The sequence below is a fragment of the Patiria miniata genome, unplaced genomic scaffold (assembly GCF_015706575.1).
Source record: "Patiria miniata isolate m_02_andy unplaced genomic scaffold, ASM1570657v1 HiC_scaffold_3, whole genome shotgun sequence".
NCBI classification, from domain to species: Eukaryota; Metazoa; Echinodermata; class Asteroidea; order Valvatida; family Asterinidae; genus Patiria; species Patiria miniata.
In genome coordinates this window covers 1,434,456-1,488,587 of record NW_024037069.1, presented here as the reverse complement: position 1 = coordinate 1,488,587, position 54,132 = coordinate 1,434,456, and the positions used below count along the sequence as shown (strand labels likewise).

Sequence of the window (54,132 nt, the reverse complement as noted above, 5' to 3'; positions counted from 1 at the left end):
CACAGAGCATCTAGAATCCAAAACATTTTCGGGGCCCTTAAGGGGGCCCCGAACCCCACGCCGTAATTTTTTTGACCCACTTTTTAGGGGGACCAATTTTTTTTTTGGCCCCCCAAAAAATTGTGTTCTGGATCCGCCCTTGTAGATACCTATATAATGTGAATATCCTATGTCCAATATCAAAAAAAATAAAATGGACAATCTCGAAATGGACTCACTCTCGTAACTGTGAAGCGGTTTGCGAACAAAGGAATGACGTGCGTGGCTGGCTCCCGATTAACGAATCCTCAGTGATACAACTTTGGATGTTCGTAGCATTGGGGAGGCGGGAACTATATTAGGTCGTAATACAGACTGCAACCGCGCCACCGCCGAGCGAGCGTTGCGTTCCAGGTTGAGCTACATAAATGAAATCGATTTAATAGAAATGTACTCGATTTTGTACTCCCTAGTACTGGAGTCGAATACCGAGTACCAAAAATCGAGTCCGTGCAAAATTTGGGTACAAAGAATCGAGTACGGCCAAGTCCAAGTAGTTTTCGAGTATTGATAGTCGAGTACGGGCCAAGTACTAGCGTGTACTCTAGTTGTACTCTAGAACGAGTACTCCAACACTGGATAGATATCACTGTCATTTTGTGTGTATTACGTATACTGTACAGTACCGTATGCTACAGTGTAGGCCATATCGTACATGTGAACATTACACTGTGTGTGAAATTATTTCGGCTACTGTGTGCACAAAATAGATAAACTGTTCTTGCAGTGATGGATGTATTGCCGCCGCCAAACGCACTTGAACTTACCGGTTATGTGGCAAAAAACTGGAAAAGGCTCAAACAACGTTTCCAGTTGTACATCATTGCAAATGGGGCATCTATAAGAAGGACGACAGACATTAAACGTCAATCCTGCTGCATGTTATCGGTGTTAAACTGCACCCCCAAGACCAACTTGACACTGGAGAATTTCACTTCAATAACTGTTGCCAGCAATCTGGTGAAGGCATTGACGCGTACCTTACTACTCTTTAAATTCCAGCGATTGAAAATTCACTCTTGAGGAGTGAATTCTTACTCTTAAGCACATTGGAATCAGGGACAAGACGATTAAGAGCGAAAAAAACTCTAATTTTAGATCGAACAAGATTGAGGGAAACCACTCTTAATTTCGATTGGAATTCGATTTTTTCGATTGACTGATCCTCATTCTTATACCGACTGAATATGTTTGGCCACTCCAATTTTAGAGTGATATTAATACTGAGAAATTCACTCCCAAAGCCGGTTCTAGATTAAAACATTTCGGGTACAAAACCGAGATTCGAACCCGCAACCTCGTGGTGCAAAATTACGACCCTGTGCTGCCTCACTGCTCGCTGGGGAAAATAAGAATCATATACAAGCGTACGTATAACACAAGTATCATAGAGGGCGCTAAACACCAAAGTATATGCGGATGTCGTTAGTGAAAAGAAAATTTGCGGCCCGGCCGCCCGCACCCGCTGCTCCCGCCGAAAACATCTCGTCCCACGTGATCCGAACTTGCACTCGTGATTGGATCATAGTGCCACCACGTGATTCCAATTACTTCTGTAATCGGATATACCGCATAGTCAACTTCAATCTTTGTCGGATTGAACAACCTTGTCGTACATATCATTCCCATTTCAGCTGCAGATCCACTTTGATTTCTATTCACTCGAACAATCAGAAATTCAATTCAAGAGTGAACATATTTCCTAACGTTAGTCCGAGTGAAATGTTCACTCCTTGGAATTTGGAGAGTATACTAAAAAAAAAGCACAGCAAAAAGTGTGAATTTGGCACACTGCAGGATTCGCTGTCAAAGACAGACTGGTATGTGGCATCGTCGCTATTGTAAGCAGAGAACGCCCTGCTTCGAGAGGAAGACTTAACTCTCAAAAAAGCAGTCGAAATCTGCTAGGCTGCTGAGTTAGTGAAAGAGCGTTTAAAGGAGCTACAATTTACAACTCCAACAGTCCACGCCGTGAAGGAAATCCCAGACAATGGAAGCCAAGAAATGATCAACAGCAACACACTAGTAGTGACAAACATCACTGTAGACGATGCGACAACTGGCATGTCTCGGGAAAATGTTCAGCGCACGGTAAAACATGTGCTTACTGAAGAGGAAACAATCATTTTGCCAAATGTTGCTTCAAGAAACGCGCTCAGGGCAAAGTGCACACAGTAGACAATGACAAGTCTACTGACTTTTTTTCTGGACACCATTACGGTAGATTCAGTCAAGACACAAGCAAATGATTGGATTTTCCTCTCGCTGTGAATGGTACAATCGTACCTGTCAAATTTGATACAGGGGCACAGGTGAACATTTTGCCGGAAACAGACTTCAATCGTCTGAAAAAATAAGCCACAACTATACACCCAGCCACAGAGACACTGAAAGCATATAGCCACAGCAAGATAATCGTCAAAGGCAAGTGCGTAATGACTGTGGACCATGCAGCTCGAAAACACAAAATGCTGTTCTTCGTCGTCCCAGGTGATAAACAGCAATGTTGGGCAGACAAGCTTGCGAAAAGTTAGGGCTTGTCAAAGTAGCCTGTGCTGTCACGAATCAGGAGCAACCCAAGGACCCCAACGACAACTACGCGAACCTGCTACACGAATACGGTGACATATTCGAAGGACTGGGTTGTTTATCAGGGATGCACACAATCGTCATTGAAGAGACAGCACAGCCAGTTGTACATGCCTGCCGCAAAGTACCATTCGCACTCCAAAATGGTCAGAAGAGAGAGCTTGAAAGTCTTGGCGTCGTCACCAGAGTGGATGAGCCTACCAACAATTCCCTTGTCGATGTCAAGAAAAAAGAATGGAGACATTCGTGTGTGCATGGATCCCATGCAAACAATTATTTATGCATGTTATGCATTTTTATTTTCGAGCATTGCGCATCCTTTGATACCAAAAATATAAAAATCGGACCACGGGTTGCCGCGCGCGCAGCGAAAAAGTTTTCCAGCGCTACGCGCCGTGAAAACTGAATTTTCCCATATACGTCGTGTACACAGAGCGAATTACAATTCGCGCATATGATTAATAATGTACCATAATTCAAAACCCTTTGACCTATAGTCATGACATTTCTTGGGTATGTTTATGACGAGTTGCCCTTATGCATGTACTAAGTTTCAAAATTTTTCGTCGCTCGATGACCGAGATCTTAGGGGGGGGGCAGAATCCGTCTCCCCCCCCCCTCCCGACTGAGAGATGGTCCAAATAATCCGGCCCTTTTAAAGTTAAAGAAGCGAGGTTTTGACAATTTTCCCCAAACCACTTGTACGGCATGAGAAAGGATGGATGACCCATATTTGATACAGAACAATTGGGAGAAAAAAATCTCTGACTTCGATATCTGGCCTGAAAACAAGCACTCTGTTTGCAACTGCGTTGCTGGCGCCCCCCACGGGATTTAATTGACTTCCAGCTCCTTCCAACCCCAAATCACCCCCCCCCCCTTTCGCTCGAAATTGCTGTGATCAGATGACGGTCCATCGGCTTCCTTCAGATCTGAGAGCATTTGTTGCAGAACCGCCATTGGAGACCCCCTTTTTTGAAACGCTGCCCCCCCCCCATGTCACGCCCCCTGAAAAACATTGCCGTAAAATGCGCATGCGCACCGCTAACGATTGAGGACGCCATCTTGACACTACACGTTGCAGACCAGTAAATACGTTTCCATAGACCCCAATAGTAAATGTCTCCACTTCAGAACTTCAGGAAAAATATTCACAACTCTCTGAGGTGTTCAAGACGTACATCAAATTAGTGCTAATTTCATCATCTTTCTTTTTTTGGTGGGTAACCAATGACTTTTTTCCATCCAAAGATGTTCACCCTGAAAAGCAGTCCTGAAGCCAATCGCCATTTTGATAATGGACGCCTACACTCCAGTGCAAAAAACAGCCATTTCAGGGCCTAATCATCATCCACATTTCACAGAAATACCAGCTCGCAGTCCTCTGCACGGCTTCCACCTATATTTTGTACAAACCCTCAAGTTCATGGCCCACAATATGCTAAAATACCGAAGAATTTGAGGGCATGCAAATCGTGATTTGGCCGGCGAAGGCAATTTCGGACTTATTTACTCGTCTGCACCCCTAAGAAAAAAAAATACTGTTGTGATGTAACGCATGACTGATACAAGTCTATTCATGTCTTTCCTTGGTTACGTATGCAACGTATACAATTGTGCCAGTGTGTTTTATTTACAACCTCCCTTTAAAACGATCAGACGATGTCAATAAATCACTCCGTGTTGAAGCCGATAAATAATCTCTCCAGCCTTGGCAGGAATACTACATTATCTAATCAATAAGACAAAAAAGCCGTAACATATAACAGAAGACATATTTGAATTCATAGTTTGAATCCAAATTAGCTGGTACAAAATGTTTGCATATTTCTACTTTTAAAAAGCGTCAGCGTTTAGTCGGTGTCGCTCAGGGCTGGCTAGGCTATAGGCTTGGTTGTTTGTAATTCTCGTAGTCGAATCATCTGACGTTAGCGCATCACTGTAATATAAAATTTAGTTACTGTGGGAATTTTAATACACAAATAAATACAAACCAAACATCTACCCGTCGACTGGTGATCTCGTCTTCACTCTCAAGAATGTCAATAATTTTGTGACGGCAACCGTGAATTGACTCTCATCAATCACGATAACTGCATATACATTAGACATTGAATAATTGTATGTTACCAGAACTGTACAAAGAGATTCTCATCAATCACGATAACTGCATAGACATTAAACATATTCATATTACCAGAACTGTAAAGATAAAGGGATTGCAGGCGTGGATACGGAGAGGGGGCAGCTCTGTCAGAAAAGGTTGGTTTTTTTTTCAAAGAAATGCAGTCACTGCAGTTACCTTTGTGTTTGTAGAGGGTGACAATATTTGCAACAACAGTTAACAAGGAGTGAAAGTTCGATTTTATAGGCTTGGCTTTGGGTCTAGAATTATTTGGGTTTTTTTACTAATCGCTGACATTAAAACCAAATTGCATTATTAACACAAAACATTATCTTATATTAAAGCGGGCATGTATCAATTTAAGTTGAAGTTTTAAAAGGAGGGCATATATCAAGCCGGGGTTCGAATCCAAGAGCTTAATAAGAAGTCACCCAAAGCGATGAACAATAAATTGATACAAAAATGTGTTTAAAGTCCGGTTCCGGGACAGTATTTTGTGCGTTCCAGGACCACAAGATGGGAGTTTGTGAATATGTGTGTGCACAACAAGCGGCCGCTGTACCGAATTGTATTAGCAAAGTGACATTAAGTCATTGCATACATTTTTTGCAAATGTCGGCTTTTTATTTTTGAGACTCCAGTCTTATTTCCCTCGCTCGAGTTGAGTCAAGTTTTCTGATGAGGGACTCGAATCGAGTCATTCACCCATTGGGACTCATGTCGAATCGAGTCATTAAACCCATAGGTACTCGAGTCGAGTCAAGTCACCAAAAAAAATGTGACTCAAGTCGGACTCGAATCGAGTTATTGATTCGAGTCATTACAAATCTGGCAAGACGTCTTGCATCAAAATGATCCCTGCCTGAGTTTATAATGCGACGCCGATGCCACATTGCGGAACACCAAATCTTTGGTCAATCTTCGGGGAAAGACAGACAGACAGACCCTCCGACCGACCACCAAGTGACATGTGCAAGCTCCTGCAAGAGCTAAATATATATTATGGAATTTACCTCAATGTATCAATAGTAAGACATTTTCTGAAAATCGGATATAATAGGCGTAACGATAAGTTTAATAATTAATAATAATTCACAATATCTTTATTAAACTACTACCCCTGCTTTTAAACAAATTCAGTTTTTATCAACAAACAAGGTTTGTCTTATTTGAACGACGACATTCCTTCATTGTCATTTCGTCTCCGTTTTCACGAAGAGCCACATATGTGGATTTTGAAGGAATATCGTTTTCGAGATAATCGCAAAAGCAGTTTCTCACATTTTCAAACAGTCTACTAAAAATACCACTTTGCAACAACTTTGTGCAGCAAGGAAACCATCACATGATTCTGTGAGAGCTGAATTTTTACATGAACCCAGTATTTATACTTAATACAGCAGTACATTGGTGAAAATTAATTAGTTAAGATAGGTGGCTCTTCATGAAAACGAAAATTCAGGTTTCCAACATTTTGGCCCTTTCTGTTTAACGTGTGTCCGGTTCGTCAATGTGACGTCACCTTCAGCACTTTCTGCACGATTGGAACCGGAATTTAACGCAGCTAGAGCGTTTGTGGCCAATGAGCGCTAGTATTCAATGGTGGGCGCGCGTGAATGACGTGTTTACAGTACTAACGAACCGGATTAACAGAGGCGCACGTGAGTACCCGCGCGCAGCTGAAAGTGTAACAAAGATAATGTGGCTCTTCGTGAAAACGGAAAACTCAGTTGACCTCCTTTTACGTACTTCCGTGCAATAGGTTTTGTACACGTTAAAGGGGCTAAAATATATGTGGCTCTTCGTGAAAACGCAAAATGCATTTATCGAGATTTCTGCCCCTTACAACATTAATGTAACTGGGAAATTAATGATGTTTTGCTTAGGCCAAAAAAAAAATCTCCGGTTTCTGGTATGCGCGCGCGTCGACGAAGCTATGCGCGTCGGCAAAATGAAGTTGTTTTTTTTTAATGAAAGATGATGTCTTAAAACCGCCAAACTCACTGGTTAGACTGGAATTCTGCTGCTGTGCAATTTCAACGTGTTTTTAGATGGGGTTATGATCGAGAATAAGCTTTATGTGGCCACTCTGGACTCCCATATATTTGCACTAAGTTTAGTCGGGCACCATTTGCAGTCATCAGCCGACATTTGAAGCAAAAAGTCGGGTAAAAAAAAAAAAGCCGCGTCGCCGCACCACTTTTTGGACAAGCTCCATACCAGAAACCGGAGACTTTTTGTTTTTGCCTTACAGAAACATGTCAAAATGGTTAAGTACATTGTTTTAATGCAAAATATTAGAGAAGTCGAAATTTAGTATTTGACATATGTGGCTCTTCGTGAAAACGGTGACGATTTGGGCGTCTGCAACTTTCTATCAATTTGGATTTGTTTCTGCATCTAACGACCTGTTGTGTTGACTTTTTTCCCACAGATATTTAAACTGAGAAAGAATCATCAAGCCATGGCATTTGGCTTGATTTTAAATGCATTGGTGACAGCACTAATTGCAATAGGTACGTTCTATTTATATGTGTTTGTGGTATTTAATTACTGAGTTGAGTGGGTGTTCTGGAATATCAAGGGCGACTTTCCCATAGACTTTTGCACAAACCTACACTGTCACCTAACCCAAATTTACGTAATCCTTTTCCCACGAAATTCGGTACTTTTACTAATTGGATCACAAGGAATCGATCTAGATGGTTTGCGACACTAAAATTTCTTGTCCTAAAAGTCGCAACCACAAAAGGGCTATAGTTATATGTCGCCTTGATAAGATGTGTCACTCTAATGGGGCGCAGTCAGCAAAATCTGTCGCCCTATTATAGCATACAGTGGAATAATAATAATAAATATAATATTAATAATTTCTACTTATATATACTAATGCCATAATAGGGCGCGAAATTGTGCACAAACCTAAACTGTCACCCAATACCCGAGTTTACTCTATCTTTTCGCCACAAAATTCGGTGTGTTTTTTTTCTAATTGGATCATGAGAAATCGATCTAGATGGTTTGCGACACTTAAATTCCTCGTCAAGGTGTGTTTTAGCAAGAGGGTGACCCCAAATTTTCGCCCCAATAAGGCGTGTTGCCCTAATTCAGACTCGACTCTGTAGTTTATGGGTCCTTACAAAGCGCGTTTATCTATGATTAAAGCGCTTCACATTATTATAACCCCTGATCATTGGGCCAATTAAACATTCCAAATACCATCTCAGCTCCCTGGGAGTTTACAGCTCGATGCAGCCTGTTAGGGGCAAAGCTAATTCAATCGCAATAACCATCTCTGCCCTCACAGGTACCCATTTACTCCTTGGCGGAGATAAGCAATGATGACAAAGTGGCTCGCCAAATGGCAAACGCACCATAGCCACAGGCTGGACTCGAACCAACAACCTGCAGTTTACCCGCAGACCAAGAATCCAATGCCCTTAACCAGGAGGTCTTAGCACTCCACAACATAATGGGTAAAAATCACCATAATGGGTAAAAATCCTTCAGATTGTGGGTTCGAGACACTTAGTCGCCACGCAGGAATTAATTGGTAAATGCGAGAGCTTTTTATGTTGGTTGCTTTGCACCTTAATGGCAGCATTGACTTGTATAATCCTAGAGAGATGGTTGTTTTATGATCCCAACGAGCAGGGGTACTATTGATGTTAACCCTAAAGGGGCCGGGTTATTTTGACCATCTCTCAGCCGGGCGGGGGGCGGATTCCGCCCCCCCCCCCTAAGATCTCGGCCATCGAGTGACGAAAAATTTTGAAACTCAGCAAATGCATGAAGCAACTCTTCCTAAACATGCCCAAGCAATTTCATGACTATAGGTCAAAGGGTTTTGGAATTATGGCTAATTAATTATTCATATGTATGAATGGCAATTCTGCTCGGTGTACACGACGTATATGCGAAAATTAAGTTTTCACGGCGCGTAGCGCCGGAAAATTTTTCGCTACGTGCCAACCCGTGGTCCGATTTTTATGTTTTTGGTATCAAAAGATGCGCAAAGCTCGAGGCTAAAAGTCATAACAGCTCGGGTCGCGAAAAAAATTTTTTTAGAAGCTATCGCGAAAAATGTTGAGGGGAGGGCGGATTTCCCCCCCCGCCCCTTTAGGGTTAAGCGTTTTGAGAGTCCCATCTGCTTGCGCTACAAATAAAGATATTATTCCACGACATCATATGATTTTAAGGCATGAAAAGTGTATTTTTTTGTTTAAACTCATCAACACTGAAAAGTAAAGGAACAAAGTACAAAAGCTTATAATATACGCCGTCTTGATGTTTTTCCCCCCAAAACATCATCGTATGGATGGTTGTTGAGCGCCCTCCACGATAATTTTATTATAGGTACGCAGTTCCGAGTTAGTTCAAAACCCATTTTTCCAATGTTTTTCTTTTTAAAATTTGCGGCTTTGGATTTTTTTTAATGGGCAATAAAGTTCGAATAAGGTTCAAATTCAATGTGCGTTTTCTTTTAATGTTTTTTTTTTCTCATGTTCTAGGGAAGCAAGGTCCTAGACCTCATAGCGTACACCTCATTGGTTATGTCGTCTTGAAAACAAATTCGCGTCCTGCCCCAGCGGCTTAGGTGCAGTGTTGTAGTACTCGTACTCGGGGACTACTAGAGTACTTTTTGGAGTAGTCGTACTCGTACTCGAATGTCAAAGTACTCGTAATCGACATGTCGAAATTGTACTTGATCATCATAGTACTCGTACTCGAATAGCAGTACTCGGGGGGGGGATACCAAGGCCTTATTTTTATCGATACTTTCAGTTTGAAATGGTTGATTGGCTTGTGGAGAAATTCCTCTGTGCACGTCCGAACAAACACATTTAACATTTTAGCCGTGAGTGGGGCTGTATATCGGTCTGACTGGGCCTGGGCCGCAATGACACACAATGAACCGTGTGCCGTATGGCCGTATTCGGACATACAAGTACTCGTACTCGTACTCGGAAGTACAGTACTCGAACTCGCACCCGGAGGTACAAGTACTCGTACTCGGAGACCTGTTCTTGTACTCGGAGGTACGAGTACTCGTACTCGTACTCGGCAACCTAAGTACTCGACAGTACTCCGTACTCGGGAAAAAATACTCGACAACAACACTGCTTAGGTGCGCCTCTCCCTATTTCCCCCTCACACTTCTGGCTCGCACTTCTTGCCCTGTATTTTCACAACATGTTTTCACTCGTTTGTTTCTTTCTTTATTTTTCTTCCCGAATAATGCAGTGGTCAGTTCGGTCTCAGCCCAAGTTTGTACTCTGATGATTGACTTGGACTCACGCAGTTGCGGACAGCGCATGGGGAGATTTGTCCTGCCACCGGGGGATCCTTGCACCTGTACAGGGGTCAGACTGGGCGGTCATCACCACCACTACGCGCCTGTTATGCAGGGACAGGATCCACCGTTGTATATGGACATGCTGCCGGAGGTGACTGCTGAAGTCATCGGCGGTTGGTTCAATTGCACCTCGACCAAGCCGGAGGAGTCGACGCTTGGAGTCACTGAAACCGCCCCAGAGTCAACTTCTCATGCTGCCCCGGGGTCGACACCTGTTGCATCGATTTCTAACGACACGACACCAGTTGTCAGCACCACCTTTGAGCCGTCGATGCCGCCTGCAGATTGTCAACAGATCTTGGATGCTGGTCAGACATCTAGCGGCGTGTATACCATCCGGCACAAACACCAGAATATGCAGGTCTACTGCCGCATGGAGCCGGAGTCGGGGAAAGGATACATAGTGAGCGGGCCTTAAGTTCTTGTACATGTATATGTATCAAAAGAAAAGGCAATCCAAAAATATTGGGTTAATGTGCAAGAGATATTAACTTGAACCTTGTCGAAGTGGCTCCACCTTAAAGGGTAGGTCATTAGCTTTTCATTGAAAACTTATTGACATCTCTTCCGTCATGAGTGACTGCGCGTCAAAACAAAGGCAAAAAAAAAACATGTTACCAAGTTTGCTGAAGAAGTGGTGAGCTAAGCTGTCGGATGAATGCGCTGTCGCAGCTGTGGACAGTGCGTTAAAAGTATGTTAGAGATGTTGGTACATAGAATGTTTTCCATTAAAGATTGATCATTCGATAGATTCTGTTTATCCTCACAAAGCCAAACACCTTATTGTTCAAAGTTTACCTGATTAAGTGGCAAATTGAGCCACCCAAAAACGTGGGCAGTTAGAGTGGATTATGTGTTCAATGGGACGAGAGAGATGTGTTGAAAGTGTTTGAGTACAAATGGCGTATCAAAGTTTATGATTAAATCAATTATCGAAACGATTATTTGTTTACTCATTAAAATAACATCGCCAGCCCATTCCAAGCTACGTTTAAAAGATTTTTGAAATGTGTTGATGCTGGTTTATGATAATTGACAACACAAGGTACCATTTTGAGCACTGTCCACGGCTGGATCAACGCATTCTTCCCACATCCTAACTCACCGTTTTTTTGGTCTTTGTGTTGCATTTAATAGGGCTCGGTTATCTGTGGCTGAAGAGATGCAATTAAGTCATCAATTGAAAGCAAAGCACTTTGACATTGTTCAGGTTTTGTTTAACTTGTACACACGAGCCCATTGTTTTTGAATTACCTGATTTATGGTGCACCCCGTATTTTACACGTATAACATGGTCAACAGATGTATGCAAATTTAGTTATCAAAATTTATTTGACGTTGAGAACATCAACCCCCCCCCCAAAAAAAAAAAAATTCTTAAGGCCATGTTGTTTTCAACTTGTTGTACCGAGCAGTGTTGTTGGTGCAATGCAAAAAGGTCCATGCATACGTATACTATAGTTCCTGTCAGATTTAAATTGCTACTAATTTAACGAACACAAAATCGACAAAGGCGGCGAGAATTTCGAATCCACCCCCCAAAAAAAAAAATAATAACATCAGAAAATGTATTGCTGTAGACAAGCTCTGACAGACTGACACCTAGTGTAGTGGTTGTTCTGGTGGATGTCTTCTGAAATGTCCAAAATGTTCTATGGGTGTGTCTATGTTTTATTTGTTGGTATGGGTGGGCGTGGGTGTGTGTGTTGGGGTGTTTGTTTGCTTGTTTGTTTGTTTGTTGGGGTGTTTTTTTGTTTGTTTGTTGGGGTGTTGGGGTGTTTGTTTGTTTGTTTGTTTGATAACTCCACCGAATGGCTGCGACTTGTGTTCTAAAACGCAGGTCTTAAAAAGTCTTAGATTGTGCTTGGGCACATCGTTGATTCGCTACAAACTGTTAAACCTGAGCATGGGTAAAGCGATGGTGGTAAACATGTATCAGTGTGACCATCACTCATATGCTTTCTGACAGGTGTTCCAGAGACGCATGGATGGCTCGGTGAGCTTCAACCGAACCTGGCAGGAGTACGCCGAGGGATTCGGGAATCTGACCGGAGAGTTCTGGCTGGGCAACCAACATTTGCGTAGTCTGACTCGTAACTTTAGGCAGGAGCTGGTCATCACTCTGAGGGCATTCGATGGGGAGGAAGCCCGTGTTCGTTATGAGATTTTCAACGTACACTCATCTGAGGACCATTACAGGATTTTGTCGGATGGCTTCAGTGTGGAGAGTGGAGATGCAGGTATACAGAATCTCTGTGTTTTCATAAGCTTTTACTTTAAGACTGCTCCCATAAAATACCATGTCTGGCGTTGTTGTCTACGATATAAATCCGGTAGAACCAGCGGTGTAGCCAGGGTTGTCGTCCTATCCTGGAGGAAGGGAAGGGGGGCTGGATGTTTCAGTGGAGGTTGGAGGAGTGGCGGTCAATTTCGTCCATGCTGAAAGGTAGATAATGTTAATTTTTTCCACCAGACATCCGGCCACCGTCAAGTCAACATAGAGAAGGAGTCCTGTACACAATCGTCCAATGGTGGCGCGTTTCAAAACCGACATCATGGTCAATATCAGACAATAGGTGGCACTGTTCGTTTTCAACTGGACGTTTGCGAACAAAACAAGGTTTTCGTAAAAAAATATATTAACAAACGTGAACAATGGCCTCTCTTGATAAACCCACTAATCGTGGTAAATTACATACTGTGATTTTCTCCGAAATGTCTAGTGTCGGGGCGACTTGGCATGTGGTCTATGCAATAAACAAAAAACAGATCGTGCCTGATGAAATAGATTGAAGAGAAAGGAATCGGTTCAAACGCCACACGTGTATTTAAAAGTGGTGCCTTATACAAGGTCTGATCATCCTTTCTTATGCACATCTTAGGTGATTCACTCGGGTTTGTTAACAGCGACTACTTCTCAACTCGAGATGATGACAACGACTCAGATGGGCAAAACTGCGCTGCGAAACTTCACGGAGGCTGGTGGTACTATGACTGTAGTGGTAGTAGAAATAAATACAGCAATCTCAACGGCTTGTACTACAACAACGCAACGGTCGATGATTACATGGGGATACAGTGGGTCTCCTGGAAGGGTAAACAGGTCTCTCTCAAAGGGTGCGAAATGATGACACGACCCAAATGGTAAGCGTAACCAGTGAAAGAAAGGATCCTTAATGAGACGACGGTGCATGCAACGGGGTGGATAATGGGGGCCCAGAACTAAAGTTACGAGTATTTTCGATAAAGAAAATTCGCTCTTTGGGGCAAAAAGGTTTGAAACTATTTGAAGGGAAAAGGGGGATGGGAGGAAAGATATATAATCAATTAATAATGTACTGTTCATGCTGTTCCGGTGTTTCACCCCCCCCCCCCAACAAATATTACATTGCGGGTATTTTTGCAACTACAATAGTTATTCATGTTTAAATGAGATATCGATCAAAAACAAATCGTCCAATCTTATAGTTAATAAGTAATTTATCGCAAGGAATGACTTGTTCCCGCCCCTTTTCAATTTTCAATTCAATTCAATTCACTTTTTTTTTCAACATAAAAAAGACAATCAGAGTTAAATGTATACAAAATATGTGGATGGGGATCCCTAAAAAGTAATGCTTGTCGTGTAGAGATCCCCAGTTACAATCATACAAAAAGTTACACCCACAAACAACACATAAGGACACAACACCAGACATGATATATGCATATACCAGTCTACTTGCAAACAAAAGGCATTGTCTGTAACATTCAAACATGCAAAGGTTAAAGAAAGGACTCTGTTGGAGAGTATGTTTTAGTGGAGGTATATAAAGTCTATGTAATCTGAATGGGAAACCAAATTTTAATTAGTAAGGCACTGGTACAGTTTCCTGAGGTTACACGCTCACGTCCAGCTGTTCTTGCTTTTAGCTAACTCTGATCGAGAATGGAACGTAGTTTTAGTTAGTTAACCACCGCGGTTAACCATTAAGCAGTGATAACAGCGATTTTTCTCTCAAAACTCTCCAACTTAAACTGTTGAATATAATATCGATATTAAAAAAAAGTTTCTTCGTTTACTAATTTTAGTCTTAGTACGGTATAAGTCACTGGCCGTGTCATGGGAAATGCAAGGCCATCCAATACAAGAGTCAATTGCCATCGGATACCTACAGATTAGCAATCTGATCACTTGCGTAATTTTTGTGTGCGGTATTTTATACTCTGATGACGTCACTTCAAATGTCATCTAGAACACAGCATGTACATAATACGTATATATCAAGTTACGAACAAATCGAGCATATAATTCTGTAGATATAGGCATTTACTAGAAAATTCCCCTTTAATTGATGTCACCCGACATGTGATGATGTCATCACTTGAATTTTCATCTATAACATAGGGTCTTAGCGCATTATGCTTATTTATTAGTAACATTTTGTCATTGTACCAGGGTTGAGGTCAATCCGATGAAAATGTAGAATTTTGGAAGCAGACTTATTAAAACAATCATGACAAATCAACGGATGACATAATCAAAACTGTGTACATATGCCTTTTACCTAAAAAAAAAAAGAATTTGGAATTTAGCATATTGCGTTTGTGAGATATTGCTTATAGGTCCAAAAATTCAAAATTATGCGGAAAAGCCAAAAAAGAAAGAAAAAAGCGCCGTTTCAGTAGCTCAACGGAATCTGTTCCCTTTTCATATTCTTTTTATTAATTAAATCACCGCACTCTTTTCTTTTTTATATCAAGCAATTGGCTCATAGCGGATCCGCCTGCAGATTGTCAAGAGATATTGGATGCTGGTCAGAACACTAGCGGTGTGTATACCATCCAGCACGCATGCCAGATTATGCAGGTCTACTGCCGCATGGAGCCGGAGTCGGGGAAAGGATTCATAGTGAGTACAGTTCCTCATTTGTCCCAAAACCAAGCTGTGTTTTACAGGTCAAATCTGCACAGTGGAAGGAATATAAATTAAGCTCTATGAGGAGGCTTACAATTAGACAATTTAGAAATGAGTTCTTGAGGCAAAGCTTTGTCCATTTCCAGTACCAATCACTTTTAAAAGGAAAAGCAATGTAATCAGTATACACACAGCGGTAAGTCGGGTACCGTAAACTATTGAACCAGTTACTCTATAACCAAAATCACCCGGAAATTGGAAAATTGGACCATACATACAGCCCAGAAAGTCCTGTTGATTGCGTTCGATTATTCCCACGCGTGTACTCGTGCAAGCGCGACAGCATTTGATTTACCTCTCACGTGACTTGTCGCGCTTACTCGAGCCTGGCCCAAGTAACCAACTCGCCGAGCTGCAACTTATGTAACTATCCCATAAGGCCAAGCAACGGCTACGAATTATTTTCAGCACGTCCCCGCGTATTTTTACTGGGCGTTGACGTGCTTTAGACACTGTTTTCCGTGAAAATATGTTTTGCCCCCCTTTAGAAAAAAATGCTGGCGACGCCCATGCTTCCAGCTCTTGCACAAAACTTTACCCAAAACATTTCGTTTATTTAGCTGCTCATGTCTGTCATCACGCGAGTGAGCTGGGGGAAGTAATCGAACGCACATATTATGTTGTACAAAACTACAATTATATTGAAATGAGTTACAGGGGCACACAAGCTCTATATTCTCCTCGGCGGAATTAACAAACTAAAGCAATACAAAGTTGGTTAAAAACTTAATATTTCGTTTACCTGTTCTATAGAACAACGTTCACTCGTCATCAAAAAAAAGAAACCTTTGAACCTCATTTGCCAAAACGTTTGATTACATTTTATATTCCAGTGAACCTATCACATATTCCTGGGAAAGTGTATTTAGTGTAAGTTTATCTCATAATAACATGTGTTTGTATTGTTTCTCACAGGTGTTTCAGAGACGCCTGGACGGCTCGGTGAGCTTCGAACGAACCTGGCAGGAGTACGCCGAGGGATTCGGGAATCTGACCGGAGAGTTCTGGTTGGGCAACCAGAAGCTGCGTAGTCTGACTGATAACGGGAAGTGGGAGCTGGTCATTACTCTGAGGGCGTTTGATGGGGACGAAGCCCGTGTTCGTTATAGGGACTTTAGGATATTCTTCTCAGATTACGGGCTCTCTGCATATGGTTTCAAAGCGGAGAGTGGATATGCAGGTACATAATACCTTCTTGCATGTATATTCCTTCCATTTGCAGGGCCTTATCTTATAGCACAGCATTTGGTGCACAGTTTTCTACGAGAAAATTCTAGTTTTACTGCGCTATTCTCGTCTTATTACAAAGAAGACTGATAAAACATATTTATTCAATGTTTAAATATGTAACATTAATCGACATTCTGTCGCTGCTCCTATCCCAAATAGATGCTTCCTTTGGCCGCTTGCCTATATTAACACAACACACAAATTAACCTAAAATGGAACTTACTTTTGTTTTTCTTTGCAGTTGAGTCATACAACTGCATTTATTTCAACTTTTATAATCCACATTCAAAAGGCTGAGAGGTCTCAAATTTTTGAGCTGTACTCTCAATATTTTAAAATTAACCGGATCAAGAGCATATTCATAGAATCTGGAAGGCAATCTGTACGAATATATTCATTCACCACTATAAAATCTCTTTAAAATCATCTTTAATAAGCAACCTAAGAGTTTAGTTTTAACGGCCAAAATGATTTCGTTTTCGTCGAAATCCCTCTCCATATCTGGCACAAGATCCTCGCGTAACACTGCACCATCAATGGAATTAAGAACACAGCTAAAATCTTCATTGCAAATTCCTTCACTAGAATGCAAGTTTTGGTAAAACGAATACACCAGAGGTCTTATAAGGAAACGGACTTATGAGGCGTTTTTTCCGCCTCATAGCTCCATCAAAATACTCACTTTAACTCAACTTCTCGTTAATAAGGTGGAAAGATTTCAGGCTTTTCTGCACTTATCTAATGTTTCTGAGGAACAATTAGATATAAAGAGAGATCTTAACCCTAAAAGGGCCGGGTTATTTTGACCATCTCTCAGCCGGGGGGATTCCGCCCCCCCCCCCCAGATCTCGGCCATCGAGTAGCGAAACATTTTAAAACTCAGTAAATGCATAAAAGCAACTCTTCATAAACACACCCAAGAAATTGTATGACTATAGGTCAAGGAGTTTTGGAATTATGGCTAATTAAGTATTCATGTGTACGAATGGCAATTCTGCTCTGTGCACACGACGTGTACGGTAAAATTCAGTTTTCACGGCGCGTAGCGCTTGAAAAATTTATACATTAGTTTTATAGTGTCTGGTGTCATCCAAGGACAACATTAATTTATTCTCAACTCTGACCATTTAAATAGGAGCATGCTTATTACAAATCTTCAAAAACTCATTACGCCAGGTAGTCCACACCCTTTCATATTCCGAATGGCTACCCTCGTTTCCCAATTGGAAACTCGTAAATCTGGTTACAAGCAGGTTACACACAAGGTTGAATGGATTGCCCGACACCCATGCAACATTTCATCAGTGGTTTTACCATTAACAAATCCAGATGACCATGTCTAAAAAAAAGTAAGGAGACTATACCCACAAAAGTAATCAAAAGAAAGAAAGCCGTTCAAATGTCATTGTATACGTAGCCCCTTCCTGCAAATGTCCAAGCAGCATTCCGAATCCATTTAAATACTTACACAAGATCTGACGATCCTTCCTTTCTAATTGCACAGGTGATTCACTCCGGCATCTTAGTTTTAGATACTTCTCAACTCCAGATAAAGACAGTGACCACACCGACGGGGAAAATTGCGCTAAGAAATTCCACGGAGGCTGGTGGTACTACCACTGCGGTAGCGACATCAGCGACAACTTCAAGAGCAACCTGAACGGCTTGTACTACAACAACGCAACAGTCGATGATTACATGGGAATACAGTGGGTCACTTGGAAGGGTAAACAGGTTTCTCTTAAAGGGTCCGAAATGATGACACGACGACGCGGACCGCATTAACAGACGACACAGAAACTGGGGGACAGAGGGATCGCACGACCGCAGTTCGGAGCTTGTCTGGTTCCCAGACCTGACAATAATTCCCGACGTTCACGTCTAAATTGTAGGTCAGGCAGCCTCCGTGGCTAAAAATAAACATGACGACATTGATGGCCCTTTTCAAATTTCGGCTCCGTTTCCGATTTCGCTTTATCACTTATAGCTTTTAATGTACTGATCAAATGTTTAAATAAATCACTTGCTTTGTAATATCATACAGTTAATATAATACAGTTTGATATTTCTGCAAGACAACATTGACTAATGTTGATCTGGAATCTTAAAAATTAGGCAGCCAAAAAGCACTGTTAGCAGGCGGAGCCGAATGAAGACCGAGTTTTGGGTAATCTCGGTAACGGTCGTCAAATTTAAAATAGTACATGACGCAGCAAAAAGTTCGACCATACGATCCGAGTACACTTGATGCACAAAGTCGTCCTTGAATTTCAAGTTTTCTAAATGAAAGCAATGAATATTAATTATGAACTCATTTTAAACAGTTTTTATAAGCAATTAGCAGTTAAGTAAACCGATATTATACTCGGATATACTCAGGCGCTAGCCGATTGTCGACGAAATGAATCTGGCAATCTTCGGACATTTTCGGGGAAAAAAAGGAATTTCTCCCATTTTGGTCACGTGACGTAAATTGTCATACAATGTATTACCGGAGGCTATCTGATCCGAGATTCATCAGGAATAGTCAGAATATTTTGGTCTGGGAACCAGACTAGGTTTGGAGCAAGGGCGCTGTTAGAACTAATTGCTCGAATGACACATCACCTGGGCAGAAGAAAAAAATGGGAGTATATTGCCCCTAGCCTTTTCCCCGGTTTTAGGTTAAGTGGGACATAATATGAGTATGAAGCTTTTTTAAAGTGATGCTTGATTAGGTGTAAATCGTATTTTTGGGGTTATATTTAGGCACATATATTTAGTGTAATTCATGTTTTAAAAGAATATAGGTTTCCCCGCACAAATTAGTCTTAAAAATTCATGATCTTGCATATCCAAAGTTCAATTTCGTCTTTGGTAGATCATGTTCGCACTTTTGTAAAAACAATTTTCATAGCTAAATTAGCCATACTTTTTGTGAAAGACAATTCAATTTTGTCGTCTGCAATTGCCGAACGTATGATAGATGAATCAATTTCGTCATTGTGCAATTAATTTCAAATTAGATTCATTTAAAGTCGTCTCATGATTGCATGCTATCTTCGGTATTTTTACGTTTTCATCTGTTCATTTCTACTTTAAACATAGTAGTTTCCTTGTTAAACGTAGGCATATATCCTTGAATAAGCATTTTTCATGTAATAATTGGTATGCAAAATTATATCTTTTACAAATCTTACTTGTGTATCCATTTATTTAGTTTTTCGACAATTTTATGCGCAACGGGAAGAAATAACAGCATATGCACAGGCCAATGAAAATGTATTCTTCCCATTTCATACAAGAAATAAGTAGGCGGCCTATAGGCCTACTTATAAAAAGCACATTTTATTCATATTTTCAATCTTTCGGAAACAGTCATTTCAGTTCTTCTTCATGTCCTTTGGATTGGTTGTTAAACCTTCAATTTCTTGTCTTGCATTACACTGTACCAAATACGTCTGTGCATGGTTGCACATAGTACTCCTCATTTGACAGAATGTCCTTCTTTTCCCCTAATACAGGAGATTTGGCTGCACAGTAGGCTCATCCTATAAAAGAAATGGAAAGGAAAAAGAGAGTCCTGTCAACATAGATCAAACGACTCTATTCTGTCACCGTCACAATCATTAACACAATTTCAAATTCCTGGTGAATTTCAAAACAGAACATATTGCTGTCAATGAGAAAAGAAGCTGGAGACAATTTTTTCAAAGTACAGTTTTATGGGGTGCATTTTCAGTTTTTGAAACTGTCATGAATTTATTCATCAGTCTTATTGATAGCTCATTCATCAGCTCTTAGGGCCTATTTGGGGGTAAGCAAAAAAAACCTACCTTCTGGTCAGTAATAGGCTTACAGAGACTTCTGGATTCTCCTACGAAGAATGAAAGCAACATCAATGTTGAACAACGAAGCAGTCTTGGAATCTGTAGGGAAAACAATTATAATTGGTTCCTATAGTATAATTCATGATAAACCATTTCAAGTTTGGGGAATCACATTGATTATACCATGGTACGAAATTGTTGGACTACTCTCCACAACACATTCAAGTATTACGAACACCCATAGAGTAGATTGCAAATCACCGGCTGCTTCGAACATAATAAAAGAGCACTTTCGAATGAACTCTAAAGCACGAGTTACATGAGTAGCCCACTGAATCAGTCATTACAACGACCAACGTCATACTTCATCATGAGATCAAAACAAATCTACGTATGGTAACGTTTTCAATTGAGCAGCAGCAAAACATGAACGCAAAATTACGACACAAGTTTAAACTGTAGCTAGTGCTAAAATGGAGAGAGATAAACAAATAAACCCTTACCTCCAAATGATGGCATCATGACATGGCCCACTGTACTTTCTTTGTCGGTGAGGGGGTACTTGTTAACGGAGCGGATAGGCCTAATTCCCCAAAAATATTTTAGGCGACTCAAAAATGGCATGTGTTCATTCAAATGTTTTAAAATTTTGTAAAAGTAATACATGTACTTGCAACATTAATACATCTATTCAGTCAGCAACCGGCACTGAATTGTTGGGGCTCCAATTGCAAATTGATGGAATATCTATACTAATTTGGTTTTCCTTATGCACAGCTTAACAAACTATTGCCCAAAAGCAACAAAATTATGCAGAAAAAGAATGAAAATTCACCATAGCCTTTCGCGTAGATAGCGGTCATATTGGATTCCCAAATGCACTGCAGTTGATCTCGTGGCCGAAAAAAGGCCAATGTGTCCCGGGTCCTGATAATATTGAATCATGATAGATATGTATTTAACTAAATATCGTGTTAAATAGCTGTTTAAATACGACTGTAGTTGAGATGTAAAATTGTTTCTGTTGTCGTGCATTTGAAGGTAATGTACAACATTTGCAAACATCCAAAGAATAAACTATTATAAAATCATTGCGCCTGGTATGCTGTCATTTTCAAAAAAAGGAGAATTTTGTATACTTTTCAACAATAGTTTGGCCAACCAGCGTTGTAAAAAACCGGGTTTTTTTTTCAAACACTAACCCAGTTGCAATCGGTAACATTACCCTTGCTTGGACATATATAAGCCAGCTAGTCAGGTTCTCTGACCTGATAATTCCCTGAGGTCCATAAAAAGCCCCGTTTCATTTGAAGCGAAGGGTCAGGGAACCAGACAACAAGAACATCATTTTTTCAGGTCAGTGGAACGATATTTGCTATAAAATACTTACCCCCCCCAAAAAAAAAAAAATCCATCCATTTCTGGAATTACAGCAAAATCAAACGTTGTATATTACCTTTAAAATTTAATTTCATAATAAAATTTTAAAAAGATAGTTAGCAAAGTCTTGCAAAAAAGTAGTAAAGCCTTATACATTTAATAGGTGTGACGTCGTAGAAATGTGAAATTTGTCGAGTGAATCAGGAGATTTTAATCTGCTTTTACGCTTTATAATAACAATAATATTTAATCAGAGTGTAATAGCACTAAAAAGTATTTGCTGTTGACCTATAAGTTACATGTTTAATTTAGAAATGATTTATATAGGCCTATGTAATTGCCTCATGGATATTGGATTCCTCATAAATGCTTGATTTTGGTCAATATGAAGTTATTGCTTTTGAAGTTGTTACGCACTTTAGATGGTACTTGTTGGTTATGAATATGAGGCCGTGGGCTTGTCATGCATTGTGAGTATTTTAAAAAATAACATATTTCGGCTGTAAAAAAAGGGCAGTATCATAAGTCCGACGCCTCATAGGTCCGACGCCTCATAAGTCCGAATGAGGCGTCGGACTTACGAGGCATAAATTCCGCCTCACAGGTCCGACGCCTCATAAGTCCGACAATGGACAAACGCTGTTTCGGACTTATGAGGCGTCGGAGCTTTGAGGCGGAAGTATGCCTCATAAGTCTGACGCCTCATGAGGCGTCGGACTTATGAGCGGACCCCGAGAAAAAGCTGTTTCTGTAGCACCGGAACGACGATTCGGAGGTCGCAGGTGAAGGTTCAAAGCCCACTCTTATCAATTTCTTTGTTCAACTTAAAAAAATAATTAAATTGCACCCAGTCATTTTTCCTGTGTATTTGGAAATTCATTTTTGCGATAGAAAGCCGTATTCTCTCTGAGTGATCTCCGTTCGCCATTTCCTGTGTTTGCAGCATTGCTAATGTTGCTAGCATTGTGACTTGGGGTATGATTCCTGGCTACATGGCATATACGGGTTTATGGCTTGTGACTATCGCCCAAGAACAAGGAAAGTGACAAAATGGGGAGCCGCCATCATAGGGCTGGATAGCTCAGCGGGTAGAGCACTGGAACGGCAATCTGGACGTCGCTGGCTGAAACCAAGCTCCACAAAGTTACTTTGTTCAAATATACAGTATGTTTTATTTGCTTGAAAATTTCCCTAACTACGATACAGTGAAAATCATGATAGAAAATTGAATATTTTTTTTTCTCTCTTTAAAAAAGCACCACGGACTAGAAGCCTATACGGCAGGGTATTATCGTTCAGATTAGAAATATTTATTGTGTGATTGGAAAAAAAAATTGTGTGTGTTAATAAAATGTGTATGTGCTTGTTCATTCAATCATTTTAATCATTCTATTTAAACAATTCGATTTTGTTCAATTCTGTTCATTAAATGTAAGGAAAACGTGCATATAGTATGTGTAGCTTTGAGGGTTTTTTTCTTTTTTCCAGATGTATATTAATGTTAGATAAAGTAGTTATCGTTTCAATGTCGGTGATATTACCTAACAATGACCCTGTACCGCAGACGGCGTTAATCCCAGGAAGAGGGTGCGTGGGGACAACTCCCGTCCCCCTCCCTCCCCCTTCCTCCTCACTACTCGCAGGCCGTGTGAACAGCGCTCATGGAGTCGTATGGCGTCCAACAACCCTCCCCCTCCAGCCCCCCCCCCCCCCCCCCCCCCCTCTGCTTTTCTAATTTTACAAGCTGCTTGTCCAAGCTGTTCATAGTGTATACAGTTCTTCCTTGCCGGTATTGTTGGTGCACGTAGAGAATAGAGTTTGTTTCTGCATTTGATAGGGGACGTTGATTAATAGAGGATAATTGGGTCCCCAATTCCGAAGGTCTCCAATTTACGATAGTGTACAAAACATATGAGACGTTTTTCTAAAAACAAAACAGGGACAATTGCAGTTAAATACACACGTGTGTGGTTGCTGGGGTTGCTGTATTGTCCACGTTTGGTGAGTATTGCGTATTATAAAAGGATGTATCCGTCAGTATACACATGTACCATATAGTCCGATAGCCCAGTGATGTTTAAAAACAAAAGTATACATGTATGAATCTGATTCGAAAACAAAACTGCTTTTTTAAAAGAAACCGAAAGACGTTTTTTTTTACTTGGTCAGAAAACTTATTTTAATAAAACATGCAGGTAACTTCCGATATCAGGTATCCGTTTTTTTCACATGAGTGGAAGAACATGCTCGTTTAGTGCAGGTACATGTATATGCTTCTTTGGTGTGCCAAACGTAATGTGTGGGTTTTTTTAAGGGGAAACTTATCAATCCTGGCCAGTTTATCTTTGGTTCAATCTGTGATATCCCAACAAACGGGGCAGTAAATCCCCATGTTCCTTAAGATTCCTGACATAATATACGCCATACCACAGACAGTAGCATTGCAAGCTCATTTTTATGGGGGGGGGTAAACATTTCTTGAAAAGGGAAATTGCACATCCGTGTCCAAATGTAGACACGCTTTTTTTCTCCGGACACTAGGCTTCCGTTTTAATCAAATAGTGGGGGGGGGGGGGGGGGGGGGGGGGCGCCTCTGGTATCATCCGTCGATGGGGGCGCAGTTCAAAGCGGACGATTACGCACTCTTTAAACATACTGCGGGGGAGGAGCTGCTGAAAAAAGACATTTGAATGGAAAAGGGCAATCTTTACAAAATATAGGGAGGGCGGGAATATCCCCTTACCACCCCCCACCCCCCCCCCCCCCCTGCTGACTACGCTTATGATATTAAAACATCGATTCATATGATGCTTCAGACATTCGGTCCGGTTCCTCCTCATTTTCGTCCACTCTTTAAAAATTCAGGATCCGCCATGATCGGCTGGTCTGTTAATTCACGATTGGGCTTGTCGAAAGTCAAGGATTTCACATCTGACCACAGCTCAGAATAACGTAGAGCTTACGTTCATTTTATATAAAGCGGATTGTGGGGCTTGTTATTAGGCCATATATGGGCGCTTGTCTTGTAGGGCAGGCCTACTACGGGTCTAAATTCCTAGAGTAGAGCCGTATGTTTCGGCGCACACTGCAGGGATACTATTATAGGAGGCATAATAGAGATATATTCAATCAACGACAGAGTATTGAAAAAGTGTATGAAAACAGCATGGCAAATTTGAGGATGAGGTGGAGTTATATAGAGGGATAACGAATGCCAGGTTTCCATAACATTATGCTCAGATATAGCAAAACTGCTTAGAACAGTGGATTTGGTTGTAATTTGCTTCCAGTTTGCTTGTGCTTTGGATTGGGTTGCCGTTTTATTTGCCTCAGGCATGCTTGTGCTTTGTAGCTCGAGGGAGCATGCCGCGGAGCAGTCGTGTCCCGTGTGCTAGGTACCTATGAGCAAACGTTTGGGAGCAAAAATAAAAATAACACTTAAATTGATGAATGTCTGGCCACTGATGATGCCTCAATAACGGCGCCATGAGGTTGTCAGGAAAAGCAGGATAGTAGATGTATCATGTATGGTTAGGGAAGGGCTACCTTCATTTTTTTCCACCTAAACAGCTTAGGCTATGTAGGCAGGTAGGGCTCCATAGCATTACGAATGCTCCTTGCTCTTATCGAGTTCCGAGCTAATGATAGCATTTTCGGAGGGACGTATTCATTACAGGGAGTCATCCGTGCAGAGTACATATAGGCCGAATTAAATTAGCGAGTTAAGTTGAGCGTAGGGGCGTTTGGCCGCTCCCCTTTCGTTGGAGAAATCCACGGCCGCGCAGAATAAGTAAATAGTTAAATTTAAACACAAGCAACTTAGCATTATCGCTGGCAGAATTTGGCACTACTCACGGGTCGATCAAGGTCATGCCTAAGCAAATCACAGGATATAAAAGTGAGTAGGGCACGGCAACCGGACAAATAGTCGCTCCACGAGGCATATTCATTTTTATGGTCATTGAGTTTCAGATTTTGGTGTGTTGAGAAGGGGATTCTGTGTACGATTATAAACCCCATTGGTTGAAGTTTACGCCGGTGTGGAGATAGTTTGGATGGGGAAGTAAGTTAGTACAGTGGTGAAAGTTAGATCCCACATAAAAGTGGGAGACCAGAATTCATACAAGTCCGGATTTCTTATGATTATTGGGAAGGACAGATAGGAACTGCAAAGCATGTACCACGTTGGAGGACACAACGGCGGACTTGAAACATGGCGAAAGGCATAGGATTTGGGTCAATGGGCAAGGGCCAGAAAGCCCCAGAGATAAGCGGGGGTTTGGGCCACGGTGGGTTTTGTTTCCCCTAGGCGTATGCTTAAATGACAATTAATTGCCCATTAATAGCAGTGAGAGTTGTTCCTCGTAGTGGCAGGGTAATTAGGGGCTTGCATAATTAGGCCTATATTTGAACAACGTGCCGTTGCTATGCCGACATGTCAGTGAATTCTTAACCAATAGACAACATCGGGACGTTCGACGATCATGTCCCGGGTTCGGCCCAGTCCTGCTGTTTACTGTTTAGTGTTCGTCTGCTTAAAACCCCAGTGTTGGCAGTAAGAGCGGCATGTGGGGTCCTTTGTTGTCCTGCAGGAGTGTTACACGGCTATGGTGTCTAATTAGACTTGCAGGGTGCCAACCCATCGGGTTGCAATGCAATTTTTGACACAATGCGGCCACCACAGCAGTTTTGAAATGGACCTTATAAGTGGACATACAAAGATGGTCCAATTGCGGAGTGGTGACGTTCACTCGGGAAGGGTGTATGGAACTACATTGATTCGCTTCACCATGGCTCAACCCCGTTAGTGTTTGCTCTTCTGAATCCAGCCATGATCCTACAATTATGGGGGTATGAAGGCGCAAAATTGTTAATCGGTGATGAGATGTACATGACAGTTTGTTACCTAGGTCCCTCACAAAAGTTTTGTTTGGATCCACATACAGGGTGCACACCAATGGCAATGATATGGCAAACGGCGGCAGCCTCATCCCGATGAGCTCAGGTCCCGTGCGATGGCCACAGGACCGGGGACCTGGGGAACCACCAGTGTAGTGAGCATATTCCCTGTTTTGGAAGAGGTAGTGCACGTTTTTACGGAAACCCCTCACACAGAACTTGCAGATCAAGACGGCTGTGGGGAGTCGAGGCAATTAAACATTGCCGTGAGACTGTAGGGGCATGTTTTGTCCACAGTTGTCGTGGCCGGTTTGCCACCTAGCTTGCCCTTGACTGTCGCGGGCGATGGAAGGACAATCATGGGGCTTATACACCTGTCGGACATTTTTCATCACGATGTCCTGGTTGCACGCCGCACAACAAACTCTCCTCAATTAGAACTCAGATTGGTTAACGGACTTGCGCAGTCCATTGGCAGATCTTATCCATTGTAGTTACAAGCCGGCAAACTTTTACGAAACTGGTTTTGCCCAAAAACGTCCAGTACACAGCACCGGCAAATTTGGGGCACAGCGAGGAGGCAAATAACACACCAACCTAATAAAAGTGTTTCGTTACTCAGCGGGCTGTACACTAGCATGTATGGATTGCAAAGGACTGTGCTATATGTGTGCTATCATGTACATTTATTTAAGGAGATTTGGTGCATGGAGCTATGCTTTGTGTAAGCTACAACTTATAAGAACCTCAGTTCTCGATGACCTGGTGTCACAGGACATAACTGTCAGAGGGTAGCGGGCTACAAATTTGCATGACAGTCGTTCACATGACTTATTGTTTAAGTGTTGTATCCGGTTGGAGTCACGTTGCAGTAACCGTAAACCAGGTTGATTGTGAAGAAGTGGTAGTCGATCAAAAGTTAATAGGCCTAGTAATCAAGATTGTTGTAGTCGGTCAGACAATTGAAGCCAGGTAAATGTTGTAGTCGATAATTCTGACGTATCGGTATTGAAACCAGGGGTTGTAAAACTTAATTGTGTTCGATAGTGACGTATGGGTAAACCAGGTTGGTTTTAAACAATTTGTAGTCAATTCTGACTTGTTAAGTGTAACCCTTACCCATGTTGGTAAGACAACTTGTAATTGAGCAGGAATAACGGTTGAATACTTGTCGAGCATGATTATTGGTAAACGAGGTTATCATGAACAGTCGAGCATGATTTGCTGGCAAACCAGATTAATTGATTACAACAGATTGGTAATCGATTACACGTAACGTGTAAAACTGGTTGGATAAACAGTGTGTAGTCAATCTTAAGGTAGTGGGGAACCAGGTTGGTTACAAACAAGTTGTTGCCGTTCACAATTTAATGGTAGCGGTGGTTACAAACAATTTGTAGCTGCTCATGACGTAGTGTAAAGTGGGTCTCCACTGGGAGTAAACGTGGGGGATAAAATGATAACAGTAATAAGAACTGAAGTAACCGCTAACTGCGTAAGGCAGTTTGTAAATGGAAGAATCCAATCATCAGCTTGGCATGAGATAGCAAGCTTGGGGCCAAACTACGTTCTCAGTTTTCTCAACGAGTTTCGAGTTTTCGTAGCCGGCTACTATCACGATTGGTTTCTTAGGTTATGTGCAATTATGGTTTTCACAACTGAAATTCGACATTTGGAATACTTAATATGGCCGTTCCACGGATAAGACTTTATCGTTCATTCCGAGACAAGTTGGCAATTTGGCATTCGGATAACACATTATTGTGTTGGTTACAGGCTTATCCATAGTATGTTGTAACATATCCGGACACGTAGTGCGAAATCCAAAGTATTGTGGAATGTGTACTTTTTATGTCAAGATATATTGCATTTATTCAAGGGTTTAGGGGATAAGCAGTAGTTAGCTGATCACATGTCTTGTGGGTCTCGTAGTGTCTCCAGTGGAACGGGAGTAAAGTCGGAGATAATTGAGTAACCAGGCTCACACACACACAGTCGTTTTTTGCTATGCTTCCGAGGATTGGCTTTGTGTTTTCCTTTGTCCCTGTAATATAACACTCTCCCATAGACTAAGCACACAAACCTGCGTTTGAGGACAATAGGCACCTTCCTTCGAGGATCAATGGCCCCTTTGTGCTCCTTTTGTTGTCTGTCCTCAGGCGTAATGCCATGCAGGAACACACACACACACACACACACACACACCCACACACCCAGACTTGTTTCACATACCTAGTGTGGACTTTCCTTTCTTTTCGTGTAGTTAAGGAACACCAGTGGAAAAACTCATTTTTCTCAAACTGTGAAAACTCTTACAACCCAATTTTTTTTCAATGATTCCCTTTAGTGTTTCTCTTCATTCTGCTACAGATAAACCTAACCCAAAAATGCCTCTAAACCTGTTTTCCAGAAATGGGGAAACACTGTGTGGACGTGGGCAAGTCCACACTTCGTCGCTGCAACCTACATTATGTGGACGTCTTTTGTTCGGAAGTCCACACTGCGTATGTAAGACAAGCTCACACACACACACAAATATATATATACTGGTTGTATGGTTGTTTGGATGGTTTAAGCCCAGGGAGGGAAAGGTGAGATTGGCCATTTTGTCAAATTCTGAGTGGTAGGCCAAGGGTCAGCACAAACGGACGAATTGTAATGATTGATCTGAGCCACTTTCCCGCCATGGGCTCTTGTGCTGCGGATAAGGAAATTATCCACAGCGTTTATATCAGCTTATGAAAAGCGAGGGCGCTTCTAATTGTTGTGAGAAGCGATTGCGCTTCCAATTGTAGGGATATCCGTATATAGTCCTTTGAGACTTGTGAGAAGCGTTTGCGCTTCTAATGGTAGGGATATCATATTAGTCCATGGGGACTCGTAAGAAGTGACTAGCGCTTCTAATTGTTACGAGAAGCGACTGGCGCTTTTATGACTGTTGCGAGAAGCGAGTGGCGCTTCTAATTGTTGGGATATCCGTAGTCCTTTGGGAATTGAAAGTAGCGATTGCGCTGCTAACTGTTCGGGATATAGCCGTAGCCTTGTAATGATTATAACTGTTAGCATGTAAGTTGTAAATATGATTATTCAACCATGCTGGTAAGTATACCTGGACCTGGTTAGGATCATTTATATTAACTTATATGTAAATTGTACATGTGATTGTTAAACCATGCTTGTTGGACGGTATCAAGCGAATAAATGCTTGCCGAGTGACCACAGTGCTTTTCTCCGGTGTGACTCTTTCACAATGTGTTATTTTGAAAAATGTAGGTCTATTATTGCGTTATTTCACAAACTGTATTGATTTATTTTGTTTTACTGCCGCAGTATTTCACAGTTGCATTGCATTATTTTGCAAACTCCTGTGTGTTTTGCCAGACTATTGCGTCATGTCGCGACAAAGTACGTTATTAAGTATATGTTTTACGGGGTTTTTTCCAATAACAATTTGTTTTTACCGTTCAAAACCGTGAACAAAACCCATTGCCACCATTAACCGTTGTGTGCTCAATATTATAATTAAACCTGGGCTCTTGGACAATAATACATGAATGACTTGGGGTTTTTTTTAGGGGGGGGGGATACAAGAATATATTGCTCTTGATATAATCAAATTGCACTTGTCTTCAACTCGTACAATATTGTTATTACTCGTGCAATATACAAGGTTGTCCAAACTCAATAAATGTCCTCATATAGGTTTTCTCAGTCAATTTCGGCAAATGAGCAGCCAATTTAATTTTCGTGCGTTCGAATTAAAGCTATTTTGCCTCTCCAGTTGTAACTGCGTTTCAAATTCAGAATTCGGCCATTCAATTTCGTTTTGAGGCATTCCAATTCCTTTAGCACTGTGTTTAATTTAGCATATCGTCATTCTTTTTCGTGACACACAATCATCATTCAATTTAGCAAAGCTGGTTCGACTGGAGATTTTACTGATTTAATTTTTTTTCAATTTCGTAAAGAGGCAATCAATTTCGCTTAAAGAGAATTCAAATAAGTACGACTTAAGAAATGCGAATAAACAGATAAACTGTACTAGGCAACTGTTTCGTATCTTCACTTTAATTCAGGCAAACCTTGTTTTCTTTATTTATGCTTTCAGTAGACTTTACATGGGGCCAATGAGCTTTTTTCTTCTTCTTTGTTTTCTTCTTCATTCTTTTTTTTTTTAGGAGGGATCTTTATTGGTTAACTGACCAAGACCTAATTTTGTGTTGTGTTTGAATGGGGTGTTTCTTTATGTTTTTCCTAGTTTTTTATTGTTTATGTTGTTTCTTCCTCAACCATCAATCTGTTGGCGTGCCAGACATCTTGGCATATATGTTTGGGTATGGTTGTACCACTGCATGCACTTCACTTGGGTGATGACTTGCATCAGGGTCGTCCTCCACTAGTTTCAGTGTAATCATCATCCCATCCAAGGCCCTGGCTATGGTGGCAGTAGAAACATGGGGCTTCTCTGGCAGATGCTCACTCAAACTAGCCTTCATTTGTTGAAGTGTCAAGACGGGATTAGCGTCAAGGATGCCTTGCAGATGGTTTCGCATGTCATCATCCATCTTGCTGTGGGTTGCTCCTCCTCTTGCCAGCGTCTCTCGCCTTCCAGTCCTCAAATATGTTGCTACAATTGATCTGGCTGTGGACTTGTTGATGTTCAAATTGACTGCAAGCTGAAGGTAGTCTTGCTCGTTTCCCTCGAAGGCCTCAATCAACCTTTCTCGATCTACCTGGGCCACTCTAGCGTAGCGACCACGAGCTGCCATTTCTAGAAATATGCGTGTAAAACTGTAGCGAAAGCTCGTCTTCGAAGTACATCGGCAAAGTGACTCAAGTGCCAAAAAGTAAACCTTATTTATGCCTTCAACATTCTTAAGGAAACAAACATTTAACAAAGCGTTTTTTAGATTGCACAAATTCCAGAAATGACTGCCCAAAAATGAATTTGAATGACTAAACACACGCCTCAAAAAGCTCCTGCGAATTTGAAGGCTGCTTTGTTGAATTGTTAAATTGCATGAATTTTTTGTTAAATCGAATGACGCAACAGTACATTTGACTGGTCATAAAACGAAATCGAACGACCCTTTTCAGTAGCATTTGATTTCGCGCGAAATAGAATAGTGTAGTGGTTAAATTGGCTGTTCATTTGCCAATATTGACCGAGAAAACCTATATTATCGGGAAACTCGTTTCAAGCCTCTTTTCCGCTCACCGTCACCAATTATGGATAGTCCGTACAAATAATGTACAATGTACATGCCTCGTAGACGGCTTTTGTTTCTTGCAATGGTATATTGCGTATTGCTTTCAAATGTACCTTTACATGTACTGCATTGAAGAAAGATGTATAATTGAAGAATTTCATACAATTTGTAATTATATAACAAACCTTGTATTGTAATAGAAACAAAAGTGATACAACGCGGCAACAGGGCAAGCGGACTCATGCTGTCCAAGCGATTCGTGTCAACAACGTACACGTACGAGTTAGAAATATTGCGAAAATTATATTAAGGAACGATGCTCAAGGAATTACACAGTGGTATTCGATAGATTTCTATCCTGATTTATTGTGGCGTGGGGCTGTATATATGAGCCACTTGGACTATAACATTGAAATAATTTTGTTTCTGTCATTTATCAGAACCATTACTCTGTTTCAGAATTCTCATTGATTATCTAAATTTTGCGTACGCGGAAAAAGCCCAGTCTTTTCATTTTACGGAAAGACACACCATATTTATATTTTTGAAGGGCAAGTCTAAATTTAGAAAAGGATAAACCAACGGCGTTTATTGACGTCAGAACAAGTCTATGCGAGCTTGTCGATTCATTCAGCACAAAATAGCTACACGCACCAGGAAACAAATCACAATAGACCAACTCTGCGATTCATTTACCATTATTATTAATATTTTCGTGATAGAACTACTGTATCGAAACCATGGAAATCATCCAAAACATTGTTTACGTTACTGTAACATTAACAGAGAGGTAATAACTGAAATCATACGAAGCGAGTCGCCGTAATGAAGGCCCAGCCTTCTTCTTCTTCAGTGTTTATCAGGGGAATTCAGACAGTGGCCGCTGGGCGGTACGTATCTCCGTTGCGAACTCAAGAGAGTGAATAGTGCTAGATCTCTGCCGAACGAACGCGGATTCAACCCGAGGAGGACTCGCTGGATTCTCGGTGACTCAAATCGGTGAGTCAAAGAGGCTTATATTTTGTCAGTCACTTTTGGTAAAGGCTGCTGATCAATTCCATAATTATTCTTATTAATTATAATTAACACATATTCCATTATTATTTTGCAGGGTCAGTTGGCAGTTACATGTAATAAAGGAACTAACACCTTTTTTAATGGATTTATTTCCGGGCAATAATGAAAACCACGATTGTGCACAGACCACGGTCTACACACAATTGAATTTAATTGTGTTTTACTTCACTGACATCCCATCACCAGATTATGGCTAAATTAGCTCCCTATGTTGAGCAAAAATTGGTAATGGTGCAGTTGGGTTGTTTTTAATCGAAATGACAGCAGTGTTTTATAGGTAAGGATCAGTTGATTTTTTTTTTTTTTAAATATATAACACCAGACAAAAACCAAAGAAGAACGTTTAAAACCTAACCTGTTGAGCTTTTATCTCAGTGGATGTTACGCTGTACTAGAAAACAGTAAAAATCATTCACAGCCTTTTGATCACGAAACAAGATTCCTTCTAAACGACTCTTTATTTCGTTGGTAATCAGCTACATTCCATGATTTCTTCTAACTGACAGCAAGCTGGAATAATTTCACGGAGTGTTTAGTTCCGGTACGACCTTTAATCCTAGTCATTTGTTTGATAATAATTCGGTAGGATCCATAAACAGGCTTTTTGATTTGTCTCATTTTTGAAGTGTGTCATTGAAGTAGCGTTTTGATTAAAAACAAATAATAAATACGTTGATCAATATTGAAGGTAATGAGCATTGTGGTTTTTCGAGAAAATATGGTTTGGGGGAAAATCTAGGTTCTCAGAATAACAACGATAGCTGCATAATTATGTAGGTTTTTCCGGCCAATTTATTAAATATTGATTATAATGATTGACGACTCCGAAGCAACTCGGAAGATGGATGTACAATGCATTTATTATGTTTTGTTTGGTCGTCATGGATACGGGGCATCACAGTTGTCTCTCAGTATTCAACACGTGAATGGCAAAACAATGATAACGTTGATAGTCTTTTTTCGGGTCTGCATCGCCAAGTTGCATGTCAATTCCTATGATGGACTTTATAGAAGGTATATCTTTTATGGGTCAATTCATTTTAAATGAATTATTTCATATTTTATTATATAAAGACAAAATGAAGAAAAACAAGCAAAATGGTCACCATAATTTCAAATGTATTCTGTATTCGAGGGCTGATGGCACGACTGTTACACCATACGTGTCATATTGACACAGTGTAATGTTCATACTTCTTAACCATTGAATATCAGAAAAAGAAATGTATCGAATGAATGGAATCGTTGGTTTTGGTGATCCCAAATTGTCAAATTGAGAGACGTTTTTGATGAAAGTCTTTTAAAGAGAGACGTTTCCGAAAAGAATCATTCCTTTTCTTAATGGCATTTTTTTCTGGCAATAAGTTATTTCAAGGACATTACGGCCTGAAATACGCCCAGGTGGGCTAAAAACGCGTTTTAAACGAAGTGATATTGAATGGAATTCCTTAAAAGTTGTTCTCGCACGCATAATACAGGAATAACACAAAACGCCCAGTTTTTAAAGGACAGTTGTGTGGATGTATATATCCTACTTTTAAATGTTCTCTTCCGATTAACATTATTTCGTTCAAAGCGCGTTATCGTAGCCCAAGTAGGCTGTTCCATGACGCAGTGTCCCTTTAAGGTCGGTGTCAGTTCTTGAAACAGAAAATGTACGGATGCGCTCTAAAGGTGCCGCACTGGGGAGGATGTCAGTTCGTGAAACCCAAAATAACCCGGTTCTGTAAATACGCGCGCGTGCAGCGCACTCACTCGCAACTGAGTGTCAGGTCGTGGTGCCGATGACCATTTGTTTTTCGTTGTTCTTGTTTTTCAGTGAAAAGAAAAAAAAGGCTTAATTATTCTGTCATTAAATTGGTACGGATTCAAATTTCATTTCAAAATAAAAAGGCCGACCCATACGCCAGACTGGGCGCAATTCAGCCTCGGGATGACGGCTGTCTTCGAGTTCATTTTTCTAGCAGAAGACAGATTATTTTCATTAACATAATGGTCCTATTTACTTTATTTTTAATTTTCTTTTCAGAGTTGAAGTGGGCGTGATCATTATGCCGCCTGGGTGGAATCCACCAACCTTAGCGTTAGCGGTCATCGTCTTGGGTATGTATAGGCTAGGTTTACATTTTGTAATTGTTAGATGTACATCGTGACCCATTGTGAGCCGCTTTGATTGAGATCTTTGTACGCCAAGAACCATGCAATATACAATTTGAATGTAGAAAAATGGAAATGTGTTTCATCTGATATACATTTTGTCTCAAAGGACTACGTAATTAACAGTAAACAAAAGACGTAAGGAGGTTTGTCACATGTTGTTCACGGCAAAAGGTCGTTAGCGTGTAATGTTAATGGAACAAAATATGTTCCAAGAGCGCTTAACGTCCAACTCAAGTGGGTACGCAAAGCTATTTTGTTCCCGGCAGAAGGAAGTTATAGGATTTAACATGCCGCTAAGGCGCACGTTTAAGGCAGATGGGGTTCCCAGTAAAAGGTCGAAAGCAGAAAAATTGAAATAACTTCAAAATGAAGTAATATTTTGAAATAAAAATGCACGATATTACATTAATTATTAACGACTTTTATGAGTCCAAATTTCAGCCTGATGTGATTTTTAATTTAGAAATGGGAGCATCAAACCTTTCAACTCGATTATCTCCAAAGTTGCTTTATGCGTGCCTATGTGTTGCTTACGACCTTTTCCTTGGCACACGACGAATTGGTCTTGATTTCGTATATGTGGAAATACGACTCTGAAAGCGAGTACCACTGGGAAAAAATATTAGTATAAGGAAATGTGCAAAATGTCTACGGACTAACGAAATGTAATTATTCAACAAACTGTCGCTCTTTGCTTTGACAAATCTGAATGAAATTAACGGCACATGGAAATTACATGACCTTATTTGTCGGAGTGAAAATTTTGATGATGAATTGGCAAAAAAAAAAACAAGTTTTATTAAATTAGGTTTTGCCCTTCACCGTATTACCTCCCGAGTGAAATATGGAAAAATCACTCGGGTGGGACTCGAACCCACGACCTCCTGCTTTCTAGTGCAGAAGTCTTACCACTCGACCACCGAGCTAACGGGATCGGTTGGCTGGTTCGAATCTGATGTACATAGCAGCGGGTACCGCCAACCGATCCAGCCAACCGATCCCGTTAGCTCGGTGGTCGAGTGGTAAGACATCTGCACTAGAAAGCAGGAGGTCGTGGGTTCGAGTCCCACCCGAGTGATTTTTTCCATCTTTCACTCGGGAGGTAACACACTGAGTATACAGTGTTTAAACGTCGGTGAAGGGCAAAACCTAATTTAATTTATATCACCCAGACGCAATATTCCATCTTATAATAACAAGTTTAATGTTTGTGATTTTTCATTTGTTAATATATGGGTCAATATATATTTGTCATTTCATGTCTTACAGCATTCACCGCTGTGTCTGCCAGGGTCTGTGTTCTCGTCACGGAACCAGACCCAGCCGATGGCGGCAGAATCAAGCTCGTCCTGCCGGCTATAGATCCCTGTACGTGCACGGACGTCAGACTGGGCGGTCACAACGCCTATGCGCCGCCGAGGCCAGACGGCACGCTGTACATCGACGGCCCGCTGTACATCGACATCTGTCACCTGAAGGACATCCTCGCGGACGGACTTGCCAAGTTCTACCATTGCGTGGCAACGAAGAAAGACGGAGTCTCTACTGAAACTCCGAGGGGTGAGTAGGAGAACTGAATTTAACTCCCAAAGCATGTTTTTAAAGTCATCCTTTTTGAATGGGCCATATCGTTCAACGAATTAAGGTTGTGACAAAGGTATATTGGGTACAAACATAATTAACCCCAGATCATTGACGTGAATGTGAAGAGTTCATTTCCACAACGCAATACATCCATTTGAGAAACCTGAAACATTCCACGATTATGACATTTTAATAAAAGAATAAAAACGGTCCAACAAGTCTAATAAGCTTCATTATTCCCTTGATGAATTTATGAAAATGTATTTAACTACATTAAATTCTAGAAACTGATTTTGGGCAGCAAGGTGAGGTTGGGATTTTAAAATCTAACAAAGTAGCGTTGATCGCTTTTTTTTGGTGGAAATAACACTTCATTTATATGTTGCTTGGACTGCAAATATATACAATTTTAATTTTCGGATGGAAGTAATGCTGCGAAATTGCTGTGACAGGAACAAAATAGTATTCAGCAACTGAAACTCCTGTAAGACTGGAACTAAGCATTCGATTTTAGAGGATACGGGCTGCGCAAGTTTAGGGTTGGCGAGTGGTGGGAATTTATCTGGCCAAAAAAAATAAAACATTCAAAAAATCCTCACTACTAATATATATTTCTGGAGTGCACTTATGTCTTTTGTCAAGTCTTTGTTTACTATCATTATTACACTTTACATCCGTGTTTTCTTTTTACAAATTGTGAGCAATCTATGAAATTTGAAATGCTGTTCTTTAAGCACATTCTGCTGAACGGGGCATCAAAATCCAGTTTCTTCTTTTTCTTTTTTTTAAGTCACCACGGATGCCCAAGGGGCGACCCAAAAAGCAGTTGTCAGCATCACCCCAGAGCTGACGGAGCCTCGAGCAGATTGTCAAGAGATCTTGGATGCTGGTCAAACAACGAGCGGTGTGTATACTATACAGCATGCAGGCCAAAAAATGCAGGTCTACTGCCGCATGCAGCCGGAGTCGGGGAAAGGATACATAGTGAGTACAGTTCTTATTTTCTCAAACTCATTTTGAAGGGTGTGTTTATTGTTAAATTAGCTCACAGAGGTACTATATATTTAAAGTCGACAAACAAGTCTTGATGCATGTTTGTTTTCAACTTCTGGTACCGGGTACTGTTGTAGGAACTCTTGCATGAAACGCAATGAAACCACTGTAAAATAATGTAACGTCCGTGCATACGCGATCTGAACCAGTATAACATTAACATAATCGCCCCGAACGGGAAGTGGAAAATTGCAACATGCAAAGTGCCAAAATTTCACCTGTCCCAGCCATTTGTAAATTTTATTGCGATTCCAACGACGAGTATTAGTTGTGCTTTACAGCTCTGTATTCCCGCCAGCTAAAAAGCTCGTTACCGAGGTACCGTGATGCCTGGTTAACTTAGTTTTCAGGAAGATCTCTAAAATGTAAAGTGTTCCCAAAGTCCTTTTCTAAGTCTTGGACTTCGCCAATCACACCGTTTGATTCGCTATTCTATCTAAAACAAAATAAAGTTAAACCTGAACAAGGGTAGTAAAGCGGAGGTGAAAAACAGTGTCCCAGTTTTATCGTCACTCATATCGTTTTTCGACAGGTGTTTCAGAGACGCCTGGACGGCTCGGTGAGCTTCAACCGAACCTGGCAGGAATACGCCGAGGGATTCGGGAATCTGACCGGAGAGTTTTGGCTCGGCAACCAGAAGCTGCATAGTCTGACTGGTAACGGGGGTTGGGAGCTGGTCATCACTCTGAGGGCGTTCGATGGGGACGAGGCCCGTGTTCGTTATCAGAATTTCGAAATACACTCGCACAATTACTGGCTTGACGTCAATGGCTTCAATGATGAGAGTGGAGATGCAGGTACGTTATACCCCTTTGCTTTCATTCTCGTTCCCTTTCCTATCACACATCAGCATGTCTTCTCTCTAAACTCAAAATAATGAAACTACGGACTAGACGACTTTAGAGTGAAACTCACCCAACCTCGTTCCCATGGGTACGAGATCTTGCTGCGCCATGTTGTTTCACATCATGCCTTGCGCGATCTCCACCCCTGGAATTGTGTAATTTAAATGTGTCAAAATATGGCACATTATAATTAGGCTGCAGTTTATCTGTTTTGCGTGCCGACGCCATCTTTAAATGTTTAAAGTTGTGATATTGAAGAATCAATCATTTCAAACATAAGGTTTGGACGTTGCATTATTTAGCAAAGATTTGTATTAAATGTACGTACTCCTTTCATCCCTTTACAACCGAAGATACAGGGGGGGGGGGTTTGCGAAAAACGAGGCTGCCATAATCCATACCGTACAGGCATCGCGAGTTTTGAATAACAAATAATTTTCGTATGTGACGTGACATGCAAAGCACGCGAGCGCATTATGGGCGCGCGTGGCGTGCAATCTTCGAAATGCGCGCGCAGTACGCTCTGAATAGCCAGTCAATATCGTTGACGTGTACATCGCGGCCAGGGGTTAGTGAAGGAACGCGCACGCGCCCATGGAGTCGAGGCTGAATATCACCCAAATAGTGTGATAGCAAATGACCCGATCACTGTTATGAAATGGTCGGAGCCCTTTGGTTTTGTCTCCCTTCTTTCCTCGTGTTCGTGTTCTTTGAATTGGTTTTGTTTTCTTCTGGACAATAATTCTCTGCGGCTTGTCTTTAAAACGGAACAACGCATGAACTTCAAAAGGGGTATAAACATCAATCCTGATACCGAGGTAGGCATACAAGTGTGACGTCATGATTACGTCATCAGGTGTCAAATTACAATCAATTTTAGTAACAAAACTGACCGCTTTGTTTCAATCATAACTCTTGACCAGAGCAGCAAATTAAGTTCACACTTTGCGATCTGATAGACCATTTACATGAAGTCGCTTGAGCTTTACTTCCGGGGTTAGCGGAATGTCAAAGTTAGGAAAATTCAAAATACCAAAAGATGCGAGCATATTATAACAAACGGAATTTCTGCTTAAAGATTCAAAGGAAAAAGATGAAACTCTGTTCAAACATATCAACCATATCAAATATATGTCATAACATATCAAATTACAAGCGACCACTCAGCGTTTGTAACTCAACAGACGCGAATAATTATTTTGTTTTGATACTTCGCTACAAAAAAGAAGGAACTTCGCCGCAACTACGTAAATGACCTATGCGTTAAAAAAAACATACTGGTATGTATGTGACTGGTACACCTGTGGTGCAAAAAAAAAACAGCCTGTAGCTTTTGTCGCTCTGACTCCCCTGCATTTATAACCAGATCAAACAATCATTTGGGAGAATATTGAATGATTACTTTCGAGATTGGAAGCAAACTTTGTTCTCTATTTTGTGTAGAATGCGGTATAAGTCTCGGGATGGAAGACGGAAGCATCCACGATTCCGCTATCTCGGCATCAAGCAGGTACACGGACGAGGACTCCTCTCGCAGCACAGATAACTGCCAAGCGAGTCACGGTCGGCTGAACTACCTGGGCACCAGCGGTGGAATCATTGGGGGCTGGTGCCCAAGTTCGGAACCCGACTCGTGGTTGCAGGTGGATTTGGGATGGCGGCTGCAGGTGGAAGGAGTCATCATCCAAGGCAGCTTTGACCCCCTGGAGACCTGGTCTGAGTGGGTAACAGAGTACCAGGTTCAGTACAGTGATGACCAATCCAATTGGCAGTATGTGATGCAGTCAACAGGGACTAGTCCACAGGTAAATAATCCATTGCATTTAGTAAAAGAAACGATGACGTCGCTATGTGACGTCTATGCATCTTGGGAATATTTTCCACAACACTCAACCCATTGAGGAAACCGCGGCACAAGCACCAGCAGAGTCCCAACCCTGGGGCACAACTTCATGTGCGTTAATGCCTTTCCGCGACATTTTCTCGTTTACCCATAACATATTGTAACGGACAGTCTATGCACAATTTTGTTGTCATCGCTTTCTGGCGCTGGTGCTCCGGCGGAGGGGCTCCGGCGGCGCGCACCTGACCTGGTTTTGGGTCTTGCTGGCGCGCGCTCCGGAAATAGGCTCTACAAAATAGGTTGCTTAAGTGGGGTTCTTTTGTTCAATTGCGCGGGAAGAACTTGGCTGGGTTCCAGGGTTGGGTAAAGTTGCTACATTTGTATACATTTGTTCAGATTGTGTGTATGTCTATGCTGTGAATTGATCAGTTGCAGTTCTGGTAGCGGTGTGGCAAGTTGCCCGCAGAGTCCGCTTGGCGAAATAAATGAAGTTCCTTCAGAGTTAGAAATCCCGTCTGTCTGTCCCCTTTTCTTGCGTTTGGCCGGATTTGGCCGAATTTTTGACCGACTGGAAATGACGGAAAGCACAGCTGCAGATGAGATCGTGGACGTCATCAACGATGTCATCATTGACGTTCGGAAGGTGGGAGACTCCTTGGAGCGGCAGATTTGTGGATCAGCCCATTCCTCGGACAGAAGTAATCCACATGCAACTGGTTCAGCAGTAGGTGTGTTGCAGAGGATCAATAAAATGATCGCCGAATTGGAAGCGATGTACAGCTCCGATGATTCTACCAGTGCGTATCAGGATGAAGACCAAGCCTGTTCAGCGGTCCGGGGACAGAAGTTGATGTTAGGCCGGGTTGTCGCGTGAATGGGGAGACCACGAGTACTGAGGCCGCTGCGAGCGATGATAGCCCTGCTGTTGACGTGGATCCCCGTCCCGTGATACTGGCGAGCATGGCGGCTGTCCATCGGATCGAGGTTCGTGGATGCACCGACTTTTCCAGTCCTGATCCAACTGCTGCGGAGAACTTTAGCTGCACATCGATAGCTCCATCGTTGCGGACATTTCCATCGATGCACACTGATCCACCGTTGTGGACGGCTCCGCTGGTGCATGTCGATCAGCCGGAGCACGCTGAAATCATCGACCGCCGTACTGCCGGGACAGCAACTCAGACCACGGACAATCGACCACAAGACACTGACCTTCATGTTCAGGTGACGGCAACCGAGCCGGAGCGGCACTATCCCCCGGCGAAAGCAGCCCCGCTGGAGCAAGCAACGACATTGACTTTCAGACCACAAGTGCACGTGACAGGGACAAGAACGGTAAGCCAACAGACTGCGGATCCGGCGATGCAGGACGCATCAAAGAAGACGAGGCCGAAGGTACAGGGACTACCACAGAAGACAGGATACCCGTTGATGCAGGGAGCATCAAAGGCTGGGAATCCGCCGGTGCAGGGTGCACCACAGAAGATGAGGTCGCCGAAGAAGACAGGGAATCCGCCGGTGCGGGGTGCACCACGGAAGACAAGGCTGTCGGAGAAGACAACAGTGCGTGGACAGAAACCACGGAAGACAACGGGGCCAAAGCAAGGTTGGGGAGTCAACGACCAGGTGCAAGGAGTACAGCGATGTGACCTGTGTACTTGGCTGAAGACACTAAAGCTTTCGAAGTGCAACACAGACAGAGACTGGAGAGAAGTTCTCTCTTGGATGGACATTGTTTTGTGAAATAGTTAGGACATAAAGGACAGTTTCCAAGTGAAGTGGACAAGAAAAAAAACGTAGTCGTCACGGTTTGTTGTATCATTGTTTGAATCTGTGCACTAGTCTGGGGACTAGAATCAACGCTGATCAACTTCCATTGAGGACACCCATTGATAAACAAAGTAAAGTGTTTGATTTCTCATGTTGTTTCTAAAATGTTTTCCCTGTTGAACAGGTAGTCATCATGGATTGCTGGATTAACGTTTGATCTGAGTAACCATTTTGGGGACCAGATCAACGTTGCTCCACATCCTTTGAGGACACCCAATGTTGGGTTAAAGAAAAAAAAAGTTCATGTAAAATGTGTTGTATATGTGCCCCTATTCAGGAGAATAGGCCCAATTTAAGGATGGGGTAGTGTAACGGACAGTCTATGCACACTTTTGTTGTCATTGCTTTCTGGCGCTGGTGCTCCGGCGGAGGGGCTGCGGCGGCGCGCACCTGACCTGGTTTTGGGTCTTGCTGGCGCGCGCTCCGGAAATAGGCTCTACAAAATAGGTTGCTTAAGTGGGGTTCTTTTGTTCAATTGCGCGGGAAGAACTTTCTAGTTGCTACATTTGTATACATTTGTTCAGATTGTGTGTATGTCTATGCTGTGAATTGATCAGTTGCAGTTCTGGTAGCGGTGTGGCAAGTTGCCTGCAGAGTCCGCTTGGCGAAATAAATGAAGTTCCTTCAGAGTTAGAAATCCCGTCTGTCTGTCCCCTTTTCTTGCGTTTGGCCGGATTTAGCGGACAAGAGCCCAGTAGGATCCCGCTACAATATCAACATTCTATTCGTGTCCTAATAAAAATTGCCTAAAACAGTAAAGAATAGGACAGTGCAAGTAGTGGAGGAAAACAATAATTGGTGCAGTAAAAAGGACTTGGTAATATTGTTGACTGCATTGTTTTTATTTACATTATATGTATTTCACAGACATTCCCAGGCAACCGAGATCAAACCACCCCGGTCACCAGCATGTTTGACCAGCCGATCCGAGCTCGCTTTATCTGCATCAGGCCGACTGCATACAACCATTGGCCGTCAATGCGTATGGAACTCATCGGCTGCAAAAGTATGTAAAATTTTCTTCATCGCAGATCCTGTTATGGTCATATATGTATTCAAATGCCGAATGGCTGAATACATTTCGTATTATTACAGAAGAAGACACATTCATCCGCCTTTCCACACTCTCCCCAACTGCAGTCTCTTTGACCATCCCCTCGAGATCTACACCGGCAACCACGCCACAAGGTGTGGTCTTCGAGATTTTAAAGGCTTGTGGGTGATTGGGCAAATCTGATCATCGTTTTAAAATGGCCAACATTGGGTGATGGGGCTACACACAAATTTACCCTTCGGTTTTATCTTCTTTCTTTCGTTCTTTCGTACTCTTGTTTGCGTTTTTTTTCTTCACAATAATTATCCGCGGCTTTACTTGCAAACGAAACAACGCTTGAATTTCAAAATTGGTATGAACATCAACCCTGGTACAGAAGTGTGCATACAAGTGTGGCGTTATGATGACTTCGTCAGTTATTAAATTTTGAGCGACTACTACAGACACAAAAATTATGGCAGTGTTTAGTGGGGAATGTGAAACATAAAAAAGCAGGATGACATCATCATCCGAAAGGGCACCCTCTAGCGGCACATCAAAGACGGTGGAACTTTTTGATTGAAAAACTAATGGTCAAAATGGTACCAAATTGCCCCTAGATATTATTTGGACAACCACAAATGACTTTGCAAGGTTTCAGAATCATGACTTCAGTAGACCGGAAGTTTTTGAAATTTTAGAAAATTATCATTTTTTATTTATTTTTTTTAATTAAAAATTCGTGTTTAGTTCATATATTCGTAGCATAAATAATAGCATCCGGTACAATACGTTCACAATAAGATACTAATTTTGTGACGTCAACAAACCAATTGAAACGGAGGATCATGTATCCTCTCTTAAACTAAATCAATATTTACTTTGCATATTGTGACTGATTAAACGTCATCAAACTGGAAATAAAATAGGTACAAGTATAATGTATACTGAAATAAATCAAACACCAAAAGATGTATTTTATTTTCAAATTTAAAGAAATGGCTCCACTGCAAAGGCTGCATTTCGTGATCCGTTGTTGTCTTCAGACACAAAACCTATTCACAACTATACAGACAATGTCCCATGAATTATTTGAGGGCTCGATCACGCTGTTTTTGTAGTATAAGACAATTCTGGTTTAACTGAGGTCTTTAAATCTTATTACTAAAAAAAAAGTTTAATCTGCAGGCAATGCAGGTATCTATCTGTACCCAATACCGAATGAATGTTTTATTCGGCAGCTTGTCTAGCATACAATGAAATCATTATGTCCAAAATCAGTGTCGTCACAAAAACAGTTTTTGGAATGTTTACCGGAAAATCGTCAAAAATTTCCGGTTGATGGGTAAATCTTGAAGTGGGTCGAATACACCGTTGACAGTTATAGCAGTTAGTGTCATGCCCATGATGCATACCATGAGGTAACTTTCCCGTGAACGAATACCGATGGCCATGTTTACAAACGAAAAATAACGAAAGGAGACGGTACCTAAAAGAAATAACAAAAGGAAAGGAATCTGTTTCAATGTCGTTTGATAAGTAATCCGTTCGTGCAAATGTCCATGCAGTATTCGTCATCCATTAATGTACTTATACAAGGTCTGACAATACCTCTTCTCTTATGCACACAGTTACACGCGATTCACTCGGGCGTCATAGTTCTGGAGACTTCTCAACTCCAGACAAAGACCACGACCAGACCAACGGTGAAAAATGCGCTGAGAAATTTCAGGGAGGCTGGTGGTACAAGAGTTGCGATAGCGCCATCAGCGACTACTTCACTAGCAACCTGAACGGCTTGTACTACAACAACGCAACAGTCGATGATTACATGGGGATACAGTGGGTCACTTGGAAGGGTAAACAGGTCTCTCTTAAAGAGTCCGAAATGATGACACGACGCCGACCGTAACCGGTGATGGGAAGAATCTGTCATATTGAAAGACAACGATTAAATTTGGGGATATGGGGGGGGGGGCGCCAGGCCTCAATTTGGAGTATTGTCGATCTAGAAATGCAATTAAAATTAAACTTTCCTCGACAAGAGCAAAAATTACATAAAGTCTAAATTGTCAGGTGCGTGGAAGAAAGTCGTTAGGGCAGAAAATGGGTCAAAATGTCAAATTCAGATGTTTTTCGGGTAATCAATAGAGCATGGAAATATCTTTCATTTGATATAGGCCTACATTTTGTCTGAAAGGGCTACGTCATACTGACGTAATTAACAGTAACAGTTACAGTTAAAAATAATACTATGGTTACAAATGAAAAGTCAGCGGAGGGGAAGCGAAAGTTTCTCATTTCGTCAGTGACACCACGAAGGAGCACTCATATATACCAGTAAAAACTAGCTATCGGAGAAAACGGCATCTAAAGTTGAACGCCTTCATCCTTTTGAAACAGTTGTGGTTCAGAAAAACATGTAATGTATTCTAATTAGTAACCAAATGGTATTTGATGTTGTGAGCAACAGTAGTGATATCACTTTAATATACATTGTGTTTAATGTTTAACTGTATATTTAAATATCTATAATTATTAATAGGGTAGTTATTTTACATTATACGGGATCCGACTCAGTAAAGCCAGTCACGTGAGGAATCACAAGAGCTACATAAAAATGTTAAACTGGGTGATCTATAAAAAAATATAAAAAAATACACATACTTTCATATCATCAACGTGCATTCTGCTGAATCGGGTGTGTAAAAATATTGATTAAGAAAATATTTTAGTTTGTTGCAATTTGGTGAATGTTTTGGATATTTTGAATAATAGTACTGTTGGAAATTGTACTGCATAATGGACAGCGTGTTTAATTTTTCCTAGTAACTTTTACTGTCAATGTGAACACATCCATTAAAAACAGTCTCAAGTTGCCAGTGGTATTTGTGAGTTATAGGCACGTAATTAAACATAGTATTTTACATCATCACTGAGATGTTGTTATAGGCCTATATCAAAATGTAGTGCTGCGTGTTCGCATTTATAGTGGAAAAGTAAAATGATTGGACAACTGTCAAAAGAAATATCTTGTTGTTTTAGGTTTTGGTCACATTTTACGTAATCTAATTGTCAAAATATCAATGGACGTTAAAACTATGGTACTTTGTAGCAATATTCTACAGAATTTCGCAAACGGGCGACCGTTTTTTTTTTAAGTCGCGTCTGGATTAGGGCGACACGCCTTATTGGGGGGACAAATTGGTGTCATCCTATTGTTAAAACGACCCTTAGGGCAAGGAATTCTAGATCGATTCCTCGTGGTCCAATTAGTAAAAATACCGAATTTTGTGGAGAAAGGAATTAAGGTAAACTTGGGTTTTTTTAACCAAACGTTCTTTTAAGCGATAAAAAGGGTTCTCGCAGATTGTATGATATTTTTATCTCATCTAAAAAAGTCGTTAGAAAGTTTGTCGACAAATGGGAAGGGAAACTACAAATCAATTACAATTTTGGTAAATGGTCTCAGATATTTAATGTACCCTTTAATTGTACGGTTGATTCGAAGCTTAAATGGTTCCAGTACCGTTTAATCCACAGAATATTGGGCACTAATTCGTTTTTATTTAAAGTTAACAAGTTAGGTTCCAATGTTTGTACTTTCTGTAAAGACGAAGAAGAAACCCTTATTCACCTCTTTTGTAATTGCCGTCATGTCACTTCCTTCTGGAATTCAATTATAGACTGGATCAAGGACAAGACTAATATTAGTTTTGTGGTAGACAATGAGCTTCTTTTGTTTGGTATTATTGATAGTAGATTCAAATGTCTCAATCTTATTATTTTAATTTGTCGATTTCACATTTACAAAATGCAAATGAGTGACAAACGTCCATCTTTTTTAGCTTTTAAAAAAGATCTGAGGAGGTACTATATCTGTGAAAAATATATGTCTGCTGTTAATGGAGTTGTACAGAAATTTTGTTCAAAATGGGCAAATTATTCTTTATTGCGTCAGGAGTAATCCCTTTTGTTTAAGTTGTTATTGATTAGATCTGTATCCTAGCCAGTACTGTATTTATTTGTCAATGGATGAGAGCTGATTGAAGAGAAATAAAATGTTATCCCCGGGATAAAAAAAAATAAAAAAAAAAAACACACGTTCCAAAAAATAAAAAATTGGGTTAGGTAACTTTTTAGGTTTGTGCAAAAGTCTATTGGAAGTTGCCCTATTGTAGAAATTATTATATTACATGTAACTTGGTATTGTGGATAATAAAATTGGTGGTTATTACAAAAAATAGCAGACAGCGTGTTTAACATTTTCATAGCATAATATATTCCATTTACATTTAACATGATTAGAACAAAACAAATGACTTTCCAAAGCTCAATTTTTAAGACATTTTGCCCTTTCAAAATTGTGACGGATGTTTTACTCTCATCATTATGACAAGTATGTCCAGTTGTAAAAAGCCTAGCTATATATGCCGGTTCTTTAACGTACGAACAACTTAAACATTTGAAAACAGAAGTGGCCCGAAAACTCTTTTTTTTTTTTTTTTTTTCTTTCTTTTCTTTTCTTTTTTTTTTACTCTGGCAGGAGCTTCTACAAGTCACTTGTGTGTCGGTCGCTCGGTCGGTCTGTCGGTCCCCGAAAATTAACCAAAAATATTTTACCAAAATTGAGCAAACGCTCTGCCGTCGTCAGTAAATGCACTCTAAAAAATGTTTGTGACAATTCGTAAAGACGTTTACGAAAATGGTGGAAACGGAGGCAAGATAATGTGCAGCAATGTTATAGCCACGTGGTGTTTTCTGTATTGGTTGGACGTATCCACAAGGAGGAAATGAAACTTGACCAAAAGTATGGTGTTGTATATGCGTCGCATTGCTTTGAAATTTCCGTATGCTTCTGCCGACTTTCCTAAATATTGTCAGGAATGTTGTTGGCTTGTTTTTTTTATAATATAACATCAAGTGGTGGCGCTGCGTTAGGCACAAGACCTTTCGATATATAACAACTCGTGATGACAATCGATGTGCACAATATGGGCTTGTAACTCCAAAATATATTTGGTGACTTTGAATTCATTGAGTCCGATCATATTGCATGGACATGTAATATACTTATAACATTGATATGTATAGACTATTGGATGGCTTCGACGGAGATACAAGAATATAAGAAAGAGCTACGAGGAGTGCAATATTGTTATAGCGAGCTTGGGCGTCGCCAGTAGGGGGCAAGGGGGCACTCTCCCCCCCCCCCCCCCCCAACGAAAACAAGGGAAAAGGAAAAGGGAGGGAGAACGCTCGGAAAAATGATCAACTAAGAATATAATGAAACATTTAAGGTATTTTGGGGGAAAAAATTGCTTCCCCCCCCCTGAAGAAATCCTGGCGACGCCCCTGATAGCGAGTTTATTTCAAGGCGTCTTTTTCAAGGCGTGGGAAAAGAAGGAAAGTGAATGTTTAACACAGTTTTTCTGAGTTTTTATTCCTTTCACCCCTTTTATTTAAAATTAAGCTCCCCACCAAATCGGCAAGATTGAAAATGGGTCCACCTCTAAACATGATTCTCAGGCCGTTTTGGCTCTGCAAGCCAAATTGAATGCTCTTATCTCAAATTTGAGCAAAAGTGAGGGGCCTAAGAAACTCCCCTATCGACCAGGATATATACGTGTACAAATATATATAAATACAATCTTTAAATCATTCTCAGTCAACTTTATCCGATTTTTTCCAGTTCTTAAGTAGTTTTTGGTATCATGGGGTCTATCTCAACACTTTTATCCAGAAACGGCACTTTTGTGCAACATGTTGAATAAACTCGACATTTTGAACATTTGACCTTAGTCCCCTGACCCCCATTCGACCTAGGGCAAATTAAGAATGGCCATTTCAGAACTACCCCCCCCCTCCCCTGACGTACAATGGCCTGGTAGCATCAAACCTTTTGAGCTCCAGTTGTTAATTAAACTCCACCTAGCTCCCGGCCTACATGTCTCCGATCCTATTTATTGCTGTTAGGGTAACTGTTGCAAGCTCGTCAATACTGACCTTTAGCGAGACAACTTGATAATTATTATGAGAAAAAGGTAAATGAGCGCAACTTGAGGGTATAATGGTCGCCGTTTTGGATCTTTATAATGTCCTCATAATCATCCGGTCTATACCCAAATATGGGAGCATAACACGGCAGGTATTAACGATTTATACAAATTAGGCATATTTCCACCACTTGGATTGTTCAGGACTTTTAGCGTTTCATTCTGAGGATCTTAAAAAATTTACTGCAGTGAAAACAATTCTGTTGCAATTTGTGTGAGGTTCACTTTAAACACTGAAGTACTTGCCTGGACTATGAGGAGTTAGAGTGATTTCAAGTCGGTACTTGGTTTAAGTTTGTTCATTTGGCATTTCTGGTTGCGTTGCGCCGACGTACGGAGTAACTCTAGGCGTTTATCGACTTCAGAACAAGTCTGTGCGAGCTAGTTGATTAATTAAGCACAAAATAGCTGCGCCGCAACAGGAAACCAATCACAATAGGACCACCACGCGATTCACTTACCATTATCAATATTATTGTGGTGATATAACCCTTGCTTCGAAACCATGGAAACTATCCAAAACACTGTAAATTGAACAAAAAGGTCAATATGAAGCAAGTCGCCGTAATTAAAGCCCAGCCTCCTTCAGTGTTTATCCGGGGGAATCTAGACAGTGGGCGCTGGTCGGTATCAATCTCCGTTGCGAATTCCAGGACAGATCTTGTATATCTACGCAGCTTTGTGGTTTGTGTCAGCAAACTGTCTGCCGGATGAACGCGGATTCAACCCGGGGAGGGCTCGCTGGATTCTCGGCGACCCAAAACGGTGAGTCAAAGAAGCTTATATTTTGTTAGTCACTTTTGGTAGAGGTGCTGATGAATTCCATTATTATTTTGGACTTGTTTCCAGTGCCAGGTGACAATATCATTTAATAAACGACTAGTTCGTATTTTTTTTAAAGATATTTTCGGGCAGTTAAAAAAACCACAATAGATTTAGGAACATGATTCTGGATATAAAGATGTACTGTCCGTACGCCCACCTCCATTACGGTTTGTTTAGAATTCCGGAAGGTGTTCGGTTTTGAAGACATCGAACGAAAGAAACCAAATGTTTTGTGACACAAATATGATGTTACACATTTCTAGCTCTGAGCCCTGAAAAATATTATTCTTGCCGTGAGGACTACCCCCATGAAAGATAAAAGATGCTAAGGGAGAGGTAAAGGAGGGGGTGGGGATGGCATGGGGTATAATCTTACTTTGCAAATCTCGGTTCATTGCTTGGACCTTCATTTCTGAATGCGTTGACTGCAACAACTTATCCCTGCCCACGCCCCCCCCCCCATGTAACTACGCCCAGCTAATGCCCGTGGCATCTGTGTGCACCCACATTTGAAATCTTCAATTGAACACAATTATACCGCATTGTTGAAATGTAATTGTGGATAGACCACGATCATTTCAAGCTTATTTTAATTCAATAACATTAAATCAACAGATTAAGCCTATAATACCTGACCATGCTGAGCAAGAATGAAAATGGTGCAGCTGTGTTGTTTTTTAGCAGCGGTGTTTTAAAGGCGCATATATTAGTTTTTCGTCTTGTTCTTCTTTTTTTATAATAACAATAGACGAAATCCAAAGAGAAACGCTTGCATCCTAGCCGGTTGAATGTTCACCTTAGTCGACAGTACAGTACACAGTAACAGAAAACAGTGAAAACCATGAACACCCTTTTCATCACGAAACACGATTCCGTCCGTGTAACTCTTTATTTCGTTGGTAATCAAATACATTTTTTTATGTCTTCAATGGCGGCAAGATATATGGATGACGCCAAAATGACAGCACTTGTCCATGCAAGAGTTCATTGTGGGTTTTGAGTCTGTGCCAAGTTTGATTAAGATTGAAGTATGATGAAGTTCAACAGTGACACCCAGAATGAAACATGTACAAAGTCTGAGGGATTTGGGGGAACAGAGTAGCAGAGGAAGGAGAACAAATCAGAACAAAAACAATGGCTCCAAACCCAAGTCAAGTGGGACCTGTACGTGTGTTGGTATTCGGTGGTAATCAAAACAACTGATCACATTGAATATTAATTTTGGCTAGAATTAGTTGCAAGCATTTCAAAATTGGATTCCACAGTTCGCCAACGTAGCAGCCGCATTTCATCGCTGCTCACGAAGTGGCAATAACCACCAAATCTAGAATACAGTTAATTTCGAAGAAAAAATCTCTGTTGAAATTTATCATTTTTTTTTACAATTTGTTTTGCTGTAACAGAGTTCAGAAACCTTTTGCACTTTGTAACAGCTCATGCGTTAGGCCTACTCTTTAGTAGTTTACAGTCGTGTATTCAATTTTTTTTCTCAATCAATCAGTCATTAATGAATTTTGCGGCGAAATAGTAACTCGCCGCGGCGTGATAGTAATTCGCCGGGGCGAGATAGGAACTACACTTTTCTTAATTTTCTTTAGGCCTTTCCACGCTTCCGTATGTAGGAGTCCAAGTCCTGGGAATTGTTCATGCGCGTGATTGAGGACATTTGGTGCATACATGTTTATAATACTTGGGTGCGCATGGACCAATTAGCAATGAATTGTACTGCGTGATCAGGAGATTAAAAAATTCAAGGTGTGCATTGACCAATCAGCATCGCGTATTGCAAAGGATGTGCGCGAATTAGCATGTTATAGTGTGGGGTCCTACGATCATCTAGGGAGTTCGCAAGATGACGTCAGGGCAGTAGGAACTAGTTCAGGTGCTGTTGCCAAGTTGCAAGAAGCCAAGCTTCGGGTTGGGGACAAGTCAAGTCGCGGTGCCGTTGCTGGGGTCTTCCGTTGCTGTTGCGAATTCCCGGGTCGGGAGAAGGAGTCGGAGCTGGGGGGGTTAGATCCCCCCCCCCCTTCTTGATCCGCGCCTGATGATACCAATATTTACTACCTCTATGCCCTTCTGTCCGCAACAATCTGACACGGAGGCGTAGCCAGCGGGAGTTAGGGTTTTTATGCATTATGTTTTTAGAGTGTTCATGATCGTCGGACGACGACCCCATTGGAAGAATGGTCCCAGCACCCCGCCCCCTCCTTTCTACACTTCTGTATTTTACAGAGAGCCTAAGTGTCCAGAAAAAAGTCTTCGTTTCAGCACTGTTTTGCTCATTAAACAAAACTCACGGGCCTGAACCCCCCCCCCCTCCACAAAGCTTCCTGACCCCGCTCCTGATAAAAAAGACAGTAAACGACGTATTGTTGTTTTCCATTTGAGATGTGTTTGAATGTTGTGAGTGTAACGATGATTTAGCCCGTGCGAACAATAGGACATAAACAAACATTGTTATGTACCTTTTCCCATACTGATACATTATCGGTTGATACAGTATCCGTGTTGCGGTGATACATTATCGGATACATTATTTTGGTAATAACATTATTCGTCCACACGCGATACATTATCGGATGCAAACTTGACTACATTATCAATAATTTTTTGCTACATTATCGGATAGTGATACAATATCAGCCAATGTTTGATAAATTATCTGTAGGTTACTACATTATCAGTTGTAACAATGCATGTACATTGTTCAATTTCATATCACCAGGCCAGCACAGAGGGAAAAAAACCAATGCAATCCGGCAAACAAGTCAACTTTTTGTTGTTGAAAGTGTCGAGAAAACAATGAAGAGATTGTAAACAGAAACCCCCCAAAAGGAAAGGAATGAATCAATACAAATGTAATGGCATTTACCTCAATAACCTCAAGCAAATACCTTTCTGAGCAATCTGACATGATTGGCGTAACGATAGGTCTAATTAGACCAAAATATCTTCATTAAGCTGCTCTTCAACAAATTCAGTTTTTATCAACAAAATAGTATTTGATATTTTAACGAGAAAAGTTATTTATTGGCGCCTGCAACCCTCTATTATTATTAGAATTCGTTTCTGCCTCTAATGATGTGTAATGTATGATTTTTTTTTTTCAACAGATGTTTAACTTGAGAATTGACCAAACCATGGGAACGGGCTGGATTTTATCTGCATTGCTGACAACACTAATTGCTTCAGGTACGTCACGTTCTTTCAGTTCGCGCGCCATCCGCTAGCTGGGTGGAGCCTTGGTAAATGCGTTTGTGTTCGGCGGCATATCCTCGCTATGCAGTGCATGTCAAAATACAATGCGAACAGCGACCTCATGCAGCCACATTTATATATATGCAAATCATTTGGATCCGATCGAACGCCTTGGTCCAATCGTCGGCAAAAGCTGATGTTTTTCTTTATTTTGCGCTAGATTTGTAGCGCACGGCCTCATACGCGAATACAGATAAGTGAGGCGGGACTAATAGGCAGATTGTCCAATAACACTTTGGTAAATTTCAACGTCATCAAATTGTTTGCAGCTATTGGCCTTTTGCGGACGTCTCAGAAACCAGATTTGTTTATGCATTGGTGCTTTTTGTAAGATGAGACACACAACTTGTCTGTAAGTATATATGTAAAGTACATGTCACACGTTGTCGCTAAATGACCTTTCATTGCACGCTATGCAAGTTTGCGCACAGCGACCGACCAATAAGAAAACAACTTTTAAGGTCAACTTAGGCTATTAGCATGATGAGCACCATCCCCTAAAACCTCACGTGGACGATTGGACCAAGGCGTTAGTCTAGATACAAATGATTTGCATATATAAATAGTGGCCGCCCGAGGTCGCTGTTCGGTTCTGGAAAGCGATCAGTTAGCGCGTGGCGATGATCATGATGCCGCCGAATATATTCCCCCCGGACGAATAATGACGAACGCCTTGACCAATGCTCATTGTTCGCGGACTTAAAAAAAAATTAAAAGATAAATAAATAACAACATTCTGGGGCAAATCGGCCTGGGGCGAATTGACACAATCAGCTGACCACTGAGACAGACGTTTTCGTCATTGTCTTTGTCCGATATCCGAATTATTCATTATCCCCTCAAGCACTGCTGCAGGGAGCCTTCCTTTGCAATTAGCACCTGCTTAAACAAAATGGAAATTGATGATGAAATGTCCACCGTAATTCGTTAATTACCATAACGTTGTAGTGCGCCCTCAGTTGACGCTTGTGGGT

The 54,132-nt window shown here is 41.2% G+C and overlaps 3 protein-coding genes across 3 annotated transcripts; all 3 read left to right on the top strand.

Annotated features, from left to right (window-relative positions):
• Window positions 1-10,032: 10,032 nt before the first annotated feature.
• LOC119738027 (ficolin-2-like) lies at window positions 10,033-13,257 on the top strand. The gene is made up of 3 exons (XM_038212743.1): window positions 10,033-10,512; window positions 12,079-12,349; window positions 12,992-13,257. Exons 1-3 carry the CDS (start codon window positions 10,033-10,035, stop codon window positions 13,255-13,257), a joined length of 1,017 nt encoding a protein of 338 aa, XP_038068671.1.
• Window positions 13,258-14,866: 1,609 nt separating this feature from the next.
• On the top strand, window positions 14,867-18,158 carry LOC119738557 (ficolin-1-like). The gene is made up of 3 exons (XM_038213463.1): window positions 14,867-15,000; window positions 15,982-16,246; window positions 17,801-18,158. The coding sequence occupies exons 1-3, from the start codon at window positions 14,953-14,955 to the stop codon at window positions 18,079-18,081; spliced, it is 594 nt and encodes a 197-aa protein (XP_038069391.1). The 5' UTR covers window positions 14,867-14,952; the 3' UTR covers window positions 18,082-18,158.
• Window positions 18,159-32,419: 14,261 nt separating this feature from the next.
• LOC119738023 (fibrinogen beta chain-like) lies at window positions 32,420-40,600 on the top strand. The gene is made up of 7 exons (XM_038212738.1): window positions 32,420-32,484; window positions 34,701-34,774; window positions 36,101-36,391; window positions 37,206-37,399; window positions 38,001-38,265; window positions 39,757-40,118; window positions 40,586-40,600. Exons 1-7 carry the CDS (start codon window positions 32,420-32,422, stop codon window positions 40,598-40,600), a joined length of 1,266 nt encoding a protein of 421 aa, XP_038068666.1.
• Window positions 40,601-54,132: the final 13,532 nt, after the last annotated feature.

Coding starts and splice junctions, on each gene's coding strand:
- LOC119738557 (XM_038213463.1), top strand. CDS start 14,953: ATGCAGGTCTACTGCCGCATGGAGCCGGAGTCGGGGAAAGGATTCATA. Junction 15,001..15,981: donor AGTCGGGGAAAGGATTCATA/GTGAGTACAGTT, acceptor TGTTTCTCACAG/GTGTTTCAGAGACGCCTGGA. Junction 16,247..17,800: donor AGCGGAGAGTGGATATGCAG/GTACATAATACC, acceptor CTAATTGCACAG/GTGATTCACTCCGGCATCTT.
- LOC119738023 (XM_038212738.1), top strand. CDS start 32,420: ATGAAGGCCCAGCCTTCTTCTTCTTCAGTGTTTATCAGGGGAATTCAG. Junction 34,775..36,100: donor GTTAGCGGTCATCGTCTTGG/GTATGTATAGGC, acceptor CATGTCTTACAG/CATTCACCGCTGTGTCTGCC. Junction 36,392..37,205: donor CTCTACTGAAACTCCGAGGG/GTGAGTAGGAGA, acceptor CTTTTTTTTAAG/TCACCACGGATGCCCAAGGG.
- LOC119738027 (XM_038212743.1), top strand. CDS start 10,033: ATGATTGACTTGGACTCACGCAGTTGCGGACAGCGCATGGGGAGATTT. Junction 10,513..12,078: donor AGTCGGGGAAAGGATACATA/GTGAGCGGGCCT, acceptor GCTTTCTGACAG/GTGTTCCAGAGACGCATGGA. Junction 12,350..12,991: donor TGTGGAGAGTGGAGATGCAG/GTATACAGAATC, acceptor TGCACATCTTAG/GTGATTCACTCGGGTTTGTT.